The sequence below is a fragment of the Aquarana catesbeiana genome, linkage group LG01, assembly GCF_042186555.1.
Source record: "Aquarana catesbeiana isolate 2022-GZ linkage group LG01, ASM4218655v1, whole genome shotgun sequence".
Classification (NCBI taxonomy): domain Eukaryota; kingdom Metazoa; phylum Chordata; class Amphibia; order Anura; family Ranidae; genus Aquarana; species Aquarana catesbeiana.
In genome coordinates, this window is record NC_133324.1 from 22,445,912 (window position 1) to 22,518,000 (window position 72,089).

Below are 72,089 nucleotides of genomic sequence, written 5' to 3' on the forward strand. Positions count from 1 at the left end.
GTGAGGCAAACAAAGGGTTAAAAAGTAGAAGGACATAGAAGAGGTGGAGGCAAGAATGGGAAAGTGTGGTGTGCAGAGGAGCTACATAAAAGAGGAGGTGGAGACTTCCTGGAACAGTTCCGTGCAGTGAGAGACAGGAGGAGGCAGTTTTCCCACCCATCCTCCCTGTGTTTTTGTTGTGGTGTGTGGTATGTTTGTTTTTCTTTTATTTCAGGTCAATGGATTTGGGTCATCATAGCAGCGGTATAACGGCGGTGTCCTTGGTCTTTGATGGTGGCAGATAACATATTGATCGAAGTGGTGGGGGACTGCTATGGCCATTTAAACTCCAAAACTCCTGTGTGGTCTTATTATTGGAGGGTAAGACAATGTTTGGGGGTAAGTGCAGTAAAAAGGGGGTAAGGATAAGTGGTGATATCTTTACTACACAGGTCAAGAGATGTGTGAACCGGCTCCATAGACAGCCAGTCACAATCTCCTGTCATGCGAATTGGATACTGGGAAACTTGCATCCAATTCGCACTAGTGTGAACCCAGCCTTAAAAAAAAAGAAAACTAATGTAGGCACCTCATCTGAGGACCAGCAAGGTGAAATATAATACATTTTTGTTTTTGGGTTGAGATACATGTTAACACTGATTGTTTTCCAGACTAAGGCCGGTCATACACAGTGCAAATGTCTTTCCTGCAACCCGTGGTATCGACTTTGATATGCTTTTACTATCCACTTGTTTGTGAGTATGTTTCCTTCTTTTTGTTTTTAATAAATATTACTTGGGCAATGCGCAAGGTTGGTGAGCCATCTCTTCATTGTTTTACAGAATAAGTTTAATGTTTGTAGTCTTTCCCCATAGGTGAGATCCTTCAGACCCTTTATTAGCTTTGTTGCCCTTCTCTGGACTCTCTCCAGTTTCAGTACATCCTTCTTGAGGACTGGTGCAGAGAACTGGAGCATACTCCAGGTGCGGCCAGACCAGAGTCTTCTAGAGTGGGAGAATTATCACTTTATCTCTTGAGTTTGTCCCCTTTTTAATGCATGCCAATATTCTGTTGGATTCTCTTGCAGCAGCTTGGCATTGCATGCCATTGCTGAGCCTATCATCTACTAGGACCCCCAGGTCCTTTTCCATCCTGGATTGCCACAGATGTTCTCCTCCTAGCGAGTACCTTGCGCTTGTATTTTTGGCATTTTTCAACATTAATCCTCATTTTCCATGTACCGGTAGTTGCCCACCCCATTATTTTGTTTAGGTCTTCTTGCAAGGTTTCCACATCTTACGGAGAAGGTATTGCCCTGCTTAACTCTGTATCGTCTGCAAATAACGAGATTGAGCTGTTTATTCCATCCTCCAGATCGTTTATGAATAATTTAAATAGGATTGGTCCCAGGACAGAACCCTGGGGGTCTCCACTTTCCACACCAGACCATTCCGAGTATTCCTTATTTATCACCACCCTTTGAATTCGCCCCTGCGGCCAGTTTTCAATCTATGTACTCACCCTAGATCAGAGTATGATCATTTCAACATAAAAACACAACCTATGTATGAGACATGTAGGTGGACTTGTTACCTGATGACCCCCATAGAATAGCAATGGCACATCGCCTGGCCCATGTGTAGTGTTTGCAGCCTCCCATTCTGCTGTGGTTCATTCTCCATGATTGAGTGTAAATACATACCCAGCCTTTGAAAGGCAGTGAGAATGCATTGTATATCCTCCTCACAACTTGCTTTAACCCTTTGGATCCTGCACAAGTAACACCATTCACTTGACTGGGTCATGATTGGTAGGCATACAGGGGGTATAATTCCTTCCACAGCTGCAAAGAAAAGCATTACAACCATGGCAGGTGTACACCCAAAGCCTCTTCCTCTGCAGCTAAAGGGGGTAAAAATTGAAAGAAGGTAAAACCACGGCTTTGTCTGTTTATTGTTGCCTGGACCAATTTCTTGCCCTTATGCTGACCATGACTCTGTCTGCACCTGAACTGACCCATCTGTACGTCTGACTAACTATGTTCTAGCAAGACACCAGTCCCAGCCATCCCTTGCAGACAACTGTATGCCTGGAACCACAGGAACAAATGTTTTTTCCAAAAATTATTTTTATATACTGTATGTATTGGAGTAACATACAGAAGGCTTGAACAATAGAAACTCTTTTCTTCTTCCTTTATTTAACCTCTTGCACTTTCTGGCCCACAAACATGGCATTCCTGGGAGCAGTGAAGTACTGGCAGACTAGGCTTGCTAGGTTTATAGCAACTGGGACTGCTATAGGTGACACCATTCTAAGCTATATTCTCTGACCACTCCCATAGAGGTGACAATTACAGTACATTTCCTTACATACAATCAGTGGCGTCGCTAGGGGGTGGCTTCTGGGGCCCATAGCCCCAAGTCTCTTACTGGGTGACCTTGTGTCCTGGATACATACATTCCACGACAATACAATGTCCCGAAATAAAACTAACAGAGTGAGCAAGCTCTTCCATAACACTGGCGTGCACTCTGCCTCCAGTTGATACTCTATCTACTGGTCACTGGTTGCTAGAGCCGCCTGATGTCTAGCAACCAGTGATGTCATGGCTGCAACTCCCTGCCCTGCATTCAAAGTCGGTGCCTAGTCCATTCCACTATGGACATCCACCCACCTCCTCTATCTTCTGGCAAGTGACACTGCATCTGGGACAGGTCAGTAGGGGGCCCCACTCCCGGCATCCCAAAGAACCAGGCTGGACTCTGCTACTTCACCTCCACTGGGATCTCTAATGGGCACCTGACCCTTCACAGCATGAAGCAGCCGGCACCAGTGATGTCCCGATCACACAGTAATGCCCCTTGCACACGGTCGGGAAAATTCCGACCGTGTGTAGGCTCCATCGGACATTTTTCATCGGAATTTCTGCCACACAAAATTTGAGATCTGGATCTCAAATTTTCCAACAACAAAATCTTTTCTCGTAAATTCCGATCGCGTGTACACAATTCCGACGCATAAAGTTCCACGCATGCTTGGAATCAAGCAGAGGAGCCGCACTGGCTATTGAACTTCATTTTTCTTGGCTCGTCGTACGTGTTGTACGTCACTGCATTCTTGACGTTCGTAATTTCCGTCAAGATTTGTGTGACCCTGTGTATGCAAGAAAAGTTTGAGCCAACGTCTGTCGGGAAAAAATCCATGGATTTATTTTGTTGTCGGAATGTCCGATCGTGTGTACAGGGCATTAGTGTTATTCTAGTAGGAGGGAGAGCCCCCAGCCTCTGCCCTCTCCATAACGAGAATTGCCGGGAAAACATTGAAATGTCAGAGGAAGTTCTAAAGAGCTGTCTGATGGATGGATGAGCCTTGAGCCTCTTTGTTGGTCACTTTCTTCACCTCTCCCCTCCCTAACCTGCCCGCTTAGAAAGCTCTGTGGCTGTGCTGGAAGAGTCATAAATCACTGTGAGGGGAAGGGAATGTACAGCTGTCAGTGTGTGTGTGTGTCTACATGTCTACTGCCTGTGTGTGTGCTACACTAAGACATGGGACAATGCTGGCTGTATGATTAAGGCCTGCTCACCCACTGTATACATAGCATGTCACTGTACACATGGTCCCTGGTAGAGAGACAGTCCCTGACCTGGAGACCTGTCCCTCTCCTTCACCCACTACTGTGTATGGCATTGATTTGTATTCAGAGCAAAAGTTCCGATATTATTATATCTACCCGTGATCAGATGGTTGAATATAAAGCATGCATGCTTCAAGTAAGCTCACACTGAGACTGCTTAATTCAGAGTCAAATTACTTTCTGTTTAATATTTCCGCCTCTCAAGACTTTTATACATTCCATTAAAGATTGAGATACGTCAACAAGACTGGTGCATACAAACCACAAATAAAAATACGTATAGTGATAAAACTTTGGTTTTAGCTGGGTGCTCATTTGTGGAAGTTGCTTTTATTCTTGCAGCACTTTGCAGCACTTCTTGCTCCTTTTAATTCATTTGTGTTATGTTCGTGTTATGTTGTTATATTCTGAATGTATTCTGGGAAGCAGGCACAAACTTCTGTTAACTGTTTCAGTCAGTCCAGTTCCTAAGCAAGCTTTGAAGAATATCTGAAAATGTCTTAAGGCTTATTAAGTGTAGAAGCTGAGTTATATATGTTGGGTATATAAAGCTGTATTGGAATAGACAATTCACCATGATCACATTTCTCACATCCATTACAGTCCCCCCTTGAAGCTGTCTATTTCAAACTGTCCCTCATACTAAAAGTCCTACTCACTTCCCTGGCCCATTCTCCTCTGCAACTCTTTTCAGCTGTATATAGAGAAGAGCAGTGACTACAATTCACGACCCCCCTCGATACAGCTTGGAGAGGGGCAGTCAGGTGCTGTCTGTCCCTGTAATCCTATGGCGTTGCATAGGTGACTGTAACGGAGCGTAACACATAATCATCATCAAGTCTTACATAATCATCATCATCTGGTATTTTTTGGTTCACAAACATGGGAGTAGATTGGTCAACAGCTTTTTCTACACACTTCTTAAAGCAGGGAAGAACACAGCAGACCATGACAGCTAGGGTTACTATAATTGTCAGAATGGCTATTCCGATCTGTGTTAAAATTCCCTGCCATCCCTCCTTGATCCAGATGAAGTACTGGTCCCAGGGGTTAGAGAGCTCTGAATTCTTCTTTAATTCTTTGGACAAATCCTCAAGCTTCTGGATGGCTAAAGCCACTTTACCATTTGGGCCTGTGTTATCTGGCATATAAGTACAGCATGTACTCGTTTCAGGTAACATCTTACACACACCCCCATTTTCAGCTAGGACCATATCTAAGGCCATACGGTTTTGGAAGGTCATATGTGAAGCGGCTTCTAGTTGTTCGGCTAAACCTTGGAATGCATCCCTGGTGTAATTAACAAACCTTTGTTGGTTGTAGTAGATGTAATTTATACATGAGGGTCGAAGCTTCCTGCTGAGGCACTCCTACGCCTCCTGTTAGGCCTGGGTGTGTTGTTTGTATTCGGCTTTGGGAACTCCCCACTCTGGCTTATTGAACATATCTTTCAGTTGGAAAGGCTTTCTAAAACCGGGATACCCACTTCCCCACCATAGGCCCAGAACATAGGTCCCACTGTCTCCTGGGCTAGGATTCTCAATGGTCAGCCTGAACTATTTTGTGTAAGGCTGATTTGTGTGTTTGTTGATTGTCATTCTATCTAAGAGTGACTTCCCATTTTTGTCTTTCCTATTTTGGGCGTTTTCAGGTTTGTACCCCCAGTTTGTACCCCCAGTGTTCCAACCCACTGCTCCCCAGGAATCACAATTGTTACCCCAATAGGAATCAGTAACGCATGCATACACAGTCATGGGTCTTACTGCTTCTGTTGTATGCAACTGTCTGCAACTGTTGTAGGAAATAACAACCCACTCTGGGGGCTGAACCAAACAATATCTCATAGGGTGACAGACCATGGTTTCCCCTTGGAGTGTACCTAACACTGAATAAGGCAATGGGTAGGCTGTCTGGCCAACTCATTCCCGTTGTCTGAGACATTTTTAGCATTCTAGATTTTATTGTGCCATTCAATCTCTCCACCTTCTCACTGCTTTGAGGATGATATGGGGTGTGGAAAGCTAGTGTGACCCCTAAAGCTGCCCATATTTCCTTGGTCACTGAGGCCGTGAAAGCCGGCCCCTGATTGTTCTCTATGGCCTCTGGGACACCATATCTGCACACTATTTCTGTAAAAAAAGTCTTTTAGTTGTGGAGTGATCCCTGGACCCAAGTAGTATTTGTTGATTAGGGCGTTCATCAAGGTTTTTGACAGATGAGAGGTACCGTGGGCCCACTGTACCATTGCAGGAAACATTGATCGTGGCAGACACAGTCTCTTGTTTAATTTCATGATTCCTTCAACTTCTATGGCTCCTTTTTTGATCCACACTTCTTTTTCTTCTTTGTCAACTGCCTCCTGTTGCTCCTTGAGGTGGGTCCTATTTACAGGAGGGTTTTATAGAATCCTGGTGGTTTGTACAATCTCTTCAGGGGTATCTATTGGGCCATCAAGGATGGGTGCATTCACTCTGCTGACCACTTCTCGCATCCCATCTGCAGCTTGTTTCGCAGAGGTATCTGACAGGTGATTGCCTCGTGCTTCTTGGGAAACCAGCTTGCCGTGCGCTTTTACCTTAAGTATAGCCACTTGTGCTGGGAGGAGTAGGGTATCCATTAAGTCCTTGATAGCTGCACTGTGTTTTACAGGTGTTCCTGCTGCTGTCAGGAACCCTCTGGTTTTCCGGATGATCCCAAATTTTCCTTCTGCCAATTTGCATGCCATAGTTAGGGCCTGGAGTTCTGCTTTCTGGACAGACATAGAGGAAGGTAATGCCTGCATACCTGGAACCATCCACAAAAATTGTCAAGTCAGGACATCAAGGGCTATTTCACTGACTGTCGGTAAGTGTGTTGTTTCCATCTTCATCACTTCGAAGCAGTCATGTGCGGTGAGATGAGGATCATTCTCCAAAGAGGTTCCCCCCTCGAAAAGAGGAAGCAGAGTGGATGGGTTAAGGGTATCACATCAGAGGACGGTGATGTTATCGGGGAGAAGCAAGGCACACTGGAGTCTGAGGTATCTTGCTGAGGACAGGTGTTTGGGCTGTCCTTGGTTCAGTATGGCAGTTATGTCATGAGGGGAATTGGGCTGCAAAGACGGCTCTGAGGCAGGAGGGTCCCCCCCTTGGTCCCCCCTTGGTCCCCCCCCTGGCCACTGAGTCCAGTTGACAGGAGTAATAACCAATGGGTCTGAGTCTGTTACCATGGGCCTGAGCCAAAACTCCTGTGGCATGTCCTTGTCTCTCTGAGACAAACAGTTTGAAAGTCTTTTAATAGTCTGGGAGTCCCAAAGCAGGGGCTGTTGAGAGGATCTCCTTCAGGGTTTCAAAATTGTCCACAGCTTCTGGAGAAAGCGAGAAAGGGTCAGATTTCAGGGCATCATAAACGAGTTGCATCAAGAGGGAGGCTTCTGGGATCAAAGAACGGCAGTAGTAGATTAATCCTAGAAAGGCGTGAAGGGGCTTTTGACCTTGAGGCAAAGGGTTGGCCTTGATTGCAGCAACTCTTTCTTCAGTGAGATGTCGGGTGCTTTGGGAGATGCAGTGGCCTAGGAAAATCACCTTCTCTCTGCACCTCTGCACCTTTTGCTTCGAGGCCTTGCATCCTTGCTCAGCCAGGTAGTGGAGGAGGCTTTCAGAGAAGATTGAGGCATCACCAAGGCACAAGCAGGAGGTCATCTACATACTGGAGGAGTACAATGTCTGGGTGTAACTTCATCCAGGTGTTCAGAATGAGGGCCATTGCCATGGCGAATTGGGAGGGAGAGTTCTGGGCACCTTGTGGCATAACAGTCCAGGTGTAGGGGGTAGGTGGTGACACAGGCTTGCCTGAATCCTTGTGTGGAAGGTCCATGTGATCCGGAGAGGGGCGGGGTGGTGGTCGAGGTGGGGTGTCATGTCCCTGGTACTGGGCGCTTTCATGTGGACCACGGTTGGGGCTTGGTTGACTGTGGGTGAATTTCCGAGGGCTTCGGTATTCCCTTCTGGAGTGCCCTTCTGGAGTGGTCTTCCGCAGTTGTAGCAGACACTTGGAGTTGGTACTGGTGGGCGCAGATAGGGTGTGTCAGAGGCCATCATGAGAGGAGCTACTCTCTACTGCTCTGTGAGGATTCTGGACCTAATAACCACTATTAACAATGTCTAAAGCTTCATTACTCTATACTCAGGGCGTGATAGGATCAGACCCTTTCTATTGACTCTTTAAGACCTGAGACAAATGCAGCAGCTAGCATATGTCTATGTGCTTTGTTCAGCATGCTAAAACCGAAATCAGTAAACATTTGTGCTATTTTATTGTGATATTTCTCAACAGATTCGCCTTTTTCTTGTGTGACCTCTTGTACACATATTGGCTTCAGGCGTTTTAGAGTGGAGATGTGAACCATCTCCATAGAGAATAATTGTTTTTTTTTTTTTATTTACAAAACTACAAAATGCTCAGATGTGAATGGTGCCTAAATCACCAAACACTTGTGTGGTTCTAGTTCATAGAATTATTTGCAACCTTGAATCACTTTCTCTTTCTTTATCAACCACAATTCATCTGGCATAACGCCCAGAATACATAACTTCCTATTTAATTACAATACTCTTAAATATGTTTTTGGTTGAAATTAAACATTTTAAAATCCCTAATTATTGCTAATACAGCTTAAACTCAATTAAAACCATTCGCATAAATATAGCACATTTGCTGTTATTAGAGAAACTCCTTAAAGTCAGACTTTGAAATAATCAAGACAACCTATACATAAATGATTTATTTAATTAAAATGCTACATTGATTGCTACTATGTTCCATCACTGGAAACATGTGGGTGGGTTTCGGTGTGGGCTGTTCAGGGGGTGGTGGCATAGGGCGTGTTGCCACAGGGGGAGGTGTCACTTAGAACAGAGGGGCGGTAGATGAAGGGCAGTGTCTACTTCCTGGGGACCAGACGCCATTATAAGGCGGTGGCTGACTACTTAGCTTCCTCTTTTCTGTTTTTTTAATACACAATACGACCATTTTGATTATTTTAATTAATTTCATGTTCTGTCCACCTTTCTTCCTGAATAGCGTTTGCAACTTTAAACCAAGCATCTGCTGCTTGTAGCAACCCATGATCTGACAACAGACCTTTTTTATGTTTCAAAACAGTACGCCATTCATCTACTTGTAGCCTTCCTCCCAAATGCATATCAACCACACACTTTTGCCAATTTATTTCCCTTTTTGACAGCACCCTCTCCTTCCCTAATACCAAGTCACAGGCCAAACTGCCCTCTTAAATTTTGCCCCATCGTTTCAGAGTGAGAGAGAGAGAGAGAGAGAGAGAGAGAGAGAGAGAGGGAGAGGGAGAGAGAGAGAGAGAAGCCTCTCAGCAAGACACTTAACAAACAGATGTTTGTTAGCAGTTAATATTCAATGAACCACTTTAAACGTCATTTACATGTTCCAACTCAAAGCCCAAACTTCTCACTGTCTTTTTCTACCTCTTCAAGCCCTTCTGGTTGTTAAGGTTGTAAGGGGCACCCCTCGCCCCCCCTGTCCTGCTATCCTGGCCTCAGCCTCCATGACCTCCAATGATTTGCCAACAACAATTTTGACTGGATAATGTACATTCAATCTGAATACCAATAAATGCGCAGCATGTAGCAGTAGGGGTTTGTAACCAAGGATTTCCCTCCTATACCCTGGCTCTACCACCTCAATCAACCCCCAACCCTTTTCATGTATCCCAAATAACAGTCCACAAACACACTTAGGACATGACATTACCAACAACAAGATGTGACCAACAACAAGCAACAAGATGTGTGACAACCGTAGAGGAATACAGGATTGTTCAGATCTCACGGGATCCCCACGCCACCGCTGGACATATTCCTGACGCCCCCTCCTGGTTTTCCCGTGCACTTCCTTGCACTCGTGCTTTGCCGCACAATTATTTGTTCCCCAGGAGGAGTTTAACCACGTCAACTAATTTCATCCGTGACTATTTAATCAATCCCTCATTCCCAACAGCTGCCACAAAACACAAGATCTATCAACAAAACAGAAATGAACAAAACAGGTGGTAGATATAATTGCAGGTTCCTTATTATATCAACAGACTCGAGGCAAGATATATACCTGTCTTTGAGGGCCGCAGGAAGCCAATATGGGCACAGAGGTTGACCAGCCACGGGTACAGGATAAACAGTAGACTAGATATACGAGATATCAAAAGTGTCTTATTGTTTTTAGAGGTGATCAGTCTCCATCCTGTCTCTCCGTGTTGGCTTGTCCCGGTCCCTTCTCGATCGGCTATCCCTTGGGATCCTAGCCTTGAGCCCCACGTTGGGCGCCAAAATGATTTGGATTCAGAACAAAAGTTCAGATATTATTATATCTACCCCTGATCAGATGGTTGAATATAAAGCATGCATGCTTCAAGTAAGCTCAAACTGAGACTGCTTAGTTCAGAGTCAAATTACTTTCTGTTTAATATTTCCACTTTTCAAGACTTTTATACATTCCATTAAAGATTGAGATACGTCAACAAGACTGGCGCATACAAACCACAAATAAAAATACATATAGTGATAAAACTTTGGTTTTAGCTGGGTGCTCATTTGCGGAAGTTGCTTTTATTCTTGCAGCACTTTGCAGCACTTTGCAGTACTTCTTGCTCCTTTTAATTCATTTGTGTTATGTTCATGTTATGTTGTTATATTCTGAATGTATTCTGGGAAGCAGGCGCAAACTTCTGTTAACTGTTTCAGTCAGTCCAGTTCCTAAGCAAGCTTTGAGCTTTGTGGAATATCTGAAAATGTCTTAAGGCTTATTAAGCGTAGAAGCTGAGTTACATATGTTAGGTATATAAAGCAGTATTGGAATAAACAGTTCACCATGATCACATTTCTTAATCACATCCATTACAGCACTGTCCCTGATTAATGGGGACAGTCCTTGTCTCATAAACCAGCCCCTCTGTCCTTCATTTATTTTTTTCTGTTCCTCTACCAAGTGTAACTATCATAGTTTGAATCCCTGTTTGGTAAGGACAGTTCCTGATGTATAGAAGAAGTCCATGTTCTAGACCAGTGATGGCGAACCTTGGCACCCCAGATGTTTTGGAACTACATTTCCCATGATGCTCAACTACACTGCAGAGTCTATGAGCATTATGGGAAATGTAGTTCCAAAACATCTGGGGTGCCAAGGTTCACCATCACTGTTATAGAAAGTCCATTATAGAGACAGCCCTTGAAAAAAAACTATATTTTTTTACTTTCTGCTATATACATATCCAATAAAAAAATATTAAAAAATGGAATTTCTTCATCAATGTAGGCCAATATGTATTCTGCTACATGTTTTTGGTAAAAAAAATACCAATAAGCATATATTGATTGGTTTGTGCAAAAGTTATAGCATCTACAGACTATGGGATAGATTTATGTATTTCTACTAGTAATGGTGGCGATCAGCGACTTATAGCGGGACTGCTATATTGCAGTGGACAAATTGGACACGCTGCATCTGGTGGCAGGTGATAGCTGTCCTGTACCATGTCCCCAGCCATTAGTAGAAATTTAAAAATCTGAAGTGAGATATATTGTTTAAATATTGTTTAATATATATATATATATATATATATATATATATATATATATATATATAAATATTAATATTAAACCATGGGATCCGCACTCAGATATGTAACTATATATTATGTATAAATATAGATATACACACACATACACACACGTATATTATATACATGTGTATGCCCACCCAAGCATATGACTTTCTTTACTTCGCTGCTGTGGGCTCTAGTCCCAGATCTTTTGTAGACCTAGCAATGCTCCTGCATACAATTGCTTGATGCACAAGATACTAGACATTTGCACTGCCGAAAAATGTGTTTGTTTTAGTTTAATTCGTTTTTTTTTGTTTTTCGCGTCATTCGTTATGATCAAAATTTGTAAATTTGATAATTCGTAAGTTCGAAAATTCATAAATTCGAAAATTTATAAATTCGAAAATAAGAACGAAAATCCAAAAGTTCGAAAGAACGAAAATCCAAAAATTCAAAATAATAACTAACTAATAATAACTAACTATTAAGTTATAGGTATTAAAATTTCCTTTCAAACTTTGCTGCTAGTCAACGTAACAAATACGAATTTATCCGAAGTTACGAATTACTTGAAATAACGAATGCCGCATCTAAACAAATGGAACAGAATGAATTATTAATAATAATTATAATAATAATAATAAGTTTTCATTATTATTGTTATTTATTATTATTATTAATTTGTTAAGTTCCATTAGTTTAGATACGGCATTCGTGATTTTGGATAATTGGTAACTTCAGATAAATTCGTATTCGTTACATTCACTGACTGCCAAATTTTAAAAGGAAATTCCAATACCTATAATTTAATAGTTAGTAATAGTTAAGTTATTATTAGTTAGTTATTATTTCAGATTTTCGAACTTTTGGGATTTCAAATTTTTCTTCTTATTTTTGGATTTTCGTTCTTTTGAATTTTCCTTTTTATTTATGGATTTTCTGATTTTCCGAATTTCCTGATATTTCGGATTTTCAGATTTTTGAATTTTGAATTTCTGAACTTCTGAATGTTTGAATTTTCTGGATTTTCGAATTTCCGATTTTCCAAATTTGCGAATATTCAAATGTACAAATTTTCAAATAATAAAATTTATGAATATTCGGAAAAATTTGTTAAATGGGATATTTCCGAATGAGCAAATTTGCCGAAATTCGTTAAAAAATTAATTCCCAACAAAACAAATTGCACATGTCTACAAGATACTAAGTCCGATATATAATCAGTCCAGAACATATATATTGTCATACTTCAGAGCAGCAGAATGTGCTCTGAATGTGAGAAATATCTTATAAAAACATATGACTTTGTGTAAAAAATAAAAATGAAGCCTTCAAAAGAATCGCTATGCCTTTTAAAAACACCTTAGGGTGTTTGCTTTCCAAAATATAGCCATTTTGTGAGTGTTTCTACCGTTCTGGTGCTCCAGGGCCTCCAATGTGGTAGGCAGTTAAGAAATTAGATGCATAACTTATGCCCCAAGAATGCCTGAAGGTGCTCTTTGTATGATGAGGCCACAATGTAGTGCACTGGGAACAAGATTAGAGATTTTTTGGATACATTCTGGTGTCACTTTGACTTTGTATAGAAGTAACAGGTGCGTAAAAATTGGTCTTTGGCTGTCGGTGGCGCCCTCCCACCGTAACCCTATAGAGCAGGGATATGAAATTAGCAGACCTCCAGCTGTTGCAGAACTACAAGTCCCATGAGGCACTGCAAGACTCTGACAGCCACAAGCATGACACCCAGAGGCTGAGGCATGATGGGACTTGTAGTTTTGCAACAGCTGGAGGTCCACTAATTGCATATCCCTGCTACAGAGGTACTCTTGATGAAAGCAAGAATTGGCCTTGCTGTAAAAAATTGCAATGATATACACCTGTCAAACAGGTGCAGAAAAATTGGTCTTTGGGTGTCGGTGGCGCCTTCCCACCGTAACCCTATAGAGGTAGTCTTGATGAAAGCAAGAATAGGCTGTCAGGTCACCTTGAGGCTAGGTGACAGATACACTCTGTAGGAGTCGGAAGTGCACCGCTAGGTAGTGGACCCTAGGACTGACTGCTGCGGATTGAACCCTGGGAGGTTCAGGAAGCAGGTCTACTGAATCACTGACACAGATCCCACTGGGAGCTAGAGCATAGATTCCCCAGGGCGCGGAGTCTAAGAGCCAGCAGGTGTTTACCAGAGCCTCTAGTGGTGAGGATGGACTGCGCTGCAGTCTGGCTCCAGGTCGCAGCCCCTAGGGTCTCACAGCTCATGCTCACGGTAGACTACAGGAAAAGAGGAAGGAGGCAGCAGGCTGGAACAACAAGGAAAGTAAGGGACAAGCCAAGGTCGGGGCCACAAGCAGACAAGGACAACAGAGTTCACGCCAAGGTTCAGGGTCACAGGCAAACAGGAATGGTCGGGGACACGCCAAAGGTCAGGGTCACTGACTCGGTTAAATTGATGATAGGCAACTCCTATCCTCATATTGATTAGTGGTTCCAAATTAATAATAACTACTGCAGTAGGGAACAGACACAAAAGATACGCTCAGCATCTTTCCAAATTACTGTTCTGCTTTATTATGACGCAATTGAAGGTTTTTATGCACATGATTACGTAGGTATCACATTAATATTACAATTGTACATTTATGGTAACAAGGGGCGTTACATAGGCAGGCTTATTCTAATCAGGACTCAAAAGAATGTAAACATTTACTGAAAACATTATTAGTGCCGTGTGCACAGTGAGGGCAGTGTGCAATACATACAAAATAGAATACAATTATATACAGAACTTACAAATTTCCATTACAGTCTCCCCTCTTTTGATCAATATTTTGATCACTAACCATACCTGCTATCACCTTTAACCTGGAACCTCCACACGCTTAGGTAGAGGTAGTCCTGGCCAAAGAGGCAAAAAACTCCATTGTGGAGAAAATAATAGCTGAGCAACTTTTTCATTACAAAATGACTTTTTATTGTGAAAAACAAATGATTGATAAGACATATTTACAGAGTACTGGCTGTACACTCCTGTGGCCAGAATGGCCTTCTAGCTTAATTGTTGGCATGCTGACTTATCAGCATATGTAAACACAGACAATTCTACATCAAATGGAAGACGTACAAAAGACAAATATGACTTCAACATGGCTAAACTATTTTTCAAATATATATATCCCTTACAATTAAAGTAACTGAATCAAAAAGTACCCTAGACTGTGATCACAAGAGGGAAACAAATCTTTTCTTTAATTTAGTCATTTTTGCAGTGTCTGGTGTGGATCCAGGTGACTTTTCCTTCAAGTTTTGCAAAAACTGTACATGAAATAGATGCTGTATTGAGTCTCCAAACATTTCCTTATATATAAATGTCTCTTAACAATCCACAAGTCACCTGGCTTTAGTTTTAGATCCTTCCAAACTTTTAGGATCTGGAATTGGGGAGAAAACACATAAATGAGTTTGTCAAAAACCTTAAAAGATCAGCAACATTTTCTATGAGATCCGAATGAAGGACTTCAGCTGCTGAGACAAAATATAAGCAAGTGAGTAACACACTCCCAAACCAAAGTCCAACATCCCCCTTAGGGGCTTCATAAAATATAAGAAAACATTCAGGCAAAAGTTTTCTAGTTTCTTACTCTACTTTGTCTGATACATTGTAGACAGTAAGGGGTGTAAAAATAAAACCTCAAAACTTCTAGTAAGGACTCTCCTATAAAAAATGATTTCCTCTGTTACTCTCTGTACTCCCTGGCACTCTGTACTTACAAACTACTTCTGATAACACTTTTTACTGTGGCCTTTGCAGTAGCATTTGCCACTGGACATCCAAAAAACATGTCCATACAGACAAAATGCATACTCGTAAGATCCTAACTTGGGCATCTGGATATATCTTTTTTGTAATCTCTGGGAGGGATGTTCAGCTTTTGGTAACACCTTTGGTAACAGGTAAAACAAGAAGTGGTATGTTATAAAAACAACTGTGGAGAACCCTGGCTCTATCCCACGCTCATTTACTAAGGCAGCCATAACTGCTTGTGACTGATGACACGGTCCATGTGTCAAGCTGGAGGGAAAAGAGTGGCTGACAGACATAAATGATCACCTTTTCCAAAGTCCTGTTTCATAAGAAGTTGCCCCCTGTGGACCACTTGTTCTTCTCATTCTGGGGTCCTTAAAGTTGAATTATTAATCCCAGCTATACTGGGCCAGAACTAGGGTGGAATCTGTGAGTTGCACAGACCCATCAAGTGTCCGGGGCTGTAAATGTAGCATCCTTAGTCACCTGGTCTGCTTCCATTTGTGAAAGTTAATATGGCTACCTCAGCAAGAACCTGGAAGGCTGAAAACAGCCGATCAGATTAACTTGGCATGCTTCATTGGTTTACCTGCCGAAGTAAAAACAAACTTCTGGCCCTTCAAATGGAACCAAAAGCTCTCTATATCTCGACTATCTATATAAATATACACTCTTTTTATAGCTCACAGGCTTTGCTAAAACATGGAGCTCTGCTTCTTGAGCTGGGGAAAAAGGATCCAATGACTTTGAATACAGAGTATCCTTCTGGGTGATAAACTGCATACTCAAATCTACAAAAAATGTAATATCTGGGTCTTCAGGGAGTGTGTCCCGAACTGGGCTCACAGCAGCTGATTCCTTCATCATCAATTTAACACGTGTCTTCCTTTGTCTCCAGCCTCCTCCAATAGAGGCAATAAGGTGGCTGGATTCAAATGTACGCATTTTTCATTGTTAGATTTGTACATAAACAAATTCATATTTTAAACCTTTCATTAGACAAACATTTAGTTAGCTGTATATTTTCTGCACAGAATGTCGGACCATTAAAAATTAAATGTTTGACTAAAACAATATCTAACTTTGTCTAATAGCACCTTTGCATAAAAGCTACAGCTCTGATATATCGGGGTGAACCCTTCATTACTGGGTCCAGCTTGCATAAATATATTACAATGGCTTGTTTTCTATCACGCTATTTGTGTAAGAACTCCAGTTTCATGTTTCAAAAGACAACTTTTTCCTGGCAATATTATAATAAATGATAACAATACCCTGCGGGCATGGAGAGATGTCCATAAATCCAAACTATTCTTCTGCTTATACCACTGTACTTACAAGAAAAAGGGGCACATCATTTCACAATCCACACATTCTGCTTTGGATTTCAAAAATAAAAATAAATAAAAACAAAAGGATCAACAATCTGTATGATGGACCAGAAAGCATCAAAAACTATAAAACAACTGGCTGCAGGTGGCATCTATCCTAACAGGGTGGGTGGATTTGATGTGATGGGTCTGTTATATTTAAATTTTATTTATAACAACTCTCACATCATGGACTGACATCAAGTTATTATCAAGAACCTTGAAATTTCATTTTTGTAGAAAAACTTCTTATGTATTCCATCAATCTTGGCTTTGTTAAATATTATGGCAGCTTTATTCCAAATAACAACCTCATCTTAATCTTTTTTTCTCTCAATAAGGGCTTATTGAATAAATGTAAAATTACAAAATTGTTATCTTAAACTAAACTAATCTCATTCATTACAAATTTCCCCAATAACCTGGATTTCATTTCCAACCAAAGGTTGTCTAAACCAGTTTCAATATATCTATATTATTAATAAAATTGTTAAACTCATATTAGAAATTAATACTCATTATTACTTAATTTTACTTAATTTCCCTTTTTTAAATGCACTGTTTCCACTATCAAAGGATATTCAATTTGTGTAATACACGGTTAAATGTAACCTTCATTTTACCATGTTTGGAAAACAGATTCAAAATAATTGTGATCACATTGTTTACCATTAGATTCGTTAACCCGGCACATTTTGTTATAAATGTTTTGTCTAAAAAACAGAAATTGGCATGGTGTCCTTCCAGCTTATCACTGACCTCTCATCCCAGCCACATTTCTTTCATGAGAGCACAAAGGAGGGGCTCACATCTGCGTACATGACACACACAAGCAATAGAACTAAAGGTCCCAGCATTCGCACACACATACACCAATATCTCTCTAAAATCGCTTACATTTTTCCCATTTGTACACAACACATGCATATCATTCTCTCAATTTCTTTTAACTCTTTAATATTTCCCTGCATAAATTCTGCATTCCTTATTTTGTTCAGATATCTTTTATATCTAGCTTCTATGATCAGATGGGCAGCCAGAGTACTCATCCCATCTTCTCTCTCTGACAACATATAAAGTATTCTGTTTTAATTCTCATTTCTCTGTTTCTTGACTCTAATAGTTATAGTGCCTGACCCCAAATTCATCCCACAACTTAACATGAAAATGTCCCTTTCTGTCTAGTGTTAATGTCACCCTTGATCCATCCTGCTCACATAGATAGCTGTTTCTCTAGCTGTTTACTCTGCATGATTCTTAGTCCCTATGGCCTTTGGTAACCCAGTTACCCATTGTGGATCCATGTCCACTCTAACCATTAATCTAGGGGCTCAGTATAGGCGGAACCGCACCTTCGGTTCATATATAGCGCTCCTCTTGCGCTGGGCATTTTTGAGGGTCTCTTACCCTTCATTCCCTTAATTCAATGCCCATAATGACTGGCCAGTCTTCTCTCTTCTCTACGTGTGCCTATACCCTCTTGCCTTTAAACTACTTTATCTAGCAGATTTACTACATATACCTGTGAACAGCACTATTCTTCCCTTTCTTATCTATAACACTCCGATGGACAATAGACAGGGACAACATAACATATAACCACCAATCAATACAGTTCGATTAAGGGGAGTAAAATAGGTACCCTTTGTCCCGAAAATGCCTTACCGATCAAGGAAGTCTGATAACTCAAATGTAAGCAAAAGGCTTACCTCAGCCGGCTGATTATCAGAAATTCCCGGATCGTCTCAAGCTCCTCGTTTCGGATACTCAGGGTCACCTGGAATCCCCTCCTAAGGCAAAGCTCGCCATGCTGACTCAGTTAAATTGATGATAGGCAACTCCTATCCTCATATTGATTAGTGGTTCCAAATTAATAATAACTACTGCAGTAGGGAACAGACACAAAAGATACGCTCAGCATCTTTCCAAATTACTGTTCTGCTTTATTATGACGCAATTGAAGGTTTTTATGCACATGATTACGTAGGTATCACATTAATATTACAATTGTACATTTATGGTAACAAGGGGCGTTACATAGGCAGGCTTATTCTAATCAGGACTCAAAAGAATGTAAACATTTACTGAAAACATTATTAGTGCCGTGTGCACAGTGAGGGCAGTGTGCAATACATACAAAATAGAATACAATTATATACAGAACTTACAAATTTCCATTACAGTCACGAGCAGACAGGAATGGTTAAGAACAGGCCAAAGTCGGTAACTGGAATCAGACGTAGGAAACACAGCAAGTACACACTAAAGCTAACACACAATGGATGATCAGCACTGCTGGCTGGCAGAGCACAGGTTAATATAGGGTTCCCTGATAGGAGCTGGGGTGGAGCCATGCTAGAGGAGAGTTTACAAAAGCAGTCAGGTGAGGGTCAGCTGGTCTCTAGAGATGAACACATGGAGACAGGTAAGCTGACAGACAAACTCTATTGCATAACCATGACATGGCCTTGCTGTAAAAAATTGCAATAATATGCACCTGTCAAACAGGTGCTGAAAAATTGGTCTTTGGGTGTTAATTGTGCCAATGAAATCTATACCAAAAACCTTCTTCCAGATGAAATGATTGAACACTCTCAAAGCTAGGCAGCCTCAAAGTCCTGCAGAGATTCCACATCCCAAAAAAACGTAATCAGTGACATCAGCATCAGGGGCTTCATAGCTGGTAATCAATGACTTTTAACAAAAAGTGAAACGGTCCATGGAGTCTGTGGACAGACGTGTTCTATGATTAGTAACGAAACCTCCTGCAGCACTGAATGCCCATTCTGAAAGCACGCTGGATGCAGGGCAGCCCAACAACTCAATAGCATACTGGGCAAGTTATGGCCAGTGGTCTATTCTCATGACCCAGTAAGTCAGTGGATCGTCAGCTGGAAAGCCCCCATCTCTGTTTTGGCCCCAAGGTAATCGTCCACCATGTGATGCAGACGTTGCCGATAGGATGTGGAAGCTGACAGCCCTGGGCGGCGAGGACTAAAAAAATTCCAAAATGCCTCACTTAGGCAGACGCCTTCTCCAACGCTCCTCTCTTGACCAACAGAAGACTCAAAATGACGTTTTCCACAACACTGTAACCTACTGGAGTCAGGAAAAACGTTCAATAAAATCCTCTTTAACGTGTCTTCAAGAGATTTTATCTTTGGCACGCTCTGTGGGGACAGGATGAATTCTGAGACCTTCCCCTTATAACGGTGGTCAAGGAGGGTTGCCAACCAGTAATCATCTTTCTCCTTTATGCCACGTATTCTTGGGTCCTTTCGCAGGCTTTGAAACATAAGGTTACCCATGTGCCCTAAATTTGCCGAGGCTTGAGAAGCAGACTCCTCGGGGTCACTCAGGATGTCAGCATCTGGAACTTCCTTCTCCCAGCCACGTGCTACTCCCAGGGGTCCTGGGGTTAGAAAGCCGCATGTCTTCCTCTTCTTGGAAGCCTATAAAAATTGCCAGAATCTTCCTCTTCCCCTTTCTCCTCCTGTGTGTTCTGTGACATAGGAATGATGGTGTCTGGATAAAGTGGGCCTTGAGAGGAAAGGAAGTCCTCCTCTTCCTCCTCATACTCTGCCTCCAGTGCCCTGTCCATAATGCCACGCAGAGTCTGCTCCAGCAGGAACACAACAGGGATTGTGTCACTGATGCATGCACTGTCACTGCTCACCATCCTTGTGGCCTCCTCAAATGGTGACAATACAGTGCATGCATCCTTAATGATTAGCCATTGACGTGGGGAAAAAAAGCAGAGGCGGCCTGAGAATGTCGTTGAGCTGTACTGGCACAGGTACTCGTTGATGGCCCTCTGCTGCATGTATAGCCACTACAGTATTCCCAAAGTTGAGTTCCACGTGGTGGGCATGTCACAAATCAGGCGGTTTACGGGCAGGTGCAATTCCCACTGAATTTCAGCCAACTGAGCACTGGCTGTCTATGACCGCCTGAAATGGCTACAGACTCTTCTGGCCTGCTTTAGTACATCTTGCAACCCTGGGTACGTACTTAGGAAACGATGCACTACCAAATTGAGGACATGTGCCTGGCATGGCACATGTGTCAACTTTCCCTGTCTAAGGGCGGACAGGAGGTTTGAGCCATTATCGGACACCACCATTCCTGGCTCCAGCTGGCGTGGTGTGAACCACCTCTGGGCCTGTCCATACAGAGCAGCAAGAATCTCTGCTCCGGTGTGGTTACTGTCCTCTAAACACACCAGCTGAAGCACTGCATGGCACCTTTTAGCCTGACTCTGGGAATAGCCCTTTGAACGCTTAGGGGGTACCTGATGCTCATAGGACAATTCTGCAGAGGGGGGCATGGAGGTGGCAGAGGAGGAGGAGGTGGGGGTAGAGCTCACAGGTCTGGCATCATCACCACCATCTGTATGGAGACGTTGGGACAAAACAAGCTGCAGCACCGAGCCCTATTCTGCATACTTTCACATTGCAAGCAGTGTTACCCAGTGTGCTGAGAACAAAATATATTGTCCCTGCCCATGCTTGCTGGACCATGAGTCAGCAGTAAGGCGGATTTTATGGCTGAATGCCTTGCCCAATGATGCCATCACATTCCCTTCCACGTGATGGTAGAGAGATGGAACAGCCTTACGTGAAAAGTAGTAGCGACTGGGAACCTGCCATTGTGGTACAGCACATTGTGCGAATTCAGGAAGGGGCAGAATCCACCAGGCTGAAAAGCAGAGGTTGGAGAACCAACAGCTTTGACAGGCTTGCATTCAGACTCTGGGCATGTGGGTGGCAGGGACTGTATTTTTTTTTCCGCTGCAGCAGATGTGGCAGAGAAATTTACCAGCTACAGTCTACAGCTGGTGGTATGCTGCTGGCAGATGTGCTGCTAGGACCTGGGACACCCTGTGCTATACCATCATTCCTGTCAGTGGAGGCTGCTGAGAGGTAATGACTCGGTATCGCAGGGGCAGACTGAAGTGGGTAAGGAGGAGGAGGGACAGATTTGTGCCCCTTTTGTGTGGCTTTTAGGAGCTGAGTGGTTGGACATTAAATGCCTTGCTAAGCATGTGGTACCCAAATGGTTGGTGTTTTTGCCACATTTGATGTGATGTGCCTGAGACACAGTTTGCAGATAGCAACAGTGCGATCTGCTGCAGATGTGCTGTAAAAAGCCCAGACAGCTGAGCTTTGGGGAGTGGGCCGGGAGATAACAGCTGCAGAATGTGATGGAATAGGGTGGCTGCATTCTACTCTTTCTTGATGTCTGCCTCCTTGGGGTTGTGCCGCCTCGCCTTCAGTTTCCTTCTCTGCTCTATCTGGCACCCAAGTTGAATCAGTGACCTCATCATCATCATCATCATCATTTCCATCTCCTCCATCTTCATCATTACCACTGGAGACAACTTGACAATAAGCTGCGGCTTGGGGAACATGAATGCCAATTTGTCTACCAGTGTTCATCCCTCTCTCTAGGTTCATATTCCTGTCATCCTCAACCTCAGAATCAACATCTGAATTCAGTAATAGCTGGGCATCATCAAGGTGCAGGTGGCTGACGCTGTGGTCAAATAACTCAGCTGACTCCTTAATAGCTGATGTTGGGGCTATGGCAGGAATAGATGTGGACACTCTGGCAACTGCAGGGGAATGCACACTTGTCTCTGCTTGCGTGATAGAGGATGAGGAGGATGAGGAAGGTTTAGTAAGCCAGTCCACCACCTCCTCTGCATGCTGTGGCTGGATAGCACGGCCAAACTCACTAAACAGAGGAAATGATGCCCTGCATGAGGACTGACCACCACGTCCACCTTTGCCTGTGGGAACATTTGTTGCTGGCCCCCTTACAGTGCCAAGGGAACGTCTGCCTTTCCTTGTTGTCCTCCCAGACATTATTGGGTGGGAGGGGGCAGTGCTTATAAGCAAATGTAAAGAAGAAGTTGAAATCTGTGCGTAGATGCACTTTAATCAATGTAAAGAGGTGTTTGGTGCACTTTTATTTGAGTACTCACACTACACAGACACACTCCACAGATACACTATAATATACTGCAATATAATGCACCAAACGTACAGTGATGCACAGAACCATATGGCATTAAACTGGCAGTAACGCACACAAAATGATATGGTGTTTAATTGACAGTAACGCACACAGAACTATATGGCGTTAAACTGGCAGTAACGCACATAGAACTATATGGCGTTAAACTGGCAGTAACGCACGCAAAATGATATGGCGTTAAACTGGCAGTAACACACGCAAAATGATATGGCGTTAAACTGGCAGTATCGCACACAGAACTATATGGCTTTGAACTGGCAGTAACGCACACAGAGCTATATGGTGTTAAACTGGCAGTAACACACACAAAACGATATGGTGTTAAACTGGCAGTAACGCACGCAAAACTATATGGCATTAAACTGACAGTAACACACACAGAACTATATGGCGTTAAACTGGCAGTAACGCACGCAAAACGATATGGCGTTAAACTGGCAGTAACGCACACAGAAGTAAATGGCGTTAAACTGGCAGTAACGCACACAAGTAAATGGCGTTAAACTGGCAGTAACGCACACAGAAGTAAATGGCAGTAACGCACGCAAAACAATATGGCGTTAAATTGGCAGTAACGCAATCAAATAGATGGTGTTCAACCGTCACTACACTGACACTATCTGAGCTGTCCCTACTCTAGCTATACACTAATGTCAAGATTACTGACACGACTGTCTCACTACACTACTCTGAAACTATATGAGTTGTCCCTACTCCACACTAATGTATGTATGAATGACATGGTCTCACTACACTACAGTGAAACTATCTGAGCTGTCCCTACTCTAGCTGCACAATATGCAAAGCTGAATGATGGTCCTCCTCAATACACTGACAGTATCCCTAGACTGACACTAAACTAATATTCTACACTGACAATTGAAGAAAAATAGCACAGTATAGCACATTAACTAATAGCACTGAACAGAGCCCTGTTCTATCCCTCTCTACGCCGAAATCACACTGAAAATGGCTGCCATTGAAAGAATACTTTTATACTGTGGGGCGGGAATGAGCCATGATTGGATAAAGTGATGATGACAGTGACAAATCATGACTCTGACAGTGCTCTGTGCCCTGATTGGCTGAAGCTTTCACTGCTTCAGCCAATCAGGGCTTGCAATGCACTGTTCAGCGCCGCAAAGCATTGTGGTCGGTTCGGGGGCCCAAACAAACGGCTATTTACCGAACGACCGAACAACGGAAAATTGGCACAAACTTATGCTAGGACGGAACCGTTCGCTCATCTCTACTCTCTAACTGTGGGGTAGGTGTTTGTAGTGTAAGAAGACAAAGATCTCTGTATTTTCCTGTCACAGAATGGCAATCTGCCTTGTTTACATAGGCAGACCGCCGTTCTGGCTGCCTCGGCAACGATTGGTGGGTCCCGGTGGACAACCGGTCCGCCAGACCAGCTGATTGGCTCCCGCTGTGTCCAATCACAGCGGGAGCCAGTCACCGGTGATGCACATGCATGCCCCAGACCAGGAAGAGCAAAATCATGTACAGAGCCTGTACAGATGTACAGAGGCCGCCCCGCTGCAGAATATTTACGACCAGAAGCAGTTAAAAATGAATAATACGACATTTTAAATCTGTTTTTGTGTACTTTTTTTTACTATAGCCATTTTTTCATACTCAAAATATGTTGAAGTCATACCCTATAGCCCCAAAAGGGCAGAGCTCAGAAGCAGTAATAATATATATATTAAATAGTCATCTGTGCCACTAAAGAATAAATATAAATAAATATATATATATATATATATATATATATATATATATATATATATATATATTCTTTAGTGGCACAGATGACTATTTAGGTCTTCTAGGCTGGAAGAAGGCATGGTAGCAGGATCTTTAGGTGGTGTTGGCTGCTGGTACCAATGGTGATGGCATTGGTACATTAAAAACAATGGGACCTCACTTTATTTTTATAATGGTCAACTTCTAAAAGCATTCAGGTGACACTCCAGTACTCTTTTTTTGGAAAAATGCCACCTGCTGTAATAATTGAAAAAAATAGTGTTGGAGGCTGGGCAGCAGACATTCTATATGGAAAACTGAGCCTGTCAGGTTATTGATCCAACCTGTTGACCCAACAGCCCATTAAATCAATGGTTGTGGGTTTGAGAACCAAGAATCAATGCTTTTCATTTGCTGTCTATTCATCTCTCTACATAGAATAGAGTGACGGTAAACCTTGGCACCCCAGATGTTTTGGAACTACATTTCCCACGATCACGATACTCAGCTACACTACAGAGTGCATGAGCAGCATGGGAAATGTATTTCCAAAACATCTGGGGTGTCAAGGTTCGCCATCACTGGAGTAGACCGATAAAACAGAAATTCAATTGTTAAATCAAATTATAATCCACATCAAAAATATGAATTCTATTTTTTTTCTTTAGGATGATAAAGAATAAAACTGTGGATGAACAAATAATAAAAGAATGTTTTCAGGTGTATCATTTTATTCATGTGTTATTCAGTATAAGCATTTATTTGCTTTATTAATTTTTTTTCACCAACATAATTTTTCTGGAATTTATCTCAGGTTTAAAAAATAGGATATATATTTTTGGAAAAAATATACAGCCTAATATTCCAGCACTGGAGGCCAGTATGGCGAATACCTCCACAGCCACCATGTATTTCCCTCTGGTGCTCAGATAGGCCGGGATCATGGCAATCCAGACACTGCAGAACACCAGCATGCTGAAGGTGATGTACTTGGCCTCATTAAAACTGTCTGGTAATGTCCTCACCATGAAAGCCAGAACAAAACTCACAGCTGCCAGAAACCCCATATAACCCAACACAGAGTAGAACCCGATAACTGACCCTTCATTACACTGAATGAGGATCTTCCCAGGATAGGAGTCCATGTCATACTCTTGGTAGGGAGGAGACACTGACAGCCAAATAACACAGATCACAACTTGGACAGAGGAGCAGACTGAACACACAAAATAAGCCACTCTGACCCCCACCCACTTCCTCCAGGAACTTCCCGGTTTTGTTGCTTTAAATGCAATGCAGACAATGATAGTCTTGGCCAGAACAGAAGAGACAGCGATGGAGAAGAAGATCCCAAATGACATTTGTCTCAGCATGCAGGTTATATCCACAGGACGTCCAAGGAACAAGAAGACACAGAGGAAGCTCAGCAAGATGGAGGTCAGGAGGATGAAGCTCACGGTTCGGTTATTGGCTTTCACAACTGGAGTGTCCCAGTAGTAAATACAAATTAATAATATAATCATTGTTATGGCTGAAAAAAGTAAAGCTGATAATGAAAATATTGTAACAATAACATCATTTTTATAGGACAAAAAATAATATACTTTGGGAACACATGTCACTTTTCTCTCATCCGGCCATTCTTTATTGTGACACCTGTGGCAGCTTTCACTGTCTGTTAAATAAGAGAAAAAGTCTTGTAAATTAAAACATTTTTGTTAGCAACAAAATGGTCTGTGTGCAGTAGCGTGCGAACAGTGTAGATATACAAACACCAGATAATACAAGTAAAGAAAAATGCAGCACTATTATAGGATGGATAAAACACCCATATAAGGCTAGGTTCACATCTATGCTGCTGCGCTTGATGTGTTTTTTAGGCACATTTTAGCAGTGCGTTTTTCATTTTTAAATCCTTGTTTCCTATGCGTTTTTGCATGCATTACTTTTTTTTCTCTTTAAACACACTGTAAACACACTGTATATAGCTGGTTTTTAAGGAGGGGGCCGAGAAGCCGGCAACCACATCCTTAACATCTGATGAATCATCAGCTGTCAGCGGGATACCCGTCTGACAACAGAATGTAAAAAAAAAAAAAATTGCCGGCAAATAAAAAAAAAGTGAAAAAAGAATAGTGGAGCCTATGACGGGAGTCACTTTTGGGTACAGGGTGATTTAGAAAATATATCTTGGATTACTTAAAATGGGACAATAATATTTATTCACAATATCTCCTAGGATATATGTAAAGATTATTTTTTGTTTGTTTGATTCTGAACTCAACATGTTAGTTGAGAGAGCTGATCACATTGGCCTCTAGAACTGGGTAGGAGCCGAACAGTCTACTCCTACTCTAGTTTGTTACCTACTAGGCTGTGGAGGTGGGGAGATCACTGTTTGTATTGTTAATTGTAATTAGCTCCTGCTATCGGGAGAAGGTGTCCTATGTTTATACTAAACATTCCCTCAACATGGGGGGATGGGTGCTTTGGGATGTCATGTGACATCACAAGGGGCGGGCTCTCTGGGTGACGTCATCGGATGGCCACGCCTCATGGCTATATAAGAGATGGCAGACTTCGGGCGACAACACAACGGAGGAAGACAGCCTTAGAAGAAGAGCGGCCTTTTTTGTTTTTAGCGGGTAACCGGCGGCAAGGAAGAAGACAGCTCCAGGAGAAGACACCTCTGGAAGAAGACAGCTCACGGAGAAGACAGCTCGGGGAGAAGACAGCTTGCGGGAGAAGACAGCTCGGGGAGAAGACAGCTCAGTTGGAGAAGACAGTTCGGGGGAGAAGACAGCTCCAGGAGAAGATAGCTCCAGGAGAAGACAGCTTGGGGCTTCTTTTTTAATAAAGGACTTTTTAAAAACTGGCTCTTGTTTTTTTTTTACAATGGGACTTTAAATGAAGCGTTTAGATAGTGGAGGTAAATCACACCATGTTTGAATTTCACCATGGAATGTTTAATGATATACAAACAATAAAAGTATGGATTTAAGTACATGTAAAAAGCGTACACATGGCATAGGCATTGTAAAAAGGTACAGTTATAACAGCACATGATTCTAGTGGTATAGCATAATACTGTAAGCGACAACATGCCAGATACCGATAATTGTACCCATACGGTAAACATACATCCACTGAGTAGGAACAGATAATATGGTTGAATACATAGGATGGTGGTTCAATAAGTATGGTTGCATGTACTCTCTTTACGTTATCAGTATGGTTTATTTCACTTCTATACATATTCCATAGGAATTTTTGGACGCATCAGCTCCTGATGAGTGGAAACACATCTATCCACGAAACGCGTCAAGCTTTACTGTGATGCCCCAGATACATCTTACACGCAACCATACTTACTGAACCACCATCCTATGTATTCAACCATATTATCTGTTTCACTCTGTTTCACTTTATTATTACCCATATACCGGGATGGAGGCACTTTGCCATGCTTCATCTAAAGTCCCAACTCCTGTATATCATTTACTATGCCTATGCCATGTGTACGCTTTTTACATGTACTTAAATCCATACTTTTATTGTTTGTATATCATTAAACATTCCATGGTGAAATTCAAACATGGTGTGATTTACCTCCACTATCTAAACGTGTATGAAAAAAAATGTATAGAGTGTCCTTATGTGAAAAATGAAGTCCGTATAAAGTCCGTATAAATCCAAAGTGATCAGCAAATTTCAGGTTAAACACCCTTGGTGTGTTGCCTCCACCAAATAAATGCTGCCTGATTGTTCACAGCCGGAGCCTGTCAGCAAGTTCCAGCCAATGAATCACGGCCGTGACCTGCTGATCAGCTGTGTCCAATCACAGCCCAGAGCCTTGCGTTGGCAATCAATGACAGAGAACGATCTCTCTGATTTTCAGAGCACACACTTTACACATATTATACATAGTTAGGCACATATTTATCCCCTTGATCACCTAGATTTAAACCCCTTCCCACCCAGTGTCATTAGTACAGTGACAGTGCATAATAATATCACTGATCACTGTATTAGTGTCACTGGTGATGGCAGAGGCAGTTAGTCAGCTCTCCCCAGCTTCAGTTAGTGTCAAATTCGCAACCGTGCTATCACAGTCCTATTATAAGTCACTGATTACTTCCTTTAGTAGTATAAAAAAGTCAGTATATACTATGTTGTCAAAAGTATTGGGACAACTGCCTTTACACGCACATGAACTTTAATGTTATCCCTGTCTTAGTCCGTTGGGCTCAATATTAAGTTGGCCCACCCTTTTCAGCTATAACAGCTTCTCTTCCGGGAAGGCTGTCCACAAGGTTTAGGAGTGTGTCTATGGGAATGTTTGACCATTCTTCCAGAAGCGCATTTGTGAGGTCAGGCACTGATGTTGGACGAGAAGGCCTGGCTCACAGTCTCTGCTCTAATTCATCACAAAGGTGTTCTATCGGGTTGGTGTGCAGGCCAGTTCCTCCAGCCCAAACTTGCTCATCCATGTCTTTAGGGACCTTGCCTTGTGGAAGCTAAACAGTGGGGACCTTGAGTGCAGATTGTGAACACATTTTGCTTTTTGACTACTGGTGATTGCTGGGTTGCATTTTTAGGTTCTTTTTGGGGCTTTTCCTTGTAGCTTTTTAACACCTTTTTCTGTCTCTTTTTAAAACAGCTTTTTTTTTTCTTTGCTTCCTTCAGCCTACTAATTAAGGGTAGTGGTTAATTGGTCACAGGTGCTTGAGGCCTATATAACCTTGTGTAGAACGCATTGTGAGCCTACTCATCTTTGAGCTTGCTGGAACTCAGACCAAGTGAAACTGGACTAAGTAGTGAGTTAAAAAAAAACAGATTTAGTGGAACTGGACTAAGTGGTGAGTTAAAAAAAAAGAGTTGAAAACAAGAGGTTGTAACAGGGGTCAAGTAACTGTGTAGGGTGAGTGTGTACCTGTGTATTGTAAGTACATGAGTGCTGCCAGTGCATGTAGGCTGTATTAAGTATTAGTGTCAGGTAGTACCTGTGTATTGTGAGTACCTGAGTGTTGTCTGAGTAGTGTGTGTGGATCGTTAGTACTTGTGTATTGTGTGTGCACGTTGGTTAGCGAGTGCACGTTGGTGTCACGTGCCTGGTGGTAGAGCCTGATATGCAGAGGACGACCACTCTTACTCCTCTGACTTGGGGCCCCTAATAGAGTACACAGGAAGTGCAGGAGTGCAGAGTCGCATGAGTGCCTGGCAGGATCTTGACAGCAAAGCTGGGCTGGGACACCGTGTAGAGCTGTGGAAGAGTGCAGACATGGCAAAAGTCCAGGAACAACAGCAAGCAGGGAGCTGGAACAAGCTGGTACTAGAACACCACAGGCAGAGGAGCTGATGTAGCTACAGCAGGACTGGAAGCTCTTCTAATGCCACGTACACACGGTCAGAATTTCCATCAGAAAAAGTCCAATGGGAGCTTTTCATCGTATATTACGACCGTGTGTATGCCCCATCTGACTTTTTCAGTCAAAAATTCAGACGGACTTAGATAGAGAACATGTTCTATATTTTTTCGACGGAACAAATTACTATCGGAAAAACCCCTCGTCTGTAGCATATTAGATTAGCAGATTAGCAGAAGGAGCCCAAAGGGTGGTGCACTGGCTAATGAACTTACTTTTTGTAGTGCCGTCGTACATGTTGTACGTCGCCGCGTTCTTGAAGTTCGGAATTTGGTGTGACCGTGTGTATGCAAGACAGCTTGAGTGGAATTCCGTCGGAATTCTGTCGGAAAAACCTTCAGAGTTTATTCCTAAAAAAAAACGGCCGTGTGTACAGGGCATAAGGCTGAAGAGAAGGCAGGTACAGGCAGTCCGGGCCATACACAGGCAGGCACGTCAGGAACAGATGCAGAGACTGGAGCAGAGTCAGGATACAGGCCAGGTCGGTAATGGGCTGACAGCGAAGTAGCAGAAGGAGCAGGCGCAGAGTGAGGAACAAGCCGGGGTCGGATGCAGGCAGAAGGCAGGAACGTCAGGAAGCAAGCCGGGTCACAACGGAGCAGATATCAGATATGGTAGGCAAAGACACACAGGGAACGCTGTAGAGCAGACAGCATTGAGTCTGGGTGCTGACCCAGTTTAAATAGCCTTTTGGCACCATGAACTGTCACGAGGTGTGCGCGCGCATGCGCACGTGAACTCGCGCGCACCAACGTGGGCAGGCGCACCCATGGCATTCTCCCAACAGAAACTAAGATTCTGTAGCCACCATCTTGATTGCTGGAATGCCCTTCCTGACAGTTGGTCAGGGGGTGCATGTTGGTCAGCGAGTGCCTGTGTATTGTCTTGTTGAGTATTAGTGTCAGGAAGCTAGTTGTTAGGTAATTTGGACAGGGTATAATCCCCAATCCTCATTAAATTAGTAGGTAAGATGCCCGGTGGGTGTGGAGATGTGACTCGGTGTACATCTTGTGGCATGTATACGTTCCTTGATCATCCGATCGAGGTCGAATATTGCTGTGCAAAATGTAAGCACATTGTTTCCCTGAAAGCCCAGGTTCTGAATCTGGGGAAGCAACTGTCAGCACTGAGAAGTTCCTCCATACTAAAACAGAGCAAGGAACATATACGGCAGGTGCCGGCAGGGGTCAGCACAGAGGCGGGTGGGGACAAAGAGGTGCATGCACTAGGAAAGAGTAGATGGGTAACAGTCAGGAAAGGTAGAGGGGTAAGTGCCAGGGAGGCCGATCCAGGGCTGGAGCATCCCAATAAGCGCGCTCGATTGAGTGATATTGGTGAAACCAGTCAGGGACCAGCACTGCTGGAGCTGAGGGACTCTCCTAGCTGCCGGGGGAAGAACTCCTCCAGAGAGAGTGCGGGGGGCAGCAAAGGGAAAGGATAGACAGATTCTGGTGGTAGGGGACTCAATTCTTAGAAGGACAGAGAGGGCAATCTGTAACAAATACCTGAAGCGCCGAACTGTATGTTGTCTACCGGGCGCTCGGGTTCGGCACATCACGGATCTGGTGGACAGATTACTGGGAGGCACTGGGGAAGACCCGGCTGTCATGGTGCACGTTGGCACCAATGACAAAGTCAGAGGCAGATGGAGTGTCCTAAAGAACAATTTTAGGGACTTGGGAGCTAAATTGAGGAAAAGGACCTCCAAGGTAGTATTCTCAGGAATACTAACGGTACATCGAGGTACACCAGAAAGGCAGAGGGAGAGCTGGTGTAGTAAGGAGGGGTTTGGGTTCCTGGAGAACTGGGCCGACTTCTCATTCGATCATCAGTACTATAGAAGGGAAGGACTGCACCTAAATGAGGAGGGTGCAGACCAGCTGGGAGTAAAGATGGCCAAAAAGTTAGAGGAGTTTTTAAACTAGGCGATGGGGGGAGGGCCCAGAGGTAGAGATAGTCAGCGTGGAACATATTCCAGAGGGTAGTATTGGGAGCATTAGTGGTAGGTTGACTAAAGCACATAAACCCAAGGTAAGTATAGTAACAAGTCCTAGTTGCAACCTCGGAACTCCCAATAAGAGGATAGTAAGTGACCGGTCTAAACTACGTGGCATATTCACCTATGCCAGGAGCCTGGCAGACAAGATGGGTGAACTAGAGATATTGTTGTATGAGGAGGATTTGGATTTTGTGGGAATTTCAGAGACCTGGTTCAACAGCTCTCATGATTGGCTGGCAACCATTCAAGGGTATACCCTTTATCGCAGGGATAGAGAGGGTAAAAAAGGGGGAGGGGTATGCCTATATATCAAGAATAATGTACAAGTGAATGTGAAGGATGACATCACTAAGGGAGCTAGGAAGGAGGTGGGATCCTTATGGGTAGAGCTCCAAAGGGATGAAGCTAAGGGGGAAATAATACTGGGAGTATGCTATAGGCCCCCTAACCTGAGGGAGGAGGGGAAGCGGATCTCCTAACACAAGTTGGATTAGCAGCAAGGATGGGAAGTGCTATCATAATGGGGGATTTTAATTATCCAGACATAGACTGGGTGAAGGGAACCCCCCATTCGTCTAAGGCTCGCCAGTTCCTAAATGTCTTGCAGGACAATATCATGGTTCAGATGGTCAACACACCAACTAGAAATAAAGCATTACTGGATCTACTGATTACCAACAATACAGACCTGATCACGGATGTGGAAATACGGGGCAATTTAGGAAACAGCGATCACAGGTCAATTGGCTTCAGTATAAATCACACAAACAGGAAACATAAGGGGAATACAAAGACACTAAATTTCAAAAGAGCCAACTTCCCTAAACTATGAACCTTGTTAGAAGGCATGAATTGGGATAAAATCTTAGGAACAAAGAACACAGAGGAGAGATGGGTTTGCTTTAAGAGTATATTAAATAAGGGCATTAGCCAATGCATCCAATGCAATGCATCAAGTAATTGCCAGACCATTGTTCCTAATTTTTAATGACAGTCTACTGACTGGAATTGTACCAGGTGATTGGAGAAAAGCACCAATATTTAAAAAGGGCCCAAAATACATCCCTGAGAATTACAAACCAGTTAGCCTAACATCAATATTATGCAAGCTCTTGGAGGGGATGATAAGGCACTATATGCAAGATTTTAGTAACAAGAACAGTATCATTAGCAGTAATCAGCATGGATTCATAAAGAATTGTTCTTGCCAAACCAATCTATTAACTTTCTATGAGGAGGTGAGTTGCCATCTAGATAAAGGAATGCCGTTAGACGTGGTGTATCTGGATTTTGCAAAAGCATGTGACACAGTTCCCCATAAACGTTTACTGTACAAAATAAGGTCCATTGGCATGGACCATAGGGTGAGTACATGGATTGAAAACTGGCTACAAGGGCAAGTTCAGAGGGTGGTGATAAATGGGGAGTACTCGGAATGGTCAGGGGTGGGTAGTGGGGTTCCCCAGGGATCTGTGTTGGGACCAATCCTATTTATTTTGTTCATAAATGACCTGAAGGATGGGGTAAACAGTTCAATCTCTGTATTTGCAGATGATACTAAGCTAAGCAGGGCAATACATTTTCTGCAGGATGTGGAAACCTTGCAAAAACATCTGAACAAATTAATGGGGTGAAAAATAAAAGAAATATCTGCGCTATAATGAACAATAACATGCAGCAGCTAAGCACTATAACCCAGATAGTAGGCACTAGACATGTGCGCCGTCAATAAATTTGTTTTGTTCCATTCCGTTTTGTATTAGCCGTTAATTCGTATTTCATAATTCGTGTCTGAAATTCAATTTGGATTCGTACGAAATACGAATTTTCGTTAGGTTCGTTAACTTTTCATAACAATTATGAACGTTCGTTATGATGAATTTAAAAAGCAAACAATACCTTTCTCAATATGGCAGTCGTCTGACTCATTATGCTCATTATGAGGGGCTCCCACCATTCCTGTGCTGTTCTGACTTCCTCCTGGGGCTGTACCTCTGCTGTGCTCATTATGAGGGGCTCCCACCATCCCTGTGCTGTACTGACTTCCTGGATTTGTACCCCTGCTGTGCTCATTATGTTTCGTCAACGAAATTTCATATAAAATTCGGAAGCATAACAATTTGTATTTTGGATGCTTCCGAATTTTTGGAAATTCGTACGAAATGAACCGCACATGTCTAGTAGGCACACAAGCAGATATATAGCAGAAAAAAGTGCAGCGCTATAAATTGAGATTAGTGTTAGTTGATACAAATATATGTGTACCACAGCTAATTATGAAAGTGCAAAAGTGCAAATAATATCCGTGGTTATAAACCATAGATCATAAAAAATCAATACAGTGCACAACAACAGTTGATTGAGCAAATGTCCAATGCATCATTAGTGCACAAAATACAAATGTCCATATAATTGATAAGTGACTTGAGTTAATAAGATAAAATCCTGGTGTACTGTGAAGTAAATCGTTAATGAATAGTGGGACATGAAAAATAGACTTGACCACGTGAGACCACCACCACAGAGGGACAGGAGGCTTACCGGAAAGCCAGTGACTGCCCTTACTCAGGGGGGTCAAACAAGGCTTATTGGATCTGTGATCTGTTTGGAGGAATATCCTGGTAGCTGAAGCGAGATGTCCCAATGTGTTGGGCTTGCACCACCGGATGGTTTCGCGCTAAGCGGTAGTCCAATCCAATCCCACGGCCAAAAGTGCAAGTGAATGGATATATAAAAAAGAAAAAGAAAAAAAAACTCCAATAATGCTACAAAAAAGCTTTATTGAGCGAAAATGCAATGCTGCATGTAATGAGAAGACCCACACCCAGGTCACTCAGATAAAAATTAGAATTCCAAACAAAGTGTGGACAGCCTTCCCAGAAGAGCTGAAGCTGTTTTAGCTGAAAAGGGTAGGCCAACTCAATACTGAACCCAACGGACTAAGACTGGGATGCCATTAACGTTCATGTGCGTGTAAAGGTAGGTGTCCAAATACTTTTGGTAATATAGTGAACATACCATAGTTCAAATATCAAAATACCTTGTAACGTGTATGACAAATGCTTGAAAGCTTTCGTTTTGTCTATTTTCCATAACGGCATAGAAAAACTTTCTGCTGCCAGGATACACCGAACCACCACAATGTGGAACCTTCATGGGTTACAAATAAACCAAGTACAGGAACCTACAGTTTAGATCAGTAATGATAATTGAATTGGTGAAATGGTTATCCTCTTTGGATCTTATCTATCTGAACTTCTTGTTGATGAAGCAGGTACGTGTTCTTTTCCACCCCTTCCCTTTAGAGGGGGTGGAAAAGAAGAGTATTATCTGTATTGAACTGTACTGTAATTGTGCTGCCCTCCCTCTACATTGTAAAGTGCTGCGTAAACTGTTGGCGCTATATAAATCGAGTATAATAATAATATAATAATAATAATTTTCCGGGTACATTCACTATAAACTCCACCTTCTGACCATCTATGGTTAGTTTTTACATTCCTACCAGTTACATTGGACACCTCGCCCTCAGAACACGGGATGCATTCATAGCAGCACACATGGGTACTTCCATTAGAAACTTTTCTGTACCCACGAGGACATCTCTCATTACATCGGGATTCTGGAATCTTGAATTACATGTGGAATATAAAAGAGAAACATTAAAAATTGTAATGATTAATTCTCAAAATTATAGATTTCAGCAAAATTGAGTCAAAGATAAAGGCAAATTAAAAGTGTTTTTGGTGGCTTTTAGAGGCAAAATGTTTTGGGAAATAATACACTTTTTTAGCATTTTAACACAAAAAAAAAACCACATAACCCAATTTTTTGTAAAATATTAAAGATGATGTTGCACTGAGTAAACAGAGACCAAACATGTCACACTTTAACCACCTTTCGCCCGCGCTATAGCTGAATGCTGGCTACAGTGCGGGCTTCCAGTTCCAGGAAGGCGTCAATAGACTTCCTCCCGTGATCGCACTGCTCGCACGCCCCAGGGAGGCCGGCGCTCACTGTGATCACCGAGTCCTTCAGACTCGGCTGATCACAGAACAGGGTAAAGGGCCAATCACAGCGACCCTTTACCACGTGATCAGCTGTCAGACAATGAAAGTAAACAGAAGCTGGTTATCGGCTTTTTTTCTCATCATGATCAGCATGAGGAAAAAAAGATAAAGCCGGTAATGGGCTTCTGTTACAGGGACATTCATCCAGATCTGTGCCACCTATCAGTGCCCACAAATGCTACTAATCATTGCCGACCAGTGCCATCTATCAGTGCCCACCAGTGCCACCTTAAAGTGCCAATCAGTGCCCACCAGTGCCATATTTCAGTGCTGTCAATCAGTGCCCAATCAGTGCCACCTATCCAGCGGCAGACTGACAACTGTGGGGCCCCCGGGCAATAGGAGCAGATTATGGGGTCCCCGGGCAATAGGAGAAGATTATGGGGCCCCCGGGCAATAGGAGATTATGGGGCCCCCAGGCAATAGGAGATTATGGGGCCCCCAGGAAATAGATTATGGGGACACACAGTATACACACACACATACAGTATACACACACAGACACACAATATACACACACAGAATACATATACACACACTGAAAAGGTACTGGAGAGGCGGGGCAGCTATAATCTTGGGATTTTTTTTTTAAAATACAGACTTTTACATACTGTCTCTGGTTTTATGGAGGATGGCAACCCTGATGGGGCCCCTTAGGGCATGGGGCCCTTGGGCAGTGCCCGAGTGCCGAATGGTCAGTCCGCCCCTGCACCTATCAGTGCTACCAATCAGTGCCCATCAGTGCCTCATCATTAGTGTTAAATACCAGCGCGTATCAGTGCCCAGCAGTGCCAAATATCAGTGCCCATCAGTGTCACCTATCAGTGCTTATCAGTGCCTCCCCATCAGTGTGCACCAGTGCTGCCTCATCAGTGCCCATCAGTGCTGCCTCATCAATGCCTATCAGTGCCCATCAGTGTAGCCTCATCAGCGCACATTAGTGAAGGAGAAAAATTACCTGTTTGCAAAATTCTATAACAAACTATGAAGACATATTTTTTTTCAAAATTTTCGGTCTTTTTTTGTCACTTTAGCAAAAAATAAAAATCCCAGCTGTGGTTAAATACCACTAAAAGAAAGTTCTATTTGTGTGAAAAAAATTATAAAAATTTTGTTTGGGTACAGTGTTGCATGACCGCACAATTGTCATTCAAAGTGCAACAGCTCTAAAAGCTGAAAATTGGCCTGGGCAGGAAGGGGGTTTAAGTGCCCGGTAGGCAAGTGGTTAAAATTGCGCACGCCCTGTGCAACAGCATCAAATAGCGTGAATATTACTATCCATAGGCAACTATTTAAAAACCTTTACAGGTTACCACTTTAAATTTACAGATGAGGTCTGGTGCTAGAATTACTGCCTCTGATTTGACGGCTGCGGTGATACCGCACATGTGTGGGGGTGATCGCTGTTTGTGTGCGCGTGGGACCGACGCATGTGTTTGCCTTTGTGTGCAAGCACGGGGGTGGGGGGGTACTTTATCTTTATTTTATTTTATTTACACTGTTGCTTAATTTTTTATTTGCTGTCACAGGGAATGCAAACATCCTTGTGACAGCAATAGACATTCAATATATACCATTTATGGAGAGATCTGGAGTCTATAAGACCCCAAATCCCTCCTCTGCACTTACAGTAAAAGCATTCAAAACACCAAGATCTGTGTTTTTGAATGCTTTTAATCTTTTTTGAAAATGGCGCTATTGGAAGTGATGTCATCTAACCACTTCCGGGATACTATACCGAAGAGCCGATCAAAGGAAATCCCTGCTTGGTCTGGCTGTTTGGCCAGCCTGCTGGTAACGAGGGTCTTCCGGTGGGACAGTAGAGTCCAAGCAAGCTGTGTAAGGTGATAACAATTAAGCAGCTAGTTAGCTGCTCCGATTGCTATTACAAGAGAGCCGACCAAAAAACGGCAGCTGCCGGCATCAAACTGGTACAACCACTTGAAGACCATTGACGTGTCAGGTACGTGACTGGTGGGTAGACATGTGCAATTCGTTTAATTCCGAATTTATTTTTTAACACAATTTGACAAATTAGTTAATTCAGAAATATCCGAATTAACAAAAACCCATTTAACTAATTTTTCAGAATATTCATAAATTCGAATATTTGAAAATTTGTAAATTCGAAAATTTTGAAAATCTGAAATAATAACTAACTAATAATAACTTAACTATTACTAACTATTAAATTATAGGTATTGGAATTTCCTTTCAAATTTGTCTGTTAGTGAATGTAACGAATATACAAATTTATCAGAAGTTACGAATTATTCGAAATAACGAATGCCGTATCTAAACGAATGGAATGTAACTAATTAATAATAATAAATAACAATCCTAATAATGAGAACGTTTTATTATTATTATTTATTATTACATTGTTCACTAACAGCCAAATTTGAAAGGAAATTCCAATACATATAATTTAATCGTTAGTTATTATTAGTTAGTTAGTTATTCTTTCAAATTTTCAGATTTTCTTTCCTATTTTCGGATATGAATTTTCGAATTTATGAATTTACGAATTTTCAAACTTACAAATTTTCTAATTTACGAGTTATTCTTATTAGTTATTATTAGTTAGTTAGTTATTCTTTCAAATTTTCAAATTTTCTTTCTTATTTTCAGATTTTTGAATTTACGAATTCTGATCATAACGAATGACCCGAAAAATGAAAAAAAAAATAAATAAAAACGAATAAATTGAAAATGAACAAACAAATTTTTTGGCAGTGCACATGTCTAGGGATGTTGCGGCAGCACAGTCTCCCGTAAATATTCAAAAACAGGTACCCGTAACCCCCTCCCCCCTGAAAGGTGCCAAATGTGGCACTGGAGGGGGGGGGGATAAGCGGAGCTTCCACTTTTGGGAAGGAGCAGAAGGAGCTGCTACCCTGGGCACTGTGGTATCATGTGAGGTGGGGAGGGCACCACAAGGGGATAAGAGGGGGGTATTCGTGCTAGGGGGGATGATTGGGGATGATTTGAGATGAATGAGAAATGGGGGAGGGGAATTTGTGCTGGGGGGATGGGAGTGGGGGAGAGGATTTGTGCTTGGAGGAGAAGTTTGAGGGGTAGAAGATTTGTGCTAGGAGGGGTTATTTTTTTTTTGGGGGGGGGATTTGGGCTGAAGGGATTTGGTGAGAGAGAGAATTTGAGCTTGGGGGTGGGGGGCAAATATTCATGCTGGCAGTGGGGATTTCAGCTGGGGGAGAGGATTTTTGCTTGGAGGGAAAATTTGAGGGTAGAGAATTTGTGCTAGAAGGGGGGATTTGGGGGGTTTGTGCTAGAAGAGTTGATATGGTAGAGGGGGGAGGAAAATTGGGCTGGGTATTATTTTGGGCGGGGGGGGGGAGATTTGTGCTAGTAGGGATGATTGGGGATGATTTGTGCTAGGATGGGAAATGGGGGGGGATTTGTGCTAGGGGGGTGGGAGTGGGGGGAGAGGATTTGTGCTTGGAGGGGAAGTTTGAGGGGTAGAGGATTTGTGCTAGGAGGGATGATTTTTTTTTGGGGGGGGATTTGTGCTGAAGGGATGTGGTGAGAGAGAGAATTTGAGCTTGGAGGGGGGATGGGGGGCAAATATTTGTGCTGGCAGTGGGGATTTCAGCTGGGGGAGAGGATTTTAGCTTGGAGGGGAAATTTGAGGGGTAGAGAATTTGTGCTAGGAGGGGGAATTTGGGGGTTTGTGCTAGAAGAGGTGATATGGTAGAGGGGGCACGCGCAAAGGGGAGGACATCTATTGACGGCCTCCCGGCAATGTAGGTCCGTGCTGGAGCCATCATTCGGCTATAGCTCAGATGGGGACAGGTTAATATTGCATATTTGGTCTGTTGTACTCGTTTTTCACAAGATCGGTATATCACGATTGACGAGGGTGCAGGTTATATAGTTGGTGGTGCGCGCAATTTGGCGTGACCTTTTGATGTGAACGTTCTTTGGCACGAATATTTACCTTCCTGGTTCAATGTTTTTCACCCATGCGCAGTAGCAACCATTTGTTTTTTCCCCAGAACGAATAACGCGATTAACCTTGCAATTTATTGTTCATACGGCAGAAGTTTTCCAAACTTGCCGTTGTGTTTTTTTTTGCCACAAATACATCACAACCAATTAACGATTTGTGCCCATTAAGCGCTTGCCAACCGGCTCACGCCGATATGTCGGCAGAAGGGCAAGTACAGGCAAATTAACGTACCTGTACGTTGCCCTTTAAGAAGTGGTTTGCAGGCCTGCCGCTACCTCCATGAGTGTGATCGTGGGTTCCGTGGACTCGATGTCCGCAGGGATACCTGCAATCGTCTCAGGGAGAGGAAGAACGGGGAGTTGCTGATGTAAAGAAGCATTTCCCCATTCTGCCTAGTGACACTGTCACTGATCTCTGCTCCCTGTAATCGGGAGCGGTGATCAGTGTCATGTCACACATAGCCACGCCCCCCCACAATTAGAAACACTCCCTTCACTGCCCCCTAGTGGTTAATTCCTTCACTGACAGTGTCATTTACACAGGAATCAATGCATTTGTATAGCACTGATTGCTGTATAAATGACAATGGTCCCAAAAATGTGTCAAAAATGTCTGATGTGTCCGCCATAATGTCGCAGTCCTGATAAAAATCGCAGATCGCCGCCATTACTAGTAAAAAAAAATTAATAATAAAAATGCCATAAAACTATCCCCTATTTTGTAGACGCTATAACTTTTGCGTAAACCAATCAATAAATTTATTGCGATTTTTTTTTAACAAAAATATTTAGAAGAATACGTATCAGCCTAAACTGGGTAAAAATAATGTTTTTTTATATATTTTTGGGGGGTATTTATTATTCCAAAAAGCAAAAAAAAATGCATTTTTTTCAAAATTGTTGCTATTCTTTTGTTTATAGCAAAAAAAATAAAAACCGCACAACTGATCAAATATCACCAAAAGAAAGCTCTATTTGTGGGGAAAAAAGGACGTCAATTTTGTTTGGGAGCCACGTCGCGCAACCGCGCAATTGTCAGTTAAGGCGACACAGTGCCGAATCGCAAAAAGTGATCTGGTCTTTGGCCAGCCAAATGGTCTAGGGCTTAAGTGGTTAACTTGGCGAAAAGACGAACAAAGTGTCTAAATGACCGATTTTCGTCTGATTTTTTCGTCTAGTGTATGGCCAGCATTCGTGCCAATTGGTAAATAAAATGTACAAATAAAACAAGACTATAAATACAGAAAGCATTTCGTACAATGGCATTTTTCCATGAGACATTATTAAGTTCAATACTGAAAATATCATCATCATCGTCTTCATCCAGAGTCTTGTTAAAGGCAAGCAATGGCACCGTGAGCAATCTGTAGTCAGTCTCGTTTTTGTAAATGACAATATTTGCTAAAATCAACTTGTTGGGGACTTCTGCTTTATCATTGAAGAAGATCTCCGCTCCAGTGGAGTCCGAGTGATGAACCCTTCTCATATAGCTGCGCAACTTCAATGGAAAAATTGAGACACAAATGATAAAGTAAAATAAACAGAATATGGAAGTAATCTCTACATAGACATTGGCTTACAATTAGGGGATCAGCAACATTTTGAGTTTTTGCAAAATCTGGGTGAAAATTAGAACATTTCTACAAAATTTCACCATTTTTGGGGAAATGTGCTGGAGCCAATAAGGAAGGAGAAATGAATGTAGACCTCAGTGTGTTTTGAGTGAGTTTCAAAGCGCTTTAAGCTTTTCACTGCCATGTAGACATGTGTCATTTGTTTTGTTTTCGAATTCCACAAATTCGTTAATTCGGAAATATTAAAATTAACGAAAACCTGTTCAACGAATATTTCCGAAATTCAAAAAGCTGGAAATTCGAAAAAATTCAGAAATTCGATAACTCGAAAATCCAAAAATTGAAAATTCGGAAATTCGAAGATTCGAAAATTGGAAAACCCGAAAATTCGAAAATTCAAAAGGACGAAAATCCGAAAATAAGAATGAAAATCCAAAAATTTGAAAACCCCAAAATTTGAAAATCTGAAATAATAACTAACTAATAATAACTATTACTTACTATTAAATTAAAGGTATTGGAATTTCCTTTCAAATTTGGGTGTTAGTGAACATAACGAATATGAATTTATCCGAAGTTATGAATTATCACAAATAATGAATGCCGCATCTAAACGAATGAAATGTAACAAAATAATAATAATAATAATAATTATAAAACTTTTTATTATTATTTATTATTGTTAATTTGTTACGTTCCATTTGTTTAGATGCGGCATTCGTTACTTTGGATAATTTGTAACTTCGAATAAATTTGTATTCGTTACGTTCACTAACAGCCAAATTTGTAAGGAAATTCCAATACCTATAATTTAATAGTTAGCTATTATTAGTTAATTAGTTTGTTATTATTTCGGAATTTCTGATTTTCGAATTTTCAGATTTTCGTTCTTATTTTTGGAATTTCGTTTTTTTGACTTTATGGTTTTTCTTTCTTATTTTCAGATTTTCACATTTTTGGATTTCCAGATGTTCAAATTTTCGGATTTCGAATTTACGAATTTTCGAATTTACAAATTTATGAATTTATTCGAAATAACGAATTTTGATCATAACGAATGACCCGAAAAACAAAATTAAAAAACAAAAAAACCCAAATGAGACGACAAAACGCACATTTTTTTGACTGTGCACATGTCTATTGCCATGGACCAGCTGCCATTGTTCACCTTACATGGCCAGGCTATTTTTTATATTTTTAGCATGCACCAATAAAATGCTCAACACATACTTAACTGCTTACAGCCAGGGCCTGCCGGCCCTTTACTGTGTACCCCTTATCCATTCAATTAGGGGGATGGTATCTGGATCCCCTTATTTGTTAAAGGGGGCTTCCAGGTGCTGATAAGGCCCCTGCCCACATACCCCCACAACCACATTACAAGGGTTGCAGGAAAGAGGCCCTTGTTCTCACCAACAAGGAGAAGGTGCTTTGCTAGGGCCCCCCCCCAGGAAGGTACCCCCACATAGAAGGCATGCGGTCTGGTATGGTTCAGAGGGGGGTGCATGGTCACCCCTCCTTTGTTGGCCAGCCACACTGCATTCTCAGATTAAGGGCCTGGTACAGATTTTTTGGGGGACCTAACACTTTTTTTTATTTTTTGTCAAATCCAACTCAAAAGATCTGGTATGTATTTTGGGGGGACATTTTTTTTAAATTCCTTCTTTAGGGTGTGCAACTGAAAAAATTACATTTACTAATGTAGCACAGGGGTTTTGCCACCCAAGTTACTATATTAAATAATGTGATATTCTTAAGTAAGAGTTTGGCTCCCTCTAGTGTCTTTTTCTTTTAATGCTATTAAGACTTTTGTTTGGTTTCTGTAAAGCCACACTCCAAAGCATTGTGGGAGATGTAGTTAATGAGGAAGTGTATCATGTGCTTAAACTCAGTCTGTGAACTACTGACCCACAATGCCCAGTACACCTACCCACAATGCCAAGTCACAGAACAGCCTGCTGGGTAGGCAAATAAAAGGGACAGCACGGCCATCTTTCGGCGTCTTGGGACGCCATTCAAAGACTGTCTGCAGTGAGGTCTGTGTGTGTGACCGGGAGACTGCGGCCTGCAAGGTGCGGAGCGGAATCATCTGGCCTCTGAGGAGTTCTAGAACACAGTCAACTGGACCAGAGTGCGAATGGTCTGGAGAACCCAAGATTTCTAGAAGTTTCCTGCATTACAGTCATCAGCCATCAGACGGAGCGGTACGGTGTGACGGCGCCAGCTTGAATTGGACTGAAATAAAAGGAAAGAAGCCTCACAAGCATCTAGGCCTGTTGTAGTGAGCGGGCACTTGCCCAGATCAATATAGTGTACTGTTGACTAAGTGTGTCATCCATAGACTGTTGGTGAGACTTGTAGTCCCACAGAAGTAATCTCACTTATCCATAGGCTGCATACAGTGGAACTTCAGGGTTTCCTTCACTGTGCTATAACATTAATGCTACATCACATCCACTGCTAAGGAGAAAGTATTACAAGTGCCTTTTGTTTGCAAGTACACAATTATCAGCACATCACTTATCATACAGTCTGCTGTCCACTTGTTTCCCTGTTGGATTTACAAATACTGCAGTCTAATACCCTGAGCTAGCTGAAGACCAAGAAGACAAGGGACTTCTATCATCTCCTACAAAGTACCATAGTTCACTTTACATTGGGAACATTGCATTAAAATCTGGGGGGAGCCCTTGAGCACAGGATATATTTATTGTGTTGTACCACTGTATGTTCATAACAGTTATTGCAGATCTGGTGTACATGCTTGGAGGTCAGTGGGAAGTCGCTTAATATGCCTTCAAGGCAGTTGCCAGAGGGGAATGCATATCAGCCATTAAGACTGTCCGTGCCAATGAGAATGTGGAAATAACAGCTTACAACAGGAGGAGAGGGATTGTGCTAGGGTCCATGCGGAGTCCCCCTCGGGGGCCTCGTATGGATCCCTTCTGGAGGCTAGACGGCGTTTGTCGCTGTTTATCAAGGGGCTGACAAAACCAGAGGAGTCTCAGAAAATGCATAAGGTCTTTGCTGAGGGGGACAAGAATGGGAAACTCTTGGCCATGCTGGTGGCAGATCACCCTCCGATGGCTCACATTCCAGTTATTAAAGACAAGGGGGAGCACTGGTCAGTGATGCGACACTTATCATGCAGGAGTTTGTGGATTTTTTTCTCGTCATTATACAAGTAGTCTCCCATCCCTCCGTATGACACAGCAGAATTGGACAATGTACTTATGAGACTGCCTCTACCCCGGCTGTCTGAAGAAGAGTGTGCCCTGTTAGAGGCCAAAATCACGGTCAAGGAGATTGAGGCTTTCCCGCCCAACAATGCCCCCGTGCCGGATGGCTTCCCAGCAGACTTTTACAAAGCTAATGTTGAAACATTAGCCGTTAAATTTAACTGGTTACTAGAACACTGCCTGGAACGCTCCTCTCTGCCAGATTCTATGATGGAAGCATATATGATTATTTTGCCAAAACCAGGAAAGGACCTGACTGAATGTGCATCCTACCATCCCATAGCCCTCCTGAATACAGACCTTAAAATCCTAACCAAGCTGTTAGCAACTAGACTTGCCAAGATTATCCAAACAATAGTTAATATAGACCAAACTGGGTTCATGCCAGGTAAATCGACGGATATCAACCTCAGGAGACTATTCACACATTTACAACTCCCTTCCACCGACTCTGAGTCTAGAATTGTGGTGTCCATAGACATAGCAAAAGCCTTCGACTCAATTGGCTATTCATGAGTAGGGTCTTGGAGGTCATGGGATTTGGACCACACTTTCGGAAGTGGATTTCCATGTTATACAAGAACCCCAAGGTGGCTATACGCATGGGAAAGGTGGTGTCACCATTTTTGCAGTGAGTAGGGGTACCAGACATGGCTGCCCGCTGTCCCCTTTCCTTTTTGCCCTGGTTATGGAGCCCCTGGCTATCGCCTTGCCTTCCTCCGGAAGGGTTCAGGATATTAGGGTAGGTACAATTCATGAAACATTGGCATTATACGCTGATGACATGCTCCTGTTTCTTGAGGACCAAGGGAACTTGCTGAAGGTTGTATTGGAAATCTTGGATGACTTCGCCAGGTTCTCGGGGTTACAGGTGAACTGGAGCAAATCCTCAATTCTCCCCTTAGATGATAGGGCAAAGAATGGAGTGGATTCCGACCTACCATTACAATGGGTGTCGTCAATGAAATACCTGGGGGTAAAGATTACAGCAAATATAAATGATTACATGTCCCTTAACTTGCTCCCACTGTTGACTTTTCTTAAACAAAAAAAACAGGCGTGGACTAGACTTCCATTGTCTCTGATAGGCAAGATTAATCTACTCAAAATGAAGGTCCTCCCGGTAATCCTATATTTTTTAAGACATGCACCAGTGTGGAGTCCAAAATCATATTTTAAACATTTAGATGGAATAGTGGGCTCCATCCTATGGGCCCCCTAGTCCCCTAGAATTGAGCTTAAGGTACTACAGGAACCGGCGGATAGGGGGGGACTAGTGCTCCCAGATTGGCACAAGTACTATCTGGCAGGCCAAATGGTCTTTGCCCAGAGATGGCTGTCCATGGATGAGGAAGACGCTGCCACGGTGTTGGAGGCGGCTCACCTGGGGTTGTATGAAAGTTTGCGTATGGCACTCTTCAGGGGCCTTAAATCTGAACTACCGATAACAATCACTATGATGACCACGATTAAAGCTTGGGAAACTGCGGTTCAATTGGCATCTCCTAGTTTTTAGGGCTTCTCAGCCACGACCCTGCTGTGGATGAACCCTAAGCTGCAGCATTTCTATAACTTACCCGACCCCATGATCTGGGCGGTAAAGGGAGTTAAGACATTAGGAGATATAGCCTCCTACGGTGACCTTATGACATTCCCTCAGATGAAGACGAGACATGACATACTTATTTCGATACCTACAACTTAGGCACGCATATCAGTCACAATTTAGGGACCGCAAAGTGGAATCACTTCCATCAACCCTTGAAACCCTATCCTCGCCACCCCCTATATTACAACTTGCGCCCGCTTGTGGAATGGCGACAAACCTTTACCCTTAAAAATCCCTATAGGCGATGTTAAAAAATTTCTACAGGTTACCAGTTTTGAGTTACAGAGAAAGTCTAGTGCTAGAATTATTGCTCTCGCTCTAATGATCGCGGTGATACCTCACATGTGTGGTTTGAACACCGTTTTCATATGCGGCGCTACTCGCGTATGCGTTCACCTCTGTGTGCGAGTTCGTCGGGACGGGGTGCTTTAAAAAAATTTTTTTTTTCCTATTTATTTTACTTTTAATTTTTTATTTTGACACAGTTTTAAAATAAAATAACATTTTGGGTCACTTTTATTCCTATTACAAGGAATGTAAACATCCCTTTTAATAGAAAATAGAAAAAAAAGCATGACAGGACCTCTTAAATATGAGATCTGGGGTCAAAATGACCTCAGATCTCATATTTATGCTAAAATACAATAAAATAAAAAAAAAAAAATCTCCTTTAAGAGCTATGGGCGGAAGTGACGTTTGACGTCGCTTCCGTCCTCCCATGCCATGGAGCCGAGCTGGCGCCATCTTCTCCTCAGTCGGCAGCCAGGCATCCACGGGAGAAGACTACTACTGGCGGGTCCGGTAAGCAGTGGAGATGACTGGAGCGCAGCGGGAGGGGAGTGGGCACCTCTCTTGCCGCCGATAAAAGTGATCTTGCGGCGAATCTGCCGCAGAGACCACTTTTATCCTAAAGAGAAATGCACGCCGTTCCCGAAAATACCAGGGTTATGGCAGCTAGCTGCTGCCATAACCCCGGTATTTAGCATCAAAGTACTGACGTACGGGTACGCCGCCCCCCTAATCCATGTGCCCCTCCCCAATCTACATGCAGGGCGCCGGATGCATGGATTCCAATGGGGTTTATTTTTTTTAAATGTTTTTTTAGAAGCGTGTAATTAGAGCCTAAGGCTCTAATTGGCTTCAAAAAAGGGTGGGCTCGAGGCGCAGTGTCCACCCAGTTGCGTGACAATAGCGAATGAATATTCGTTATTGCCTTTCTGATTCTCCTCCCTGCCCAATCAGGAAGTGGTTCCTGAGACCCAATTGGCCGAGAGGAGAAGCAATCCTATTGGCCGCCGAGGAGACCCAGGGGAAGCCACCGTGAATCAGAGGACAAGGAGACGTAGGGTGAAGCTTCCGCCCAGAGGAAGCGCTGCCTGTGACCTAGATGGGGTAAGTGGTGACTGACCTTTGGTTCGTGTGATCAGACAGACTGACCGACCCACTGACCCTGGGGGGGCGGGGGGTGGATTGTTTGCCCCCCCAAAAAAAAAATTAAAACCACCAGCCGCCACTGATCAAAACAGATGTATTTATCTATTCTTGATGACCATAGTCCATCCAAAAAACAACTGTCCATCAAATGTACCGTATATTATGTATTCTATTTAATGTACAGGGTACAAACTTACTAATTGATGTGATTTATTTGTTCCTAGTTTGTCTTTGCTGAGCTTCATTCTGTGCAAGGCCTGAGCCATCACATAAACGGAGGTGTAGGCATAGAAGGGCTTGGAATCCTTGATGTTAGAGAACAATGGGGGCATATGAGCTAATCCTGAACAAGTTCTCCCAGAAAAGTTATATATACATTCTAGGATGATATTTTTTAATGGGTTCGGAGAAAGACAATGGAACACTTGAAGCCAAATGTCCTCGATCATTGGATCATTGGGGCGGGTGGATGGATTTGCACTGTCAATAAACGTATCCAGGTTTGGAATTGTTTTTGATGGTAATATAAAAATTAAACTACAGTTAACTGTGGAAAAGAAATCAGATTCCATATACTTAAAATTGGTCCATGAGTCATGTAGTATCAGAGTTTTATTTTCCATAGTGGCTTTAAATTCATCATACACATACAGATAGTCTAGGGAGAAATGACCACAAATGATGATGACATCACTACTTGACTTCTTAGCGGCGGTCAGCATCCTCTGTTTATTAATATGCGCCTTATCTGTAAGTTTCATTATAAACTCAATGCAGATGGCGTGCCGACTCATCATTTTACTCAACTCTTGTAATTCTGTGTCCCCACTTCCATCACTTGGTGTGATCATTCCAACCCAATTCCATCCGAAATGCTTCAGACATTTTATAACAGACGTGTAACGGACCCGATCATCCTGAATAATTCGGTAAAAAGTTGGATAAACTTGTCTGTTACTGAAAAGGGGGTCAGTGACAAGATAGTTGATCTGAAAGAAAAATGCTTTGAAAAGTTCTAAAGATGTGTTTTTTTGTTACGATTTTGTATTATATTTATATATTCGAAATAAAATCATTTTGTCAGAGGACCAATACTCACACAGCTATTACTAATGCTAATGCTTATTCCCGTGCAGCTAATGCTCATGCACCAGGACAAAGACGAGCTTGGGTTAAGTATTATGACTTAGGCAGGCCATGCATTGGTCGAAAATTTTATCTAAGAATTTTCATTCGTATTTCGCACCATTAGTGGGGCTGCAGCAACAGCCGATTTTCATGCGGCAATCAAATTTGAATAATCGGACATGTTTTTCGGACATGATTTTCTAATCAATGATGGGAGAATCGTGCGAAAAATGTAATTAAAAAAGAAATGCGCATGTGCAAGAAAAGAAAATTCCCAGAAAGAAAAGAAGATTCCCAGCCACGAAAAATTTTTTCTGAAGCAACATGAGGTGAAATTGAAAGCTTGGTTGGCCGAATTTTTGAAATCAATGGTGGCACTATCGGATAACAAAACACACAAATTTTCTCATTTTCAAAAGAAAGTACTTTCGAAATTTGACCATGTATGGCCTTGTAGGCTGAAACACATCAACTTCTCTTATCTGCGTTTATAAACTGTGGTTTTTCCATTAAAAATTATGATTTTTATGAGTTAACAACTAGACATGTGCAATTCGTTTCGTTCTGAATTAATTTTTTAACAAATTTCGACAAATCCGTTAATATTCGTAAATTTGTAAATTCGAAAATCCCAAAACCCGAAAATCTGAAAAAATAATGAACTATTAAATTATAGGTATTGGAATTTCCTTTCAAATTTGTTTGTTAAAGTGACGAATACGAATTATCCGAAATAACAAATGCCGTATCTAAACGAATGGAGTAACTCATTAATAATAATAAATAACAATAATAATAATAATAATAATAAAACCTTTTTATTAAGATTATTATTTATTATTCATTTGTTCTGTTCCATTTGTTTAGATGCGGCATTCATTATTTCTGATAATTTATAACTTCGGATAAATTCGTTACTTTCACTAATAGCCAAATTTGAAAGGAAATGCCAATACCTATAATTTAATAGTTAATTATTATTAGTTAGTTATTATTTAGAATTTTCGGATTTCGTTCTTTCTTATTTTCGGATTTTCTGATTTTTGGAATTTACGAAATTACAAATTTTCAAATTTTTGAATTGCAATCATAACGAATAACCCAGAAAAAAAAAACGATTAGGAGGAAAACAAACAGATTTTTTGGCAGTGCACATGTCTATTGACAACAGGTTGTGCGGATCATCCTAATAAATTACCTCTCTCAGATAAACGACTGTGGATCAAACACCAGTAAGCTCTACTAATATTATGTTGTATGGGTAGATGCACTGGATTTTATCATTTGCTGCATGTGAGCTTGGGATAAGATCTATTGTGCACTGACACCTAGGTGCATCTCTGTGTAAGTCCATGTGCATAGATGCCAAGCTGCCTATTTACAGGAAACCCTGGAGCAGTGGCGGCTGGTGTTCAAAATTTTTGGGGAGGCGCAAACAAACTGAAAAATACTGAACCCTCCCCCCATCAACTGCAGCCTCACTGTGCCCATCAATTGCAGCCACTTGGGCCCATCATATGCAGTCACTTGTGCCTAGTATATGCAGCCACTTGTGCCTAGTATATGCAGCCACTTGTGCACATCATATGCAGCCACTCTATGATTTGGGGCTCCATCAAGCTTGGGGCCTTATCTTACACATAATACTTTTATTACTACAGAACCATTATCCTCATCCATCATTAGTGTGGACACACTATCAAATGGGGACTTTTGTGTGCGTCTGGCCTCCCCCCCTCTTTGAGCTCCTCCCTCAGCTCCCGGACCTGACTCAGTTGGTGGCCTTGTGACTGTGGACCTCATGGAGTTCACACTCCTCTGGCATGTGAGTATCCACTTGGGGTCAGTGGCTCTTTGCCTCCCCTACATGCACACCTTTTCTTTTTTTGTTTCTTAAAATGCATATTGAGTTTTACTTATTTAAAAAAACCCTCTCCTCCCCCCTTTTTTAGATTTTGGTGTACAATCGCCCTTGAAGAGTGTTTAATACACGAAACGCGTCGTGCTTACATGCACCAAAAAATCATCTTTTTCACTAGGTCTACATACCAACAAGCTTCTACTTACCTACTTTGTGACCTTGTGCATTTTAAATGGATGTTTCACCTTTTAAGACCATCTGCCCTGTATCATTTGGGGGCATGTTACTATGTTTACAATGTATCAATCAGGATGTATTTGTATATGACTTGACTGCCAAATCCATACTGGGACCATTATCGTGTCACTATGTTACTGTGTATCAATAAAATGGTTTGATGTAATGGTAACTGACCCTCTGGCCTCATTTGCCCACCTCATTCAAAGTCCCAACCTTCCTGTTTTATGTATGCACAGGGATGGAGACTCGCGTCTCATTTAAAGTCCCAACCTCTCGCCTCTTTAAACATATGCAGCCACTTGTGCCAATCAAATGCAGCGACTTGTGCCCATCATATGCAGCCACTTGTGCCCATCATATGCAGCCACTTGTGCCGGTCATATGCAGCCATTTGTGCCCTTCAAATGCAGCCACTTGTGCTTGTAAAATGCAGCCACTTGTGCCCATCATATGCAGCCACATGTGCCCATCATATGCAGCCACTTGTGTCCAGTATATGCAGCCACTTGTGCCCATCATATGCAGCCACTTGTGTCCATCATATGCAGCCAATTGTGCCCATCATAAGTAACCATTTGTGCCCGTAAAATGCAGCCATTTGTGCCCGTCAAATGCAGCCACTTGTGCCCATCATATGCAGCCACTTGTGCCCAGTATATGCAGCCACTTGTGCCAAACAAATACAGCCACTTGTGCCCATCATATGCAGCCACTTGTGCCCATCAAATGCAGCCACTTTTGCTCATCATATGCAGTGACTTGTGCCCATCATATGCAGCCATTTGTGCCCGTCAAATGTATCCACTTGTGCCTGAAAAATGCAGCCACTTGTGCCCATCATATGCAACCACATGTGCCCATCATATGCAGCCACTTGTGCCCAGTATATTCAGCCACTTGTGCCCATCATATGGAGCCACTTGTGTCCATCATATGCAGCCACTTGTGCCCATCAAATGCAGTCACTTGTGCCCGCCATAAGCAACCATTTGTGCCCATCAAATGCAGCCACTAGTGCCCGGCAAATGCAGCCACTTGTGCCCATCATATGCAGCCACTTGTGCCCAGTATATGCAGCCACTTGTGCCAAACAAATACAGCCACTTGTGCCCATCATATGCAGCCACTTGTGCCCATCAAATGCAGCCACTTTTGCTCATCATATGCAGCCACTTGTGCCCATCAAATGCAGCCACTTGTGCCCAGTATATGCAACCAGTTGTGCCAATCAAATACAACCACTTGTGCCCATCATATGCAGCCACCTGTGCCCATCATATGCAGCCATTTGTGCCCATCATATGCAGCCACTTGTGCCCAGTATATGCAGCCACTTGTGCCAAACAAATACAGCCACTTGTGCCCATCATATGCAGCCACTTGTGCCCATCAAATGCAGCCACTTGTGCTCATCATATGCAGCCACTTGTGCCCGTCAAATGCAGCCACTTATGCCCATCAAATGCAGCCATTTGTGCCCATCATATGCACCCACTTGTGCCCAGTATATGCAGCCAGTTGTGCCAATCAAATACAGCCACTTGTGCCCATCATATGCAGCCACTTGTGCCCTTCATAGGCAGCCACTTGTGCCCATCATATGCAGCCACTTGTGCCCGTCAAATGCAGCCGCTTGTGCCAGTCAAATGCAACCATTTGTTCCCATCATATGCAGCCAATTGTGCCCAGTATATGCAGCCAGTTGTGCCAATCAAATACAGCCACTTGTGCCCATCATATGCAGCCACTTGTGCCCATCATATGCAGCCATTTGTGCCCATCATATGCAGCCACTTGTGCCCAGTATATGCAGCCACTTGTGCCACACAAATACAGCCACTTGTGCCCATCATATGCAGCCACTTGTGCCCATCAAATGCAGCCACTTTTGCTCATCATATGCAGCCACTTGTGCCCATCAAATACAGCCACTTGTGCCCGTCAAATGCAGCCATTTGTGCCCATCATATGCAGCCACTTGTGCCCAGTATATGCAGCCACTTGTGCCAATCAAATACAGCCACTTGTGCCTATCATATGCAGCCACTTGTGCCCATCATATGCAGCCACTTTTGCCCTTCATATGCAGCCACTTGAGCCCATCATATGCAGCCACTTGTGCCTCTCATATGCAGCCACTTGTGCCTGTCATATGCAGCCATTTGTGCCCATCAAATGCAGCCACTTGTGCCAATCAAATGCAGACACTTGTTCCCATCATATGCAGTCACTTGTGCCCATAAAATGCAGTCACTTACCCTGGCAATAAACTCACACCCCCCGCTCGGGGCTCGCATCTGCTGGCACTTGCACACCCCCCCTCGGGGCTCGCAACTCTAGACCCCCCAACCCCATGGGAGGTCCGGCACTTACCTGAAGACTTGCATCCTCTGTGTCTTCGTCCACTCTCCTCCACACTTGGGCAGCAGCAGCGGCAGAGGTACCTGCTCCTCTCATGCTTCCTCCACTTGCCAAAGCACCACAAAAGGTTTGCCTGGCACTTTGGCCAATCGGGAAACAGGGCTCACCGACCTGCCTCCTGATTGGCGGGGAGGTACTGTAGTGTGAAGATATTGAAAATTGATTTGCTATGGTCACACAATTGGGTGGGATCAGAGCACACTCTCTGTGCCCTGAGCCCACTCTTTTTTGAAGCCCACCCCCGCCATAGGAATCCATGTGTCCGGCATCCTGAAATTTGCCGGGTGCATAGATAGGGAGACAGCGGCAGGGAAAGGGGGTGTGGCACCCATGCGCCCTCAATGCACGGGCCACTACTGCCCTGGAGTATGCTATTTGCTGGATGTTCTTCAGCTTTTCAGTGTCTCGTGTTCCTGTGTTCCTGCTTTTGCTGACTGGTCTTCCGTTGCTGACCCGGCTCATTCCTGACCTTGATCTGTGGATTCTGGATACCGATCCTGCCTTCCTTCTGACTATTCTCTACCTGCTTCCCTGCTACTGACCTTGCTCTGCCTGCCTCCCTGCTACTGATCTCAGCCTGCTACTGAACATTGCTCTACCTGCCTCCCTGGTACAGGTCTCGGCCTGCTACTGACCTTGCTCTGCCTCCCTCCCTGGTACTGACCTCAGCCTGCTACTGACCTTGCTCTGCTTGCCTCTCTCTCTCCGGTATTGGCCTGAGCTTAGTTGCCTCAACTCTAGTCTCCCAGATTCTCGCAGTCCCCCAGACTCTATCAGCTAGTCTAACTCTCTTGATTCAATGGCCTGGAACCTCTCCCTCATGGAGGGCTGTCTCCAGGATCTTGCCTTGGTCTCCAAACAGGAGTCAACCTCCCTCCTGGCTGCAGCAACTGCAACTCAAACTGTTCTGAGTGATGCTCAGATCTGCCTCATAATGACTATGTACAGAGAGAAGACTGAAGGGGAGGGTGGAAGGGGACCAAGTATGTTAAGTGACCAGCTAGGAGACATTAAAATAAAGGTAAATATATATATATATCACAAAAGTGAGTACACCCCACACAGTACACCCCTCAGAAATTACACTTTGCTAAAATGTAAAGTAGTGAGTGTACAGCTTGTAAACAATGTAAATTTGCAGTCCCCTCAAAATAACTCACGTATAGCCATTAATGTCTAAACTGCTGGCAACAAAAGGGAGTACACCCCTAAGTCAAAATGTCCAAATTGGGCCCAATTAGCCATTTTCCCTCCCCAGTGTCATGTGGCTCGTTAGTGTTACAAGGTCTCAGGTGTGAATGGGGAGCAGGTGTGTTAAATTTGGTGTTATCGCTCTCACTCTCTCATACTGGTCACTGGAAGTTCAACATGGCACCCCATGGCAAAGAATTCTCTGAATCTGAAGAAAATAATTGTTGCTCTACATAAAGATGGTGTAGGCTATAAGAAGATTGCCAAGACCCAGAAATTGAGCTGTAGCATGGTGGCCAAGACCATACAGTGGTTTAACAGGACAGGTTCCACTCAGAACAGGCCTCACCATGGTCGACCAAAGAAGTTGAGTGCACGTGCTCAGCGTCATATCCAGAGGTTATCTTTGGGAAATAGACGTATGAGTGCTGCCAGCATTGCTGCAGAGGTTGAAGGGGTGAGGGGGGGTCAGCCTGTCAGTGCTCAGACCATACGCACACTGCATCAAATCTTTAGAAGCCTCTTCTAAAGATGATGCACAAGAAAGCCTGCAAACAGTTTGCTGAAGACAAGCAGACTAAGGACATGGATTACTGGAACCATGTCCTGTGGTCTGATGAGACCAAGATAAACTTATTTGGTTCAGATGGTGTCAAGCGTGTGTGGCAGCAACCAGGTGAGGAGTACAAAGACAAGTGTGTCTTGCCTACAGTCAAGCATGGTGGTGGGAGTGTCTTGGGTCTGGGGCTGCATGAGCGCTGCCAGCACTGGGGAGCTACAGTTCATTGAGGGAACTATGAATGCCAACATGTACTGTGACATACTGAAGCAGTGCATGATCCCTCCCTTAAGAGACTGGGCCGCAGGGCAGTATTTCAACATGATAACAACCCCAAACACACCTCCAAGGTGATGGACTGGCTAACCATGTCTCCAGACCTAAACTCTATTGAGCATCTGTGGGGTATCCTCAAACAGGAGGTGGAGGAGCACAAGGTCTCTAACATCCACCAGCTCCGTAATGGAGGAGTGGAAAAGGACTCCAGTGGCAACCTGTGAAGCTCTGTTGAACTCCATGCCCAAGAAGGTTAGGGCAGTGCTGGAAAATAATGGTGGTCACACAAAATATTAACACTTTGGGCCCAATTTGGACATTTTCACTTAGGGGTGTACTCACTTTTGTTGAGTGTGTTGAGTTATTTTGTGGGGACAGCAAATTTACACTGTTATACAACCTGTACACCACTACTACTCACTACTACTCACTACCAGTTGCCTACCGCCGTATAGTAAAATGACGGCGGCAGGAACCCTTCCTCCCTCCATATGACGTCCTCGGCTTCCTGGCATTGTGGAGAGCGCTCGCCGCATCACTGGGGACCCGATGCGCGTGCCCACCCATGATTGCTCATCACAGAGCAGGGACGTGGATCTGTGTGTGTAAACACACAGATCCACGTCCTGTCAGGGGAGAGGGGAACTGATCGTATGTTCCTTGTACAGAGCAACACCGATCGGTCTCCTCCCCTCATCAGTCCCCTCCCCCCACAGTTAGAATCACTCCCTAGGACACACATTTAACCCCTTCAGCGCCCCCTAGGGTTAACCCCTTCCGCGCCAGTGAAATTTATACAGTAATCAGTGTATTTTTATAGCACTGATCGCTTTATAAATGTCAGTGGTCCCAAAACAGTGTCAAAAGTGTCCGATCTGTCTGCCCAATGTCACAGTCACAATAAAAATCACAGATCGCCGCCATTAGTAGTAAAAAAAAAATAATAATAATAAAAATTACAAATCTATCCCCTATTTTGTAGACGCTATAACTTTTGCTATAACCAATCAATATACGCTTATTGTTATTTTATTTTACCAAAAATATGTAGAAGAATACATATCGGCCTAAACTGAGGAAAAAAATTGTTGTTTTTTTTTTTAAATGGGATATTAATTATAGCAAAAAGTAATAAATACCGTGTTTTTTCCAAAACACGCACTCTTTTTTTGCTTATAGTGCAAAAAATAAAAAATGCAGAGATGATCAAATACCACCAAAAGAAAGCTCTATTTGTGGGGAAAAAGAAAACGATCGAAATGGAATTTGAGTACAACGTTGTATGACCGCGCAATTGTCATTCAAAATGTGACACGCTGAAAGCTGAAAATTGGCCTGGGCAGGAAGGGGGTGAAAATGCCCGGTATTGAAGTCGTTAACATTGTAGCATTTATTCAGTGTTGTCACATGAAAAGATATAATAAGATATTTACAAAAATGTGGAGGGTGTACTCACTTTTGTGAGATACTCTCTATATATATATATATATATATATATATATATATATATAATATATAAAACAGTGTAGCGCTGGACTAATGAGGATACGCATATAATAATATATGCGAAAGAGCCGAGACCCATATGTTTGTGAATAAATGTGAAAAAAACATATAACACCTAATCTGATACAATTAAGTATCTATATGCGTGTATTGTGACACTAAAAATTAAATCAAGTGCACCTATATATATCTAAAACGAAAATTAATATGCAAATACAAATGTAATGAACTTAAAATAAATCATGTAAATCAAACGTGACAATAAAAATTGGAATTACATCAACATGTGGTAAGGAACTTTGTTCACTTATATATTATTGGTTGGTCCTTTGTGCTTGGTGATCACAATGGAAGTGAAAAATTAAGGTGAATAATTAAAATAAAAGTCCCAATAAATAATGAGCAAAAAGTCCCAAATCGTGATAACACTCCAACACAAATTCCGGTTCAATATTCCACCGCAGCTGTTGCCCACCACCAAAGGAAGAATTGGAGGCTTACCGGACAGCCTGCGACCACCCTTATTCAGGGGGGTCAAAACAGGCTCTGTAGGGATGTAGAAATCCAGATGGTGTCTTCGCCCATGCTTTTCAGATGTTCTCTAGGTGTTCCTATGGCAAGCCAAGGGGGGCTTCCAGACAGGGTGTACTTGGCAATAACTAAGTTTTATGTGTTGATCTTGTCTTGGCCTCTTGCTATTCTGACTTTTGAAGCCATATATATATAGTCCTGGGGGGAGAACCTTTAGGGGAACAGGGAAGCCATTGTAGAGGGGGGAGGGGGCAGGAAATGGGCTTTGATACATTTGGAGCAATCACTTACCTGCATATATTGAAAGGGACTGAGTAACTGTGCCATTGCATGAGTTGTATGAAAACTAGTGTCCCCAATAAAACCAGCCACTTCCCTGTGCCCCCTACAGGAATAGTTAGGAACCTCCTTCCTTTCTCCAGACAATATCTTTAGGGCATAGCCCAAGGCTAATTTTGGATTTCCACACGTATTAAAGATATGATAACCCAGAGTAACATTAGGCAGAAGATCGAGGTCTTTATTAATCTCATCAACAGCAAATATCAATGCCAAAATGCTTCTGTAGTCCTCATTGTTAATACTATGAACAAAGTATATGGAAAAAATTAAATATAAAAATGTAAAACACATGTAATGAAAAATAACCTATCAAAAAGGAAATAGAACTAATGATAAAAGTGTGAGGGTAATCCATACTATAGATAACTGATGGTTTAGTAGCTTTTTAGTGAACAGTGTGGCCATCAGAGGTTTGTGTGCAGAGTAAAGATGAAGTTCAGGTCTGTTCTTTTTACAAAAGAGAAGGGAAAGTGGGACTTTAAATGAGATGGATGACTCTGTGGAGGCAAAGTTGAGAAAAATTGCAAAATTTTATTAATAAAGAACGTTATAGAGAATATGGCAATATTATAACCACACATACATTCAGTACAATAATTCATATAGGCTCCACCCACACATAACATACAGGTGTGGCATGGGTAAAAAGTTTGCATGAGTATGATATTTTCAAAACAGTTCAATGATACATTGCATCGAGTAAATTTGTATATATACATGTGACATATAAACAGCACCAGCAACAGGAGTATGAATGTAGGAAATAAAACCATGATAGATGAATAAATAAAAGTCAGAATTAATAATCTTCTGCAGACCAAGATTCAATGTGTCCATTACAGACACAGGTCAGCATCACTTGTTCCCGACGCGTTTCGTGTAGAGACACTCCTCAGGGGCAGATGCTCAAATATGTCTGCAGAGTGTAAAGAAAGAAATGATGAAAATAGTCTAGTTCTAATTAGTAATGTAGGGCAAGTTAGCCCATCCTAAATACTCACATAGGGTCCAATACGGTAAAATGCTGTGGCCATGTGATCAGAGTCCCAAGATAGTCTCCCCCTGGGAACTGAGGTAATTGCAGCCGCGCACAGCAGGGTGCATGCAACAAAACCTCCCGTTGACCCAAGACACAAAATGCTGGTGCATGAGTGGAAAACTGCGGTGGCCTGTGAGGGCAACCTGAAGTGATCTGTGAAGATGTAAAAGAAAATTGTGTGTGAATGATGGAAAAGAAAAAAAAAATTATATATAATGTAAAAGGGGGTGTATGTTAACTCAATATGTGAGCTATGTGAGCATTATTGAAGTTACATGAAAAAGTGAAAAGATAATAAATGGCGAAGACAAATGTTAAAACAAAAAGAGTGGCAACAGTGATGACCAAAAGAAGAAAGAGACATCAAACAAAAGTGGCAAACAAATGTAGATGACCTAGGAGTGACTTACGTGTTGCAGCGAGGCTGGAAACAAGGGGGAGTGCTGAATGCGATGTGGTATCTGGGAAGTGTAACGACATGATTGTGACAGGGGAGGCAGCTTATATGCACCCCGAACACGTGCACGCCGGCTCTTACCAGCGTCACGCTAGCGTGACATGGGCAGGAAGGGGCTCCGGAGAAGGTGGTAAGCAACGCCCTCCACAGAAGCCCATATTCACTACTAGAACAACTGGGATGGAAATCACGTGCTCTGTGTGTTGGCGTCAATCCTGACATCATGGTTTTATTTTCTACATTTATACTCCTGTTGCTGGTGCTGTTTATATGTCACATGTATATATACAAATTTACCCCATGCAATGTATCATTGAACTGTTTTGAAAATATCATACTCATGCAAACTTTTTACCCATGCCACACCTGTATGTTATGTGTGGGTGGAGCCTATATGAATTATTGTACTGAATGTATATGTGGTTATAATATTGCCATATTCTCTATAACGTTCTTTATCAATAAAATTTTGCAATTTTTCTCAACTTTGCCTCCACAAAGTCATCCATCTCATTTAAAGTCCCACTTTCCCTTCTCTTTTGTATACAATTTAGGGATGGAGGCACACCGCATATGTGCCTCATCTAAAGTCCCAAATCCACCTTTCCATTAGGTTTGTTCTTTTTGACCACTCCCCACTGCCCGTTCTCCATGAGCAGGAGATTGGTTGTTTAACAGCCCTACTTGAATTTGAGCTTGTGTAAATAGCATAGGCCCTGGCATTTAAGGGTGACACTGGTTTATTTTACTTTCCCCACCCATCCACAGCCATTGTTGACTTTCTCCATCTTAAAGAAGGCGTCTGCATTCCTTTTTTTACACCAATAATTTCTTGGGTGTAATAGCTAGTTCTGAACATGCTGGCCCCTGTATGACACCACTTGGGGGCCAGTATGTGAAGGATAGGAAAACAGTAAGTATGACAAGGCCTAATATATGCAGGACAGGGGGACAGGAGGTATGACATGGCCCAGTATGTGCAGGACAAGAGAACAGTGGGTGTGACAAGGCCCAGTATGTGCAGGACAGGAGAACATTAGGTATGACAAGGCCCAGTATGTACAGGACAGGAGAACGGGAGATATAACAGGGCCCAGTATGTGCAGGACAGGAGAACAATAGGTTTGACAAGGCCCAGTATCATAGTTGCCAACAGTCCTGATTTGCCCGGGACATTCACAAAAATCAGTCTGATGTCCCAGTCTGAGCATGTCCTGGGCAAAATCCCAAAAAGCCCCGTCTGTCCCAGACTTCTGGCACTGCCATCAAGTCAGTAAAGTCACAACAGCCTTCACATTCGGTACACCCAGGCTGTGGCAACACAGAGAGAGCGGACCCAACCAGAGGTAAAATAGTGCTAACTCCAACTGTTGCTGGGAACAGGGCCTGGCGGGAGAGTTAGAGGAGCCTGGGTTGAGGAAAGAGTGGGGAGTCAGGGGATGAGAACATTCCAAATACCACTGTCCTCAACCACCATTGCCATTCTAATCAATCCTGCACAGAGAACAGGGATCAGAGATTTTTTGACTGGTCCAAATGATGGTACCAATGGTGGGCCAGAAGACAACAGTAATGGGGGAGGGGGTGGCAGGAGAGAACAGTATAGTACAGGGGGCAAGGAGAGAACAGTAATGGGGGCCCAGGAGAGAACAGTAATGGGGGGCCAGGAGGGAACAGTATTGGGGGGCCAGGAGGGAATGGTATAGGGGGCCAGGGGAGAACAGTAATAGGGGGCCATGATTGGACAGTATCGGGGGTAGAGAAGGGAACAGTATAGGGGGACCAGGAGAGAACAGTAATGGGGGACCAGGAGGAAACAGTATTGGGGGACCAGGAGGTAACAGTAATGGGAGGCCAGGAGAGAAAAGTAATGGGGAGCCAGGAGAGAACAGTAATGGGGGCCAGGAGAGAACAGTAATAGGGGGATCAGGAGAGAGCAGTAATGGGGGGCCAGGAGAGAACAATAATAGGAGGGCAGGAGGGAACAGTATAGCACAGGGGACGAGGAGGGAACAGTATAGCACAGGGGGCCAGGAGAGAACAGCATAGGAGGACCAGGAGGGAACAGTATAGCACCGGGGGGGCCAGGAGAGAACAGTAATGGGGGGGCCAGGAGGGAACAGTAATGGGGGGTCAGGAGGGAACAGTATAGGGGGACCAGGGGAGAACAGTAATGGGGGACCAGGAGAGAAAATAAATAAGGGGCCAGGAGGGAACATAAATGGGGGCCAGGAGGGAACAGTATAGGGGGACCGGGAGAGAACAGTGATGGGGGGCCAGGAGAGAACAGTAATGGGGGGCAAGGAGTGAACAGTATAGCACAGGGAGCCAAGAAAGAACATTATAGGGGGACCAGGAGGGAACAGTATAGCACAGGGGGCCAAGAGAGAACAGTATAGAGGGACCAGGAGGGAACAGTATAGCACAAGTATGTGCAGTACAGGAGAATGGAGGTATGACAAGACCCAGTATGTGCAGGACAGAAAAACGGGAGGTATGACAATGCCCAGTATGTGCAGGACAGGAAAACGGGAGGTATGACAATGCCCAGTATGTGCAGGACAGGAAAACGGGAGGTATGACAATGCCCAGTATGTGCAGGACAGGAGAATGGGAGGTATGACAGAACCCAGTATGTGCAGGACAGGAGAACGGGAGGTATGAGTAGTGTTGCCACTTCATCCATTTAAAACACAGGTTCTGGGGCTAATGTAATGCAGGTAAGGCATTAAGTGAATTTAATTACCACCTTACTCAGCCACGGAATCTGTGTAATTATTATCTGTTCCGTTTTAAAGGGATAAAGTGGTAACCTTAGGTACAGCAAAGTCGAGTATGGGTGACAAAAAATATTTTGTTATTTTAAATATTTGTGAAATAAAAAAAAGCTACATGTTACTCCACCAAATTATGAGCTTTTCAGAAAGGCTCAACATTTTCAACCTTTCAAAATACCAGGGGTCAAACCCATGACCTTGTATACATTGGACATGAGCACCAAATATCACACCAGAACAACTCTTGTATGGAGAGAGGAAATGTGGATGTCTATTACATTTTCATGGTGAAGGCTATTTGTTAGACTTCTGTTTGGTGAGTTGATGACAACTATGGGGCTTAATCACATTAATCCAACATTGACAGAAGGTTACCATGCTCAGCGTCTATCTCAAAGCCTGCCCCTGTCACTGGAGGAAAGCATGCAGCTGTGGGTGGCTGTGACCGATCAGAGGTGCAGATCTCCTGATAGGGGGGCAGTGACAGACAAAAAAAGAGAACTCCCTAGTCTCTGCCCACAGATCTACCTCCTTCTTCTTACAGTTCTCTTCTCCCTTTTCCAGGACTTTCCAAAGACATCTATTGGGAGGTACTGTATGATGTCACAGGGAATAAATGTGCAGATTTCTGCAGATTTTATAAAAAAGATAATGATATACACTATATTACCAACAGTATTGGGATGCCTGCCTTTACACGAACATGAACTTTAATGACATTCCAGTCTTAGTCCATAGGGTTCAATATTGAGTTGGCCCACCCTTTGCAGCTATAACAGCTTCAACTCTTCTGGGAAGGCTGTCCACAAGAAGAGTTATAGGTGCAAAGGGTGGGCCAACTCAATAGTAAACCCTACGGACTAAGACTGGGATGCCATTAAAGTTCATGTGTGTGTGTAAAGGCAGGTGTCCTAATACTTTTGGTAATATAGTGTGCTTGGGTTAAATAAATCATTCATCTTGGAGTTCAGCTTAAAGCATACAAGTACAAGTACCATATAATACAGCAATATGTAAATGTAACTTTAATTCACATTATGGCCCACTTTGTGAGAGCTTACATCTCCAAATGAAACAAGCTAGAGATTAGGTAATAGGGCAGATAAAGGGAATTAAAAAAAAAAATCCTTATAAATTGTGAATATTACAATTTTCATATACAATTCCTAAAGACATGTACTTACAATGTACACAGGGTACGAAGTATTGTTTTCCCGTATGCAGTGCTGTGCTCTGTAGTTCTGGAGTGGGCAGACACTAGACCCCCCATAATGATGTCTCCCTCTTGGTAATATTCATACTCAAACACAGGATTTGTGGCAGTAAGTCTACAAAGTGAAGCGGAACTCAGAGTTCTTATAAAATATGTGATGAGGAGATGAGTCAGCAGGTGAACAGAAGAGCAATTCATGCTGTGTGGCAGATCTCTCACTGTATTATCACCGGGGGCCCTGCTTATCCTCACACACCATCACCAGATCTTTATATACAAAATATCAGACTGTTATAGACTTAGATCTCTGGCTGCGCAACAACGGACTGGTAACAATGATTAGCTCAGCTTCAGAAATATTCTCTGCTTCATAATAGGAATTGTACTGAACGTACTTTTGTCGTGCTCAGAATATTTCCCCTCAAATAATCCCAACACAAAGATAAGCTTCTGTGTTTAACTGAGTTAAGCAATATGATTACAATTCGGTGAACAAGCACAGTGCTCTACCCACAACCTATAGCTTACAGGGATGACGAACTTGGGTTTGGTTCAAATTTACATTTGGCTAACAGTAGCAGGAAGCCAATAGTACTGGGCCAATCACCTGCGGGCTGGTGATCTAATGTACGCAAAGGAGTGGGGATGCCCATGACATCATTAACCAATATGGCCACATGACCATATTTGGCCAATGATGTCAGGAGCATCATCGCCCCTTTGTTTACTGTAACTACAGGGTAGGGATTCCACCGCTTGCACATGAATGGTGTATGGCTCATAGCTCTCTTCCAGGTTCGTACCGAACCCAAGTTTATCCACTGTCAGGGCTGGGCTAAGCCCTTCCTTCTCAGAGCTGGCCGCCCAGCTGTCGGCTAATTGCCAGCTCCTATCTCTCCACAGTTACTCAGCTGTTGATGATATCCTGCCTACTTAAGCCGTCCAGTCCAGAGGATCTCTGCCTTCGCTTTGGTCAACATCACAGAAACTATCTCCTGCGATCCTGTTCAAGACTTGCTTTGCTGACATCCCTTCTGGCTCCAGATCCTGCTTGCTGTTCCACTACATTGATCCCTGACTTCTGGCTTGGTTGACTATCCATTCCGGTTACCGAACTTTGGCTATATTTTGACTACGTTTGTTCTTTTTACTTTTATTATTCAACAAGTGTGATTTAACTGTACTTCTGTCTCGGCCTGATTTCACGGTTTCTGACAACCACATCCAAGCACAATGTTCCCCATGCACACATTCAAGAAACCGGCTGTTTCGTGATGCTGGGTGTTGTAATGACCATAGGTTGGAAACCGTGGATAATCAAAGTGCAGTAAATGTTATCAGCACTCCAAGGATTCTTAGAAAGGATCCAAAACTTTATTGTGTGCATCACATGATAGATAATATACAGCAAAGTTTCAGAGCCATGCAGGGCCCCTTCATCACTTGCCTGACAAAGGGGCTCTGTGTGGCTCTGAAACATTGCTGTATATTTATCATGTGACCACAGAATAAAGCTTTGGACCCATTCCAGGAATCCTTGGTGTGCTGATGACATTTTCTCCAAGTTCTGAAGTGAGTGGTTTGATCTGGTACGGCTGGCGGGAGCGGAGCTGGGTGAATCTGAGATAGGGATGAGCCGAACACACCCCAGTTCGGTTCGCACCAGAACCTGTGAACGGACCAAAAGTTTGCGCGAACTTTAGAACCCCGTTAAAGTCTATGGGACTCAAACATTCGAAATAAAAAGTGCTAATTTTAAAGGCTAATATGCAAGTTTTTGTCCTAAAAAGGGTTTGGGGACCCGAGCCTTGCCCCAGGGGACATGTATTAATGCAAAAAAAAGTTTTAAAAACGGCTGTTTTTTTGGGAGCAGTGATTTTAAAGATGCTTAAAGTGAAAAAAAAGTGAAATATTAATTTATATATCGTACCTGGGGGTGTCTATAGTATGCCTGTAAAGTGGCGCGTTTCCCGTGCTTAGAACAGTCCCTGCACAAAATGTCATTTGTAAAGGAATAAAAGCAATTTAAAACTGCTTGTGGCTTTAATGTAATGTCGGGTAATATGGATGAAAATCAGTCAGACAAACGGCATGGGTACCCCCCAGTCCATTACCAGGCCCTTTGGGTCTATGGGTATTAAGGGGAACCCCGCACCCAAATTAAAAAAAAGAAAGGCATGGGGCCCCCAGGCCCTATATACTCTGAACAGCAGTATACAGGTGGTGCAAACAAGACAGGGACTGTAGGTTTGTTGTTAAGTAGAATCTGTTTGTAATTTTGAACTGGTACATTTTTAAAGTTTAGCTTCAGCCAAAAAAATCTATTTTTAAGCTTTTTGGAAAACATAGGGAAGGGTTATCACCCCTGTAACATTTGTTTTGCTGTCTGTACACCTCTTCAGAAGATTTCACCTCACTTTCTGTCCCAACGATGAATGTTTTTTTGAAAATTTGGGTTTAGTGAAACAAGGATTGGTGATAAAGCATCATTGGAGAGGAGACACGATTTTCCCATATTAACTCTTACAGGAGAGAATTTCCCTTCCTAGGGGTAGATTTCATCTCACTTCCTGTTGTCTCCTTCCGTTTGCAAGTAGGAGTCGTTTGTAAGTTGGATGTTTGAAAGTAGGGGCCTGCCCTGTATACTCTGCAGAAATTGGGGCCTTAGATGTTGATGTTGCCACAACACTGTAAACCCTCACAGTTACTCTTGGTGGGTGCAGGAACGGGCCCTGCTGTGAAATATTAGATCAAGAATTGTAATTACATGCACCTGTTGAACAGGGGCAGAAAAATTGGGCTTTTGGTGCTGGTGGTGGTGTTGCCACAACACTGTAAGCCCTCACAGTTACTCTTGGTGGGCACAGGAATGGGTCCTGCTGTGAAATATTAGATCAAGATTTGTAATTACATGCACCTGTTGAACAGGGGCAGAAACATTGAGCCTTAGGCACTGGTGCCACAACACTGCAACCCCTCACAGATGCTATAGTTGGAGCGCAGGAATGAGCCCTGCTGCAAAGTATCGCATCAAAAATTGTAATTATACGCCGATGTTAAACAGGGGCTGAAAAAATTGGGCCTTGGGCACTGGTTCTGGTGCCACACACTGCAACCCCTCACAGATACTCTAGTTGGAGCGCAGGAATGAGCCCTGCTGCAAAGTATCGCATCAAAAATTGTAATTATACGCCGATGTTAACCAGGGGCTGAAAAATTGGGCCTTGGGCACTGGTGCTGGTGCCACACACTGCAACCCCTCACAGATACTCTAGTTGGAGTGCAGGAATGAGCCCTGCTGCAAAGTATTGCATCAAAAACTGTAATTACATGCCCCTGTTAAACAGGGGCAGAAAAACTGGGCCTTAGCCACTGCTGCCACAACACTGCAACCCCTCACAGATACTATAGTATTGCATCAAAAATTGTAATTATACTCCCCTGCTAAACAGGGGATGAAAAATTGGGCCTTGGGCACTGGTGCTGGTGCCACAACACTGCAACCCCTCACAGATGCTCTAGTTGCAGCGCAGGAATGAGCCCTGCTGCAAAGTATTGCATCAAAAATTGTCACTCAGCATAACAGGATAGTCACTCAGCATCAGCATAGGCAGTCTTGAAGGGATCTCACATTAAAAAAAAATATTCGGTTACATCAGCATCAGGTGCTTGGTAGCTGGTGATCCAAGAATGATTCATTTTTATGAAGGTCAGCCGATCGACAGATTCAGTGGACAGGCGCACCCTGTGATCGGTTACAAAGCCTCCAGCAGCACTGAATGTGCATTCCGAAAGAACGCTGGATGCAGGAAAGGCCAGTAGCTCAATTGCATACCGTGCAAGCTCTGGCCAGTGATCCATCCTCAAGACCCAGTAACCCAGAGGATTTTCGGTGGGAAGGTGTCCAAGTCTGATCTTGCCCCTAGGTAATCCTGCACCATGTGAATCAGACGCTGGCGATGGTTGCTGGAACCGATCATACCTTGGTGCTGCAGACTAAAAAATTGTCTGAACGCATCACGATCAGAACTGTCAGACGGCCACCTTCTCCACCGCTCCTTCTGTGACTGACCAAAGCCTCAGCAACACGTTAACTAGGAGGACCAGGAAATTGGAACCTCCCAGGCTCTGGAAACGCATTGCACAAACCTTTCTGCAAGGCCTCCTAAAGATGTTTCATCCTCTGCTCCCTCTGCAATGGCAAGATAAGGTCCGCAACCTTACCCTTGTAACGTGGATCAAGGAGGGTTGCCAGCCAGTAATGATCCCTCCCCTTGATACCACGAATACGAGGAACCTTCCGCAGGTTTTGCAGGATCAGGGAGACCATGCAGCGTAGGTTTGCTGAGGCATTCGGTCCAGAATCCTCTGGGTCACTAAGGACGACATGATCCGCAGCCACCTCCTCCAAGCCACGTACAAGTCCATGGGTTTCTTGAGACTGTAAATGATCCCTTAAAGACTGCTGCTGATGCTGAGTGCCAGGTTCCACCTCCATGCTGACAAAATCCTCCTCCTCCTCCTCCTCTTCCTGTGTGATCGGCGGGCATGCAGGAACACTGTCTGGGTAAAGGGGGCCTTGAGAGGTAAGGAAGTCCTCCTCTTCCTCCATCTGTTCTGCCTCAAGTGCCCTGTCCATTATTCCATGCAGCGTGTGCTCCAACAGGTGAACAAGAGGGACAGTGTCACTGATGCATGCACCTTCACTGCTCACCATCCTCGTGGTTTCCTCAAATGGGGACAGGACAGTGCATGCATCCCTGATAATAGCCCACTGGCGTGGGAAAAAAAACAAGCTCCCCTGACCCTGTCCTGGTGCCATAGTCGCATAGGTACTCATTAATGGCCCTCTGCTGTGTGTGCAGCCACTGCAGCATGGCCAACATTGAGTTCCACCTGGTGGGCATGTCACAGACTAGGCGGCTCTTGGGCAGGTTAAATTCCTTTTGGAGGTCAGCCAGCCGAGCACTGGCATTATATGACCTGCGGAAATGCACACAGACTTTCCTGGCCTGCTTCAGGACATCCTGTAAGCCCGGGTACCTGCCCAAGAACCGCTGCACCACCAAGTTAAGGATGTGAGCCAAACAGGGCACATGGGTCAGTTGTCCCTATCGGAGGGCGGAAAGGAGGTTGGTGCCATTGTCGCAGACCACCATTCCTGGCTTAAGCTGGCATGGCGTCAACCACCTCTGAACCAGCCCCTGCTGAGCTGACAGAATCTCTGCCCCAGTGTGGTTCCGGTCCCCCAAGCACACCAGCTCAACCACCGCATGGCATCTTTTTGCCTGCGTGCTTGCGTAGCCCCTTGAACGCCTACGGAGCACTGTTGGTTCCGAGGACAAATCAGCACAGGAAGAGGCCATGGAGAAAGAAGAAAAGGAGGGGGTGGAGGACAGAGGTGTGGCAGAGTCACCACTAGTACAATTTTGGAGGCGTGGTAGCGGAACAACCTCCAACACTACTGTACCCTGCCCTGCATCCTTCCCAGCTGCCAGAAGAGTCACCCTGTGCGCGGTGAAAGATAGGTAACATCCCTGTCCATGCCTGCTGGACCATGTGTCAGCAGTAATATGCACCTTACCACTGACCGCCCTATCCAGCGAGGCCAAGACATTTCCTTCCACATGCCAGTAGAGAGCCGGAATCGCCTTCCGTGAGAAAAAGTGGCGTTTGGGAACCTGCCACTGAGGAATCGCACATTCCACAAACTCACGGAAGGGGGCAGAGTCTACCAGCTGAAAAGGCAGCAGTTGAAGTGCTCGCAATTTAGCCAAGCTAGCATTCAACCACTGGGCATGTGGATGGCTGGGAGCGAACTTCTTTCGGCGGTGCAGCAGCTGGGGCAGGGAAATTTGCCTGGTACAATCTGACATCAGTGTACTTGGCTGTGACACACCTAATTCTACACCTTCATTCCTCTCAGGTGCAGGTTTCAGAGAGGACTGAAGGTATAGTGGGGTTGAAGATCCTAGCTGATGAGGAGCAAGGAGAGGTCCGCTTTGTTCTTTGGTGTGGGTCTTTTAGGTACGCTTGCCAAAGAACTGCATAGCAGGTTGACATATGTCTGGTCAAACATGAGGTGCCCAAGCGGGTGATGTTTTGGCCACGCGAGATACGCTTGAGATATATGTTACAAATAGCAGCGGTGCGATCAGATGCACTCGTTTTAAAAAAGGCCCACACCAAAGAACTTTTGGAATAACGTGCAGAGACAGCAGTGCCCTGCACATGCGGAGCTCTGCAGTGTGATGCAGTCAGTGTGCTGCTCTTAAGCTGGCCCCTGGAGGGCATGTTGCCACGTTGGAGATGTCCCTCCTCCTCCTTCTCCTCCTCCTCTCTCCTATCAGGCACCCACTTGGAGTCAGTGACTTCCTCATCATCCCCTCCCTCCTCATCACTGGGGCAAAGCTGGCAGTATGCTGCAGCTGGGGGAACATGACTGCCAGAATGCTGTCCTTCTTGGGCACCCCCTCTCTCTGGGCTCACGTTACTGCCTTCCTCTAGCTGGGTACCATCATTGGAGCCTTCAAAACGCTGGGCATCCTCCTGGAGCATGTACCCAACACTGTGGTCAAACAGTTCGTGGGAGTCCTCAGGAGGACATGGTGGGGCTAGGGAAGGAGAGACTGATGCCATTGAGCCGAGGGAAGAGGCCGTGTTGGCACCTGCTTTGCCAGACAAAGTACCGTGAGCCTGGGTGAGAGAGGATGAGGAGGATGAGGATGGCTTGGTCATCCACTCTACCAAGTCTTCGGCATGTTGCAGCTCAACACAGCCAGCTGCCGAAAAAAAGGACAGGCGTGTCCCACGGCCACGTGCTGATGAGGATGCACCGTGTCCATGACCAGCACTGTTGCCTCTAGACACAGACCCTGCTTGCCCTCCTTTATTGGCTTGTGACTGTCTGCCTCTCCTTGTTGGCCTTCCAGACATACTAATGGCCTGCAGTGAGATGTAGCTGAACAAAGCTGGGATGTATATATATATATATATATATATACTGATTATACTGCAGCTAGCAGAATCAACTGCCTGCCTGTGGTATTAATAGGATCAGAACACCTGCAATTGTCTTCGGGTAGCTTTAGGTGCACACTGTGCAGAGGACACAGTACACTAACTATAAATACTGCAGCTGCCTGCCTGTGGTACCAATAGGATCAGAAGAACACCAGCAATTTCTTCAGGTTGCTTTAGGTGCACACTGTGCAGAGGACACAGTACACTAACTCTAAATACTGCAGCTGCCTGCCTGTGGTATTAATTAGATCAGAACACCAGCAATTGTCTTCAGGTAGCTTTAGGTGCACACTGTGCAGAGGACACAGTACCCTAACTGTAATTACTGCAGCTGCCTGCCTGTGGTATTAATAGGATCAGAACACCAGCAATTGTCTTCAGGTAGCTTTAGGTGCACACTGTGCAGAGGACACAGTACACTAACTGTAAATACTGCAGCTGCCTGCCTGTGGTATTAATAGGATGAGAACACCAGAAATTGTCTTCAGGTAGCTTTAGGTGCACACTGTGCAGAGGACACAGTACACTAACTGTAAATAATGCAGCTGCCTGCCTGTGGTACTAATAGGATCAGAAGAACACCAGCAACTGTCTTCAGGTAGCTTTAGGTGCCCACTGTGCAGAGGACACAGTATACTTACTGTAAATGCTGCAGCTGCCTGCCTGTGGTATTAATAGGATCAGAACAGCAACAATTGTCTTCAGGTAGCTTTAGGTGCACACTGTGCAGAGGACACAGTGCACTAACTGTAAATACTGCAGCTGCCTGCCTGTGGTATTTATAGGATCAGAAGAACACCAGCAATTGTCTTCAGGTAGCTTTAGGTGCACACTGTGCAGAGGACACAGTACACTAACTGTAAATACTGTAGCGGCCTGCCTGTGGTACTAATAGGATCAGAAGAACACCAGCAACTGTCTTCAGGTAGTGTTCCGCTCTCAAAACACTGACTGTTGTGTGGTTCTAAACGGACAGCTAAACACTTGTCAGAGACTCCAGTAAACGGAAGCCCAATGCTTGATTTGTCTACCGAAGTAATCCAACTTTATTTTAGTTCTTAGTTTTTAATTTTTTAATTTTTTTTATGAAACTGCAATACAATACAATAACAAGATATCAGTACACATAGAATAACTAATCTAGCATAAATGACAGATGACACAACAGAAAGACACTTACAGGTGATGATGTCTCAAGCCCCTTGGGAGAGAAACAGACATGCTGCATCCATGTAGAATGACAATCTAAAATGGCTGAAGAACTTCCTGAACCAAAGGTCACATCTTGTATGAGAAATTTACCTGACTGAAGATAAAGCTGCTACAGACTTTGGCCACTAGATGGCAGTGGTAAACTACACATTCTATATAAGTAATTATAACGTAATTAGCTTGCATAGGCAGCACACTCCCTGTCTGATATAATACATTATATCACTACTTATACATATCTACTGTACAGGGAAAAACACACTCATAAGAAAATATGTTCCTGTCTAGAACTGGTAACATAAACTAAAACATGAGTCCACAATATCGTGTCTCTTGGCTATGGTACTTCAAGCTGGAAGCCCACATGAAGAAATAGTTTTGTCCTTAAACCCATCTTCAGATTGGAGAAGCCGCACTAGACCAAACTATCTCCAATGGCAATTGTAATCCACAGGATGAATTTTAACTCTTGGCGAAAGTCACATCTGAAAGCTGTCAGTGACAAGCTCTATATTATGTATTGTGTCAACAACATAACAGAGTACCTGTTCAAAGGAGAACAATGACATCTGAAACTGGTCTGGCGTACACTTTAACAGTCCCTTGTTTTGTCACTTTGACTTCAACCTTTCTGACATTACCATCTTTACTTGGCAACGTATTCGTGACAATTCCCATAGGCCAGTTGTTTCTGCTTTCTTGACCATCTTTCAATAACACAACATCTCCAACTTTAACATTGGGACTGGTCTTATCCCATTTCCTGCGACTTTGTAAGGTAAACAAGTAATCTCTCCTCCATCTCTTCCAA

The 72,089-nt window shown here is 43.4% G+C and overlaps 1 protein-coding gene across 1 annotated transcript; it reads right to left on the reverse strand.

Annotated features, from left to right (window-relative positions):
* Positions 1-24,952: 24,952 nt before the first annotated feature.
* Positions 24,953-53,188, reverse strand: LOC141131975 (vomeronasal type-2 receptor 26-like). Its single transcript, XM_073619900.1, has 5 exons — positions 53,105-53,188; positions 47,700-48,491; positions 40,905-41,144; positions 35,113-35,236; positions 24,953-25,857 (listed from the first exon to the last, which is right to left on the reverse strand). The coding sequence occupies exons 1-5, from the start codon at positions 53,186-53,188 to the stop codon at positions 24,953-24,955; spliced, it is 2,145 nt and encodes a 714-aa protein (XP_073476001.1).
* Between the last annotated feature and the right edge of the window lie 18,901 nt (positions 53,189-72,089).

Excerpts from the sequence above, each read along its gene's own strand:
- LOC141131975 (XM_073619900.1), bottom strand. The coding sequence starts at position 53,188 with ATGAGAGGAGCAGGTACCTCTGCCGCTGCTGCTGCCCAAGTGTGGAGG. Across the intron at positions 48,492-53,104 it reads CAGAGGATGCAAGTCTTCAG|ATCAACTATCTTGTCACTGA; the intron begins GTAAGTGCCGGA and ends TTTTTCTTTCAG. Across the intron at positions 25,858-35,112 it reads CGAGGTGTCCAATGTAACTG|ACAGTGAAAGCTGCCACAGG; the intron begins GTAGGAATGTAA and ends CTTATTTAACAG.